Source organism: Opisthorchis viverrini (assembly GCF_000715545.1).
Source record: "Opisthorchis viverrini unplaced genomic scaffold opera_v5_46, whole genome shotgun sequence".
Taxonomy (NCBI): Eukaryota; Metazoa; Platyhelminthes; class Trematoda; order Opisthorchiida; family Opisthorchiidae; genus Opisthorchis; species Opisthorchis viverrini.
Genome location: NW_008751703.1, coordinates 538,534 through 610,622, shown reverse-complemented (window position 1 = coordinate 610,622; position 72,089 = coordinate 538,534). Strand labels below are relative to the sequence as shown.

The window sequence follows — 72,089 nt, the reverse complement described above, 5'->3', positions numbered from 1 at the left end:
ACTGTGACTGTGCAGATGTAGAAAGCCCTCTTTTTCTTGTTTCTCTTGCAGTCCTCTTAATGAATGGCTGACCATAGGTTTCCTATGGTCAAACTCAAATAGTGGTCTGTGAGTTTAGATACTCCCTCAGATAATCATGAAATAATTATGCCTTCCTGCCTTGAAACACCCCTGGGGCCGTCGTGTGAGACGAGCTTCCACCAGTATCACTTAAAGACAACAGCGGATCATTGTGTTCGTCCTTATCTAGTGTTCGAACGTATACTGGAAAAAGCACTCCGGAAAACTGAAACCAACCATTCGTTATTTCCCCGTTGAAACAAGGACGCAACTACCTCAACCATAGAAGTACAAACCTGATACTTGTCAAAGCGTGGCTACTGGTTTCAGCACTACTGTGACATCTAATTCTGGTAAAGGGGATGCAAATGTGAGACCATGGAGAAGAGTTACCTCTGAGTAACAGGGTACTTTGGTCACATCTTCACATTACATCAAATAGTGGAACACCAGCACATGTATTGCCAGCCAATAACTGTGATTGTTCTCGACGTCTAGGGAGTTTATAACTTCGTAAATGGGCTCTTCCGACCAAACAGGAACATCTCTGATTTATATGAATACACACAATTCACGTGTTGAATTTACAACTGTCCCAAATTTTCCTACAATTAGCGGAGTTCGGAAAGACTATCCTATCTTCTCCTTTTCATTCCAGTTTGATACCGATACCTCCACTGGCTTGATAAGCCCTTTGGCCAGATATACCTGGCCATAGCCGACAGTTGAATGGTTTCTGCCAACATTCAGCCTTTTGGACGCCGTGAGCTGGCCAAACAGTGTGCAGCTTAACAGAGCATGATGGTGTTGAAACCCTCACTCCGCGGAATAATAGTCCACTTCAAATTGCGTCAAATTTTGAGCTACATCTGACCCCATTATTTGGTAACAAACTATCTACGGTCGTCAACAGCATTAGCTCGCCAAGTTCCCACGGGCACCAGCTATGAATCTTAAGACACTGAAGCAACTTCTAACTAGAATTTCTTACAGTGCATCTTCGCATATTGTTCTACGGACTGACGGTTAAAGAAATCATCCAATACTGAAATAGGTAAAGTGAAAATAAAATCCGATGGGGAACAAGTAACCGGCATTTAAGGAAATGTAGAAAACTTATATATCAATTCGCAGGAACGTACCATAAATACAGGTTTTTTTCGGTACAGCAAGTTTTGTGAGTTTACCGTGCAAATATTTGAACCAACCAGAGTGAACCTACAGCAGAAAGAATCAAAATACTAATCATGAGCATAAACAGTTGAATCACGATGTCGTTGCACTCGGGTATGCGCCTCGACAAAGTAATGAGGAAAAAATGTTTGGGGCAGACATCCTCAGCCATCTTTGTCCTAATTGAGTTGGTAGAAAACACCAAAAAAGCCTAGCAGAACCTGAAAGTCGGCTCATTAATGGAATTGATGCAGACACTTTCGAAATACTCCGAAGCGAATGTCCACGATGTTACTGATAATTTCAACATGACACGCACGGAGTGGCGACCGGGTATCCATAGGCTATCCAACGGTACTAATCGTAGCGGGGATCGCGTTTAACTGACTTGAGGATGGAGAAATGGACTAATATGAATGTGAACCGCGTGTCCAATGGCTTTAGACTGACATTTTGCGGCCAAATGACACGGCTAATACAATGCTTTCCGAATCTTTCACGTGCTAAAGACGATGGTTCCTAGATGTCCCTGTAGTGAATACGAATAGGGATGATTCTAAGGGATGACTAAGCGTACCGTAATTATGGCCCGGATGATCATTCACCTCACCGAGTGGGTCTAAAAAGACTCGTGGCACAATCGTTACGAAACCAGGAAGATAAAGTCATCGGAGAAGCGAGATACAGTCATTTGCATACCAATTTGGTTTTGATGGGAGACTCACCTGGAACCCAACTGAATCTCTGGTTGATGATGCTTTAGGCTGGGTTGCAAGTGGGTCTCCCGTAAAAACCAAACTGGTATGCAAATAAGTGTATTTCGCTAAGTTCGTGCAATTTGGGTTGGGAAATCGGGGACTGCGCCTACCTGATAAGCCCCAAGAAGGACAAAACTGGTCGTGGGCTGTCGAAGATCTTTCAACAACCTCATGAGTAGTGTATAGCCCTAGCACCAAAGAAGTTTACAAACCTTATGAAAGTGAAAAACGCAAGGTGAAAGCTACTGTCCTGTTCCGTACATCCGACCGATCACGTTCAAGAGTGAAACGATTGAACCAACCACTCGCAGTGAAAGCAGTCTATGGAAGATCGAAATGTGGTTTGGCGACCGAACGTGAGGACCATAATCAGCCGCATCAGCGATGGCCATTTCTCTAGGTAAGGCTCCAAGGACAAGCTACACCAGTGGTTATGGAGATGAAGAATAGAACCCAGTAGCGTGCTGGACGACATCCACTTAGCCGAGATACTGCCATCAATACATCAAGTGTAGAAGATTATCACGACCAATATTCAGTCATTACAAGAGTTCCACTAAACACTCCCAGATTCTCGTTCCAATGCACGGCTTTCTGTCAAATGCTGGTTAGGTTGGACAGAAAAGATTAGCTTGAGTGAGTGCAGATTCAACACGTAGCAGCATGTCTCAATCACACTTTGTTTGATTGCTTTTTGGTCTCAATCCTGTCACGCAATATCGAACGCGGCTTAGCAAGGCAATCCACAGTCCTGGTATGTCTCGGCCAGCGTATTTGGTGTTGCCTCGGAACAAAAGTATGGTGGCAACAAAAATCCTCGGCTCTTCATTGGCCACATGGTTCCCACTAGACATCGGTAGTGTTCCACAAACCACGGTGATCAGTCTGCTGTTTCCTACTCGGAACGCCTATGTTCGCATTTACAGATTAGTGACACACCGAGGCGTACTACACGTCCTCCGAATGCTAAGCTGGTTCTCCGACATTTCCATAGATGTTGGAAATGTGTGAACTCCGATAACGTGATTAAAACGTTAACGACACCTCTGTGGTTGCCTCATAACTGGTCAGAGGGTCCGTAGGGATAGGCTAATCGGTACAAACAATTGTTTGGGTAGCATCGGCATGACATTGGATAGTTGAAATGCTGTCCGAATTATTTTGTTCACTGCTCGTTGTGTCTGTTTAGGGTGGCTACTAAATCACCGCGTAGAACCGGACTCAGATTAGCTCGTTCCCGTCTAACAGCGCACACAAGTTGGGAAAGCCTTTGTGGGTGGTTTGCATTTTTCTGGCACGACCAGACCACCAAGATTTACCATCTCACGAATTGTTGGGATGGTTGTGCCGACGAAAGGCATCGGTGCATCAATAAGTACCAGGCACATCGACCAGGCGTGCATACACCCAATTTGTCCATTGTGGGCGGTTACCGCGTTCACGATTTCCTATCAGCTTGAGGTTACAACGGCGAAGCCGGTTCATTTTAACAACGGTTGATTACTTGCACTCGTGTCCACAGGTGAACCTACATGGTGCTTAGGGCGTCCATGAAAACCGAGTGTGCTCGTCGTACAATGTATGAGTAGTATTGTTCATGATTTTTTAGGGAACAGCGAACGTGTGAAAAATCGGCAGGTGTGCCGGAATCGGTTTTAGAAAGTAGCGGTCCATTATATACATTGGCCTGAACAAACATTCTCCGCTACATGAATCATCTCCAAGTTGGTCTGACCAGGCCCAAATTTAGTAACTTGGCCGCAAGTTTCTCCAGCATGTAGCCAGCGATGACTACGGTGTGAGTACATGGAAGAGTTGCGGAACAAAGTCACCTTTCACAATGTCTGAAGTGGATTAGGTCGGGGTGCGGAGGGTCGACAAACGAACAAACAGTTCGGAATTTTGGTAGTGTAATGAGATCTAGGGGATCTCATCCTGTAAGTGAAGCCACTATATGTTCGAAAGCCGATAAGCGCTGTGCTTCGGTGCTTAGCATAATTAGCATGGCTCAGAAGCCTAGAAACGCCACTGAACCGGCTAGCAGATAGGAATTCACCGAGATACAGTAAACTAAAGCGGATTCGCCAGACTTATTGCGAGGCCGACACATGATTCCCTAAATATTTTCTCATGAGGTCCAAATGAGCGTAGTTGGTTGAATGCAGTGGCAAAAGTAGAGTAAGCATTTTGGCCTTGAAGTCTAAGCTTGAGAAGATAGCATACTTCAACGTAGAAGGTCAGCCCTACTAGTTGAACGAGTGATCCGACGCTATGGGCAGCCAAACTGAAAGTGTGTAGGTCACTGGGTGGGTTTTTGTTTTGTTATCTATGGCACGGCCACCGGAAGCCTAGCCGATAATGAAAAATTCCCCCCCCCAGCGAAGGTCCAATACGGAGACCATGTGACGACTAGCAGGTGGACTTTAAAAGCCGACAAGTGTGTTAAGAGCGATTGGTGTTCAACGATTATTCTGATGGTACGCACCTCAGGCAAATGCGGGTGAGTTGTAGGACAAGGCGTGGAAATGTGCGAGATATACCGAGCCTTCAGATAATCCAAAAGAAACCTGATAATCGAGTTCAAATGTTTAATATGAAGAAGATACGACGTGAATAAGTCACAATAAGTCAACGTGACTAAGAAAGTAACAGAATTATATCACAGGGGCGGCACCAATGATGCTGCAACACTGGTGACCGAAAAACACTTCTACGTCGTCTGTACGTACCTTTTCGGAATACCGGATAAGTAGAATCCACAAGTAGGATATGCATGCGCATCCAGAAGTTGATGACTGTAACTGAAGAAGGAAAACTTGTGACCCGTTTCACTCAACTCACGTACCACGGAATGGAGAGAGGCCAAATTTTCCAGACAGATATCGAGAAAGTAACCGTAGGCATCTAAAGCACTCGTAGGCTCTAGGTTGAGGACTGAGTTCACCAGCGGCACCAGGTCTACTCGAACAAATACGACGAAATGAACAACGTACTTGTATCCTTTTTCAACATATCAAGAAGCTTTAGAAAACTTATCCATAACTCCAAATGTACATGAAAGAGGTGAGTGTTCTGTTTATAGTCCAAGTGTCCTAGGCTCAAGAGAATTGAGCGAAACTGTGCAACGGCAAGCATGAGCGTATTCACGTCATGCACAAGCCATCTGAGGATGTGTAATTGTATGTCTACTAGTGACGACTAACCTGATTTCATTCAGGAATGCCGTCAGAAGAAGACTGATGTCGTTATGAACACCTGGGAGAATGATTAGATAAAAGCTTCCATACAAACAGTGAATTTCTCTTGATGGGTCGACTGAGGTGAACAGAGGAGCAGCACATTCGCCGAGATGCTGCCCATACAGACCAACGGATCTATTTTTATATCACAAGCTGGTGGACCATCTTCAAAGCACCTATATATATGAGAAGTTAGTGGTGAAAATACTCACTGTAGGAATTCGAGACATGTAAGTCGACCACAACATAAACCGACAACACCATCCGGGCTGAAGGTTCCTACTGACACTAAATCGTATTACGGTGAATATCAGATGACTAACGGATGGGGTCCAAAAATAAATCTGTCTCAAGTTCTGTGAGGATATCTACATTGTCCCCACCGAAGTTTGGAGAACATGGTGGGGTCCAAAACGCTGGGTCCGACATCAATTATATACACATTCACGTTGTCCGGTGAGGAACAAGAAAGTGGTCTGAAACAAGAAAGAAGATACGAAAGGATCTTAAATGGAAATTGTCACTTAATATCGCGGATATTCGGTCACAGTGCTGCGAAATTGCATACTGTTGGAGTGACAACTAGACAGCTAACGGGCGATCATGAAGCACTGTTTTCAAGGAGAGAAGGAAACGGAAAAAATAATTACGTGGATACAAATGTGGTCACCATGATTACAGGGTTGCATACGTAGACAGGATTCACAGAAAAGAAGTGACAGCAGAGTACCCGCAATAACGGTAAAAACGAAAGGGGGCATACACTCCTTTGTTGCACGACTCTACCCAGTCGACCGAACAACGCGACATGCACCTTTTCTGCACGAAAACAATCAAGAACCTGGAAACGCGGGTCTCCAAGCTGAGTATGATAAACAGATGGAAGGGCAGAGTGGAGGAAGTTCAGTTCAGTTCTTCCATTTTCTTCTCACATTCACGTATTCCCTGCTCTGCCCTACCCACCCCAATCTGAATAACATCTCCGCACGTCCCAGATCTAGGACTGATTGCTTTGTTCGCCATGCATTGGAATCAGTAGCAACTTCTGTGTCTGACTTCAGTAACAATCCCAAGTAATTCAGTCTATTTTCAGACCCCGAAAGCCGGCCTACCTAGTTGCCTTGAATGTTCGCAACAAGCGGCTGTTGCTCGTATGCTGGAGTCCCTCTGCATTGATGTATGCTGTCAGAAACGAGTATACAGGACGCAATTACTGTAAGCAAACTGACTGCCCCTTGTTTTCTTTCAGATTCCGTGTGAGCACCTCGGGTGATGAAGGGGCTGCTGCAGCTGAATATGCCGGGGTGGATATCGTATTCAGCGACCAAGCGGAACCACCCCACTTGACTGGACACCAGTTGATAGTCGTCTCTATATAGTTCGTTTGGCAACGTGTGAAAGGACCTCGACGCTCAAGGTGCTCTTTCACAACGGGTTCAAAGCTCAGATATCGTTGTGACTGCTAGTGACACAAAGTCTCAGGTAGGAAGACTAAGCGTCGGTGAGGCCAAAAAGATCGACCATCTTGGACTGTTTAAAAACCGTTCAGCTGTAACTTTCGGTGACTAACTGCCACGCCATTCGAAGGAAGTCAGAGAGCTAGGATACTGCCAGTCTGGACAGGGGAAGTCGAGATACAAAGGTCGGGTCCGAACCACGGACGTTGCGGTCAGTGAATTGGCGCTCTAACCAATGATGCGCCATCTCACCATTTGGACTGCATACGAGACGCTCAGACAAAGCAGAGTGCCTGCTTCAGATATGTACCGACCACAGACTGTTCCTTGCAGTACCAATTCCTGGAACAGCGGAAATCGTTTGATAACGTACTGCCATCCGAAGAACAGGGCCGGAACCCATAGGGACAGCATCGCAATCAGTTACTGGTGGTGAAAGTCGATCACTGCCTGCCGCTCCTTTTGAACCATCTGTATTGACTCCGGTCTTCTTTTCATTGCGTTTTTCAGATCTGAGCAACATGCGATCTCCTCACTTGGTCACTGAGGTAGTGGATCCGGAAATCAAACGGACCCATTGGAACTGGATAATCGAAAGCGTGGTGGATGGTGCGACGTCAGATATTAACGGCCAATGGGAAAAGATACCCAAAGTAGCACTCGAAACCGGTGCCACCGATTGCGGTACAGCCCAGCCAACCTCATTCGAAACATTGGATCTCTGATAAGAACATGGCTTTTCTGGAGGCCCGGCGACAGATTCCCATTGGCCACGACCAAAACTGAACCCGAAGCATCTTCCGATGCCAGGTGAAACTGTGTCCGTGTAGACGGGAAGCTTGGTCGGTCCGAAAGTCCGAAGAAATAGAAGAGGCAAGAAATGCTGGAAACATCCGCAAGCGGTCTCATTTGGTTCAGTCGAATGGTCCTCGGAGACCTGTTGTTAGGGAAATTCCCAGGATCCAGGATAGCTCTCTGATTTCCATCAGAGGAGGGTGTTGGAACCTTTGGGCACAGAACTTGGAATAAACATCCGGGTGGCCACTTCCTACCCCCAATCAGAAAAGCGGATTCTGAAAACGGAACCCCCTTCAGCCTCAGAAGTGTCCGAGAGTATTTCCAATCAAGCGGTGTCGTGCTCCTGGTTAGCACGAGCTTCCACTTGCTCTTCAGTCATTCGGCTGCAACACCCTTTCGGTGCCTAGCTCCCATGCTACCCGAGGGAAGCGCGACGGCTGGGATACTGTCAGGTTGCCAAGCCTAGACAGAAGTCGAGATGCAGAGATCAAGTTCGAACCATGAACCTTCCGGTCAGTGAATTCGCGCTCTAACCACTGAGCCATCTCGCCCTGCTCTACTCAAAGATGGTAATTAAGTCCCCAGCCAGCGCATGCCCAACCCATTTGCGTCTATCTGGGAGAAAGAAATTGCCCTGGACAATAGGGGTGTCAATAATGGTGCTGATCTTGAAAAAGGCACCCGCTGTTGGTGTAGTAACAACAAGGGCGTCAATTCGACTCCTATTGTAACAAGGATTACGGTGTCACTGATTGTTCGTCATCTTACGTTGCACGCAAAACCTTAACCCGTGAACATCAAGAGGGACTCCGACCGGGTAAAAACAGCGTTCACTTTCATCAGCAATGAAATAATGAGAACGCTGAAAAGTCTCAAAACCAATGTGCTCAAGCCGTTACTAGTGAGAATCTTGTCGACATCGTCTTAATCTCCGAACACAAACGCCAAGCACACGCTGTGTTGAATAGACTGACCACCATCATACCATCATTCGTCATGCACCTTGCACCTTCAGTGTGAAGTCTTCCCTCAGGATGTAAAGCCACTGAACACACCCCTTATAATTCAAGGAAAATCACTGAAGGTTGTGGAGAATTTCATATTCCTCGGTAGTTGTGTTAGTTCTGATGAAAATGTCCCTATCCGAATCTCAAAGGCCAGAATCACGCTTGTTAATTTGTGTCACCTGCGACGTCAAAAATGTACATCAATAAGTCTCAAGGGTTGCGTGTACCAGGTTACAGTAAGAGCTCCATTGTTGTGTGGTTGGGGGACATGGCCCCTTCGGACAGATTATGTAAAGCGTCACCATGTTTTAGAGCATCGACATCTCCGAAGCGTTTATGCTGTCAGATGGCGCAACAGGTTCGTAACAAGGCAATTGGAAGAAGGGTATTTGATTGTGTAGCAGATAATTATGTCACAAAAAGTATCCAGCAACATCAACTTAAGTGTTTCGGCCACGTGTGAACACACCCTTATAATTCAAGGAAAATCACTGAAGGTTGTGGAGAATTTCATATTCCTCGGTAGTTGTGTTAGTTCTGATGAAAATGTCCCTATCCGAATCTCAAAGGCCAGAATCACGCTTGTTAATTTGTGTCACCTGCGACGTCAAAAATGTACATCAATAAGTCTCAAGGGTTGCGTGTACCAGGTTACAGTAAGAGCTCCATTGTTGTGTGGTTGGGGGACATGGCCCCTTCGGACAGATTATGTAAAGCGTCACCATGTTTTAGAGCATCGACATCTCCGAAGCGTTTATGCTGTCAGATGGCGCAACAGGTTCGTAACAAGGCAATTGGAAGAAGGGTATTTGATTGTGTAGCAGATAATTATGTCACAAAAAGTATCCAGCAACATCAACTTAAGTGTTTCGGCCACGTGCTAAGGATACTGAAACATCGTCTAGCCAGACGAGTATTGTTCTCCGTGCCCTTTTCAAAGTGGCGCAAACTGCGAGGTGGGCAAAGTATGGCTGAACAGAAGGATGTGGAAGAGATTACGGAGAGAACAGGCGTTCTCGGAGTGATCCAACTTCCAGAGTGTGGTCATCCTGATCCCCCTTGCGCATGCCTGGAGACACTTAGAAACGGTAGTCAATCCATTTCTGTGGCTGTCAGTTTGCTTCCAGATTGCCTGACCAAGTGCTCGGAGGGGTAGGGATTTCGGAACGCTTGCGACAGTTCGGCACGAGGTCATTGCCCCACTCGCTCTTCTTCCCACTTCAGGTAAATAAACTTTGTACGGCAATGAATCATCGTTAGGAAAAATTGACATTGCCGTCTCTAATGACGATGGCGATGATGACGGCAGGTGGTAGTGTAGAGTAGGGGGGACAGAAAAAATTTTTAAATGAAAACGAAGGCGGATTATTGATCAAGAACAGACAGACAGATCAAGAACGGACACACCACTATCGATTGTGCTAATCGCTATGCCGGATGTGATGGGTCCTCGATACCCAAACCCCACTAACGACATACCCTAGACCAGCCAGGTCTTTTATTGTGTTCCTCGTCCTCCGTCTCCAGCTCATGTTCACCTTGTATTCTTGGTTCAGGACCTACTTCGTGAAACCTACGGTGAGGCAACTGATCGCCGGGCATGTGCATCACATGGCGAAGAAAGCGTGGATCGAGCAGTCGAACCAACTCATCAGTTGGACAGACAGTCGTTTTTTGCCGGAAACCATTCGTATCACTTTTAAATTGCTAGGCCGAAAGCACCGGTGGTCAAAGACAACACGTCTTCCCTTATCTTGAAAGCACAGCGGTCAGCCTGCATGTGCGCAAGGAAACACTGGAGTATCTACCGTGTTGTAGACCCTAACTTTCGCCGACAGTCTAGTGTTATGTAAACCCCAAAGCTGATGTGAGTAGAACGGCAATGACTTCGTCTGACGTGGTGCAACTACTCGGACAGGTGAATCTGTCCATTATATCCAGTAATTGAGGCCACGACAGGCTCTGGTGGTGAACACGCCCGGTCTTGCAATAGAGCCTTCCACTCTGAAGTGCAAGGAGCGTACAAAACACCTGGCAGCTGTATTTGGATTACTTAATGCACTTTACTTGTGAACGGAATCTGAATCAAGCAGCGCGACGTGATCCGCATAATCCAAGCCGCCCCCAGTAAAAAGCTGCAAGCCAGACCTACAAGACATGGCAAGCGTTTTTTTTCGACAATTAATTCGATCACAAGCTTGAAAAGGAAAGATGATAAAAGACAGTGCTGATAAGAAATCGTCCAGCTGCATCATCCTTCCGGTGCTTAAATGCCACGCCACAAGAACGGAACACGAGGGCTGGGTTGCTGTGTGGTAACTGTGTAATAACAATAAAGCCTAGGCTGTCCTCGGCCTTCGGCGAAGGGACCACTATAGGTGCACGTGTATTAAACGCCAAAAACCAGATCAAATACAAGGACGGTGCGTCGCATATGGTTTATTAGGGGACAAAATTCTAGAAATTTCGAAGTCTTCGGTAGTATGGTGTCTGACATTGGTGACACGCAACCTTGATTACTGGGCTGCGGCTTGTGAGCTTTCATTATTTTTTCTACCCATAGAAACTGTCACCAACCCCTACATTCCGGGAATCACTGTACCCCATTACCACAATAGCGTGCGCACTAAAATTCTGAAACCCGCTTTGATAACCGGCATCCTGAATCAGGATTGGCTGTTACGCCTGAGATTGCCGGCGAATCAGAGCTCGGTTTGATGCGGGACAGGCAAGCGGCGTCATCTTCTTTCCAGTCGCTTGATGGTTGGGTGTGTTGGTCGTCTCGGCCTCCAATCGGGAGCGGAAAAGCGGTTTTGGTACAGTATTTTGTCTTGGATATCTTCCTCTATCTTTGCTGACGTAGATTCGATGACAGGAGCCCGCTTGTATTCCCCCCAATTGCTTGCGGATTCTGTCCGTCTGGTGTCTCAACCGCAATGCATGCTCGAAATGGATCTCCAAAGGAGCAATCCATAGACCTTCCGCAATGGTTTCGAGATTGCGAGTGTCCAGAAGCATCTATACACCCGATTCCAACTCTCCCAGGTGCAAGTTCGCTATTGTCGGACGGATTTTGTTCGTGCAAATGATTCACAAGGTTGGACCTATTACTCTTGCGGCGCTTTGATGCACTGGCGAAGGATGTTGCTGGAGAACATTTAGGTTGTCTCTCGTCCTGACCTCGAACGGTCACTCTCCGGCCTTCGCTGAAGGGGTGCGGCCACGCCCTTATGCTGGTTGAAACGGGTTCTCCATTTATTTGTTTCACCGACTCAGTCGCCGTTTCTATAGCCAGATAGTGTCATGTGGTGTTCGCACGTTAAGCCGGGGCAGTGGCTCCACCCAGAACATCTCATCAGGCGAATTCGGATTTGGCGTCGCTCCTTACGCTTAAAAGAGACCGTTGAAAGCGCTCGTCGGCAACTCCTACCAACTTGGACATCGTCGTGGCACTGAAGCGTTCCAACCAGGTCATCGGAAGTTGATGAAGAGGGGTGAGCGGATATGAGCCAAGCCATGCTCCGTGTAAAAATTCGCGAGAGCCGACAATGTTAACTGACCTTCACTTTCAGACACAATAATCTCTTCGGTCACAAACAGATTAAAAATTATTGCGAACGCCAGGATTGTAATGGCGGCTGTGAAGTCATCACTACTATAAGCGCTACTATAAGCGCTACTATAATTGCCCAGTGTGAACAAGCAGGTTTAACCATTGACCGGACTGTTATAATCCAAAGTTTTCTTCCGCTGCTGCCCTGACAATAAATAGGTATTCACGAATAAATAAGCCGTTTCACCACACCGTAGGCAAGATTCGGAGACCTACGCCAACGGGGAGTCCGTAAGAGCTCGGCAGATAAAAACAAGTTTACTTCCTAACGTGTAGAGTGCATGTAAATGAACCATGAGCAGATGTCCCAACGCGAATGTGGCAGAAACGACATATCGGGGAGAAGGTGAAGCCGAAGAGGCTGTCTGGTCATATGATAATTAGTCATGGATTGTGGCAAACAAAAAAAAAACAGAACAGTGCTGCATTAGTTAGAACAGTTCAATGATAAAGACGGTTGACTTGAACTGAATCTGAAAAACTGCTGCTGGCCATGAGTCGAGCAAAGGATCACTGGCGCGAAAGCCACAAGTGGAGGTAAAGAGATAGAGAATTCAAAGGGGAGACAACCGGCAGAATTTGTCTTGAAAATATTGTTTACACTGAAACGGAGTATACTCACTGGTTTCACTGTCGGGGGGGTAAGTCGGATGCAAGAGATTTGCGAGGGCAAAAGTTATTTCTTGAGAGGTGCCGACACCCTGTTTGTCCCCAGATGTCCGTCATCAAACTGCTTAAGTGCGGCTGGTTAGCGCTCCTATGGAGTCCCGATCCGTTGTGAATAACAAGAGGATCTGTCCGCCGGTTATAACGCGGAACGCCTTTTGAAGCAAGGCTTCAGTTGGCCTTTTGGGCAATCGCCTGTCGACCTCGGTGGTACCCGATGACCTGCTGTGGCACAGGGTCTTAGCGGGTAGTCTAGCGCATCATGTCAGCAGTCACAAAGAGACCGGACGTTATCGTTGTGCGACGGCTTGTTTACTTCGTCGACCCACTGAAATACACTGAAGCTGCTCGTGCTACACCCAGAGGGTTTAGCATACCAGGTTTTCAATGGTTAGAGGGCTGACCAATACAGGCTCACGCCCCTACAGTTTGATGGTTGGAACATGTTTGGCGACTTGTTCCGTTGAAATTAAAACGCACTTGGGTTTCCCGCCGAACCTCGGTACCCTCCGGCCACGTCTTTAAGCAAAAGGTTTTGGTTTAATACCTCGATTCTTTTTCCATCTAGGTTTGTGTCTTGGCAATATCCCAGCCCAAATAAAACCATGACACTAACAAGTGTCTTATACCGTATCAGCTGTCGTGTGTTGCTATCAGTCTTAATTGGTGCACACCAGAGCAGGTAGGTGAAAACTGGCTAAGCTGACGACTCTCTTCGTTTTCATTCACATACGTTTACTGCATCTTACCCATCCCACCGATAACCCTCTCTTCGTTGGCCTGTCAGTTAGGATTGATGGGCACGTACTTCCTGCTCTAACGTTGCAGGCAAAATCCCCGCGCCTTCTGACGCTGACATCCTCAGGCGTCCCGGAATTAATCTCATAACCTCGACCCCCAATCTATCTGGCTGCCTTTAGTATCCGCACTCGGAAGCAAAAAAGCCAACAAGCTGCTCTTGTTCTCACAATGGACTCACCCATATTGGTATGTGCTGGGCATCAGAAGAAGAATTCGGAATGAAAGTACAGTGGTTGTTTCAATGGTCCGATCACTCACCACTCGATCCCGAGGCTGCTGCCGCATAATGCACTGGAGTTGTTATTGCCCTACGTCATCTATCGTAAAGGGCCTTGTTCGCCTGTATGTCCGTTGATAGTCGCTTGTATGTGGTTCCTCGTGGGTCTCACAAATGGGAGTTGATCGCTGTTTGTTTTTCTTTTCAGCTTGAGCTCGAACAGACGGTAGTCTGACACCACCAAAGACAAGTTTTATGACGCTCTGAATGCCACGTAGCGGCTAGCCTGAAGCTGGACTGCATCTATGATTTCTGGAAATCTGGATGCACAGCTAGGCACACGTGTAGCGTCTGAATTAGTTGGTTGGCATGACTGGACTCGGTACGTCTGGACAATGACAACCAATCGCTTCAGTTGTGCTCTGACCGCAGCCTTTTTTATGTAGTGCCATCTTCTGAAATGGCTGACACCAAAGACTTTATGACGCTCTGAATGCCACGTAGCGGCTAGCCTGAAGCTGGACTGCATCTATGATTTCTGGAAATCTGGATGCACAGCTAGGCACACGTGTAGCGTCTGAATTAGTTGGTTGGCATGACTGGACTCGGTACGTCTGGACAATGACAACCAATCGCTTCAGTTGTGCTCTGACCGCAGCCTTTTTTATGTAGTGCCATCTTCTGAAATGGCTGATGTCTCCTGGCTACATGATGTCCTACAACGGTGTGTCAGCTAAGAACTCACGTCGATCACAATGCCATCACATACAGATCGCCCGTTTCAGTAACTGACTGGCACATATGCGGATTCAACCATGCTCCAGCTCGTAGTCGTTTTTTCTTCGATTTTCAGGCCCTCTTAAAGTGTAGACAAATCACTTGACAACTAAGACTGGTTGATCCCAAAGTCAGTGGATGGTATCAGCATGGCCTTCAAGTGTGTCTTTCAAGTGCTCCACCATAAGAAAGAAATTCTTACTGGGACAAGATCACCACATTCTTTAAAAGTACCTAATTTTGACCCCTGGCATGGCACTAACAGGCCTGCTCAAGCATTTGAATCAGACAGAATAGCGGCACTGCTTGAGCGTCGGAGAATCTCAAAAGACGTGTGAGTCAGGCCACAATAGGTGTTGTTCTTTTGTGTGGTTGTGAGTGTTGACCCGTGTGAGTAGCGGAAGCAAGACGTCATCAGGTGTTCGATAACCGTTCTTGGGATCATAGCTTGTATGAGTTGGCGTTGGAGAATCCGTAATCAGGCATTTACGGAGCGTGTTTTCGGTTGTGCAACTGGGACCTTCATCAAAGAGTATGTCCAGGCTGAAAAGTAGACCAGGTTATACCGTTCAGAGCGCATGACGAATGATCGTATACCGATGAGAGTGCCGATTTTCGTTCCCAACTCAGAGGGGCAGAAGCTGAGCGGTGATCATACGTTGACTCGACAATTGGATATAGAAAGGACTGCAAGGAGCCTTGTTGCTTTCTGCGTGACTCGCTTTCTAGAGTAAATATCGCATGATCCCTGCCGCCTCTTGCGACAGACGCTGCAAATTTTGGCTTATAATCGTTTTCACTGGGGTTCTTATTGCCCGTTTCTATCCAGAATGTCTGAATGTGCGCCGAGAGGTGTGGGCACTTTGGAATGATCATTACCATCACACAAAGGACGGCAATATGAGTGTCGGCACGAATGCTTCACTACTGTACAACTATAAATTACCAAACGGAATCGAAAATCGTATAGAGGTGTTCAATTTAAATGAACATGTAAGATACCTTACTCGCTTTCCGTGATTTATCTTGCCTCAGAGATGGGGCTAGGTGACGATTATCAAGGAGGCATCAACAGCTGTCTTCCTATAATGACTTTTCGTGTACAACTGCGGTGCTTCCTAGAAGAACCACAAAGGCCGAGGTGCTGCCAGTCTTGCCGATCCTGGACAGGAGTAGTCGAGGTTGGGTTCGAGCCACTAACCTTACGGCCAGTAAGATCGTGTCCAAGCCACTGAGCTATCTGGCGCTCACAGTGACGAATGACGTTCACCGTCGGCCGATATAATCTGAACCGACCGTGCATTTGCATCGTGTTTCCACCTGTCCATATATTTTCACGTTTAAACGTTTTGTTTTGCAATTGGCTCTCACGAATAGATGTTTTGTACCGAATGAATAAATGCCCATATGTTACTAAAATCGTTGATATAATCCGTCGTGTTTTGTTGTGCCTTAATTTTCTTGCAATTTGGTGATTTTTTAATTTCATCCAACTTGTTTGTTGACGGTGTACTTCGTTGCTAATCGAATTAGTCGTATTTCCGGTATATATACCAAACCGGTTCTGAAACTGATCGGGTATATAACGAACCGTTCAAATGAAATAATGCTCACAGATTGCCATTGCTGGTTGAAATAACGCTCAGTGTTTCAACCTGCTGGTTTTTCAAAACGTAGGATAGAATTCAACCTTTGCACCAGAAGGGTCACTATTTATGCGTAATCTGGTTGTCAGTTTCAAATCCGGCCATGCATAAATGCAACTGGTGGGGACCCTGGAACGGGGTGGTAGGTAGGAATATCCAGCACACCGAGAAGTAAATCGCCACTTGCTATGAGCCCAATATGCATGGTCGTCACCTAGTGGATCACCTTTGATCATTTGCCCTGTTTTTATATATGACAACTCAAATAGAACAATGTTATGGAAAATGTGATAAGGGGGGGGGCGTGGGTGCTATTCCTTGCCTTCCGGCGATTCCACCAGATGATATGTACACTCTATTGACTGACCACAAGTCTTTAATTCCCGTTTTTTAACACACATTCATTCGGCGAATCCTGTGCACTCTTGTCGGTAGCGCCTCCTGAGGAAGCGGATAGCTCTTTGACGTATTGTTCAGGCTACGTCTGACGCTATATATTTAGCGCACTCACGGTAATTCACGAACGGTTTGGACCTGCTGCTGGCTCGTATAGTCAGCGATGAAGGTAGCAGTGATTACGAGTTCCGCTTAAGGGGCTGCAACGAGAGAACCGACATCACTGAATACGGAATTGATCAAGATATCCACCAAGCCAAGAAGTTTGGGCCAAACAAGCCCGGGGGTGGTCACGTAACAAGACTCACTGAATGTCATTCTCTTGAAAAAGACCCAGCATTGTAACTCACCGGAAACCCTGACTTCATCACAACAGGCGCTGTTGGCAGTTCTGAAAGATTGCCGGACTGGAAGTCACCCGATTGTGCCGCAATTATTCTCCGAAATGATAGTGGCGTCCAAAGCAGTGATCAAATGCCGGCGGGCCAGGCGGCCAATAACCAGAACTTTGATGAATTTTTTAATGGATCGGTGCACCAAACTAAAACGTTGCCAGAAGATGCAGAGAGGCACACAGGTTTGGAATTCTGGAAGCGTATTTGCTGTTTGAGGGTCATGTGGTATGTGCTAGTTGGGTGCGTCTGACAGTGCCCATCTTTGTAGCTCACATCTAATATTGTCAACACCGATGCCGCTAGTAAGGGCACAGTCTAACAAAGCGATAGGCTTTGCACTGTGATCACAAGTATGATGGCTTCTATTGGACTTGCTGGTGCTGGATTTGATAGTGCATTGACGCAACGGGCAAGGAAAGGACAGGCAAGGAATAAGAGAGCCGTAGCGCTTAGAAACTTGGCAACTCCCGTGAATTTCGGAAACACGCCGACCGCTAGAACGGACAAAATTGATGCTATGCTCTAAATTGGTCGGCTGCTGATATTTGGTGTTGAGCGTCAGCGAAACATCTTGCTCAAGACGGTTGAGTAGACGTGTTCAAAAGTATACAAAAATGGGATACATGGGGCCGCATATCAATTTAAGGGAGCTGAATTTACCAGTTATGGTCGACTTCAATTTAAAACGTTTGTATTCGCGACAAACGATTGTCAACCTGCAGCTAAAGTTCCTCTGACTAGTTCATCTCCAACATCAGACTTCGGTCCTGCCTATTGAAATAACCCCTCCTCGGATGTCCTCATAAATGGCTGAACTGCCCTCAAAGAACCCGTCACGTAGATTCTGCTGGAAAATCATACTGTAATTCTTTTCCAGCTCGCACTTGCCAAGCCTATAAAACAAGATCCGGGACCTTCTCTTCACCATCCTGAGCAATGAGACGGGCTGAGGGCGGGTTCTTCTGCAAACAAAATCCATGTTTCGAACGTGAAGCTAGCGTCTGGACAGTTGAAATACTCTGACATATTTACAATTCCGTCAACCTGCGACCCTGACGCCACGACGTTTGCGACGATATTAACAGAGACTTTCAGCCGTGTAAGCATTCTGATGATCCTAAGCTGTTACTCAAGTACTGTCTGTACTTTCGAAAAAATTCGTTACAGTTAAACCAAACTGAACCAATCTGCTCAAGGGTTACCTATTTTATCAGTTACGCTCAACGAATATACGCGAATTGAAAACCAGCTAAGCCACTCGTGGCGAGGCTGGACTTTTGGAAGACAGCTTTTACTGCCTCAGCTGCATCGAATTACGATGAGAACATAGTCGTGTACGAATCTTTAAATGACCTTGAGGGACGACAAATTTGTTGGCACACAAAATGTAACCGGCCAGTAGGAAACAAACACAGTCTTTTTTGGAAAAAATGTTCAAGATAGCTAGAGGGACCCGTGAATTCAAAAATACAAACATTTAGAAGGTAAATTTGGCGTATACTCGCCTGGTTAACGGTTTTTGGCTATACTGATACTCAAAACACTTGCACACATGGTGTTGCTGTTAAACATTGGAGAGTATGAAGATACACTCAACGCAACATTTATCCTGGCAAAATCCCGCTTGATTCTTGAGCCAAGGTTTTGCTACCGTAATACGAGAAAGAATAAAGGAAGTCAGTAACTTTATTAAAACAGGAGCTAAACTCATATCTGTTTGATTACTGCATTTTCTGTGAGTAACTTCTTTTTAAAATTTGCACTATTATCGATTCACCCCAGTTGTCTGAGAGACTCTTCTAGATAGACTCAGACAGGCTAGACAATCACTGGCTGGGAAACCTGCCTCTATACATGAACAGAGCAAGCTGACGGGGGTCAATATTAGCAGTATGATGACGCCTGAGAGGAGATATACACTCGGACACTTATGCGGTTAGGGGCGGTCCCATACTTATCGCTGCCTCTCGGTCTGACAATTGTGCAAAACGTTTTGGTAGACAAACCTAATCATTCCTCCGTCTCGATGTGTGTTTCCTGGAACTACAGCAGCCACGTTAACTCATGATAGGTAATACTGTCGGGTCATGTCGGCAGTCGCATGGTGTCAATATTTGGTTCACCCTTGTTGCTTCATACAGATTAACGGGTTAGCAGCAACAATAAACCGCTAACGCATGACTTCCCGCACAATCACGTTCTACTCCTTTACTCAATCTCAACCAAATTTGAATATTCCCCCACTGGTCCGGACATTCGAACTGACTCGCGGCGCAACACACTGAGTTGCGTCTCATGTGTCTGACATCGTTTTGATTTTCGAGGTTTGATTTAAAGAAATGGAGGCCGGTCCACCTACTCGCCTTTAGTGATCGTACACCGAAGTAAGCAGGAGAGAATGTGGCACTTGCTTGTACACTGTGTTTCCTCTGCCTCGATGTACACTACCCGCCGGAAGGAAGAGTGCAGGGCGCAAGTACTATGAGCGAACTGACCATCTACTTGGTCTCTTTCAGGTTTTAAGAGCGCAGCTCTAATGACACAGAGGCTAGTACAGCTAGATATGCCGGAGTTGGTATTCTGTTGAGCAATTGAGTGAATAATGTACGTGTTGATAATCGCCTATACGTGGTCCCTTTAGCAAAGTCTGTGGGGGAATCCAGAGACGGTGAGGTTTGTCTCACCCTCCTTGTATTTTTGGTTACATCTCAACTGACTTCAGCTTTAAAACTGTGAAGGCGTTTACTTTTACGATCCGGTCGCTCTTTTACAACAGGCTTCAGATGTCCCTGCGTTTGCTGATAACATAAAAGCCAGTGTAGACGAGCTTAGCGCTGCTAAGGCTCAATCAGATTATCCTCCTGCACTGGACAACGGAAATTAACTGCGTCAGACGTGTGCCAATCACAGACTGTTCCCATGCGGTATCAATTTCCGTAACACCGGAAATCGCTTGGCAAAGTGGGACTCAGGAACAATCGGTCACGAATCTAAATCGAACCAATCGACGTCAGTCATAGGCAGCGAGGGTCGATTGGTGAGCAGATATCCCCATTGCCAACCATAATCGCCCCACTCCTCAAAAAAGGGGTATGTAGATAAAGGGCTATGCAACAACAGGTGTAATTCCCACGTGATTGTGCTTAAATGAAAAGCGTCACAACCTGCTGCACTTACATTGGAATATGTTTGCAATAACGTGCGTTCGTATTTTCCGTGCGTGTTTAGTATTGCAGTTGCACTGTAATTACTCAGCAAAGTGTAGGCTCGGATTCGGTGAAGGTTTGTTTGTCAAAAGAGTATTGGCTGTATGGTTTTCATTTTCACAACTTCGATGGAGGCATTTGTTGGAGAAGGAAGGATAACCATGTGGTATTTGTCCACACAGCAGAGAAAAATGAAACAAACCTCTTACTATGTAAAAGGACATGCCAAACGTGCACAAGGCAACCCCTGCAACCAAACACGAAGGGCAAATCAAAAGAAGCAACTAACTTGACCTCAGTAAGCAAACCACAGGTTACAAAGATTGTTTCTTTAATTAGAGAAGAGGCAAACCATAAGTTGAATCCTACCTTGTCACTCAAGGTCATAAGTTGATGAAGCCATTGTAGGGCACGTTGCCTGTGAGCTGACTGACTCCTGACGTCCCCTTGCTAGAATACGAAACAGTCTTTTGATGGTTGAAGTCGACAAGTTCGCTTAGGCTCCTACAAGCCAGAGCGTCAAGACCCCCCATCGGAATGGTTGACCAACTTTGCTGTGCAAGTGACTTACAGCTCGATTTCACTATAGCGAATGCTATGCATTCGGTGCCGGTTAAACCTCCGAAGCGCGAACTGTACTAAAATTACACTCGGAAAAAGCCCACAATAGCCGCACGCACTTCCCAAAAGCAAGATAGGCTGAATTGTTTCGATGTCTTCAGGTCATTGCGAGTGCGTTCTTGACAGGCACGACCTACTGAATCGAACGAGAGCTTATAAAGCAATTAATTTAACGACAAGCGTACACAAGCTGTCCCTGTTCCTCTTCACGAATAGTATGTGTGTCCGCCATCGGGCATTTTACGATTTCGTAAGAAGAACACCGTTTACTTCTATGTACAAAGTGTTCAGCTTGTTGTCGAAGACAATGCACGAGCATAACCAATTCTCATGGTCCGTGTAGCGTGGGACGTCAGGAAGTCAGCGGTATTCGACGTTCAAGAGGATGTAGCGATGGCACACGTTAGTTCTGAAATGTGCAGATATAGAGTTTGGTATTACGGAATCCACACGGCGCACACGGCACACATTCGCACAGGTCGAGTGACACAGAAAAGGGCACCGGAGTGTGGCAACAACACACGTGTATTAAACCGAAACCGGAAGACGGGGTACAAAGTCAGGTCAAGGTCAATCAAGGGGGGCGTACAAGAGGGTTACTCTTTCCTGCCCGATGCTCGTGGTGGCTCGTCGGTGGTACGTGAAATATGGAGAGAGATGGAGAGGCACGTATAAGGTCATATGAGAGGCGTGCAATCAGATGCAGTCGAGTTTCAAATGCGTTACATCCGTAACAGATGAAATGACCGCGTGAATAATAATAATAATAATGTTTATTCCCAAATTGGGGTGGCATACTGTCTGGCATGATCATAGTTTTACAGTCAGAATGAAGCATGACTGGGGGTTTGTTGGGGTGCGGATTGCACAAAAAGAGAACAATGTCAAAAACACTGAGGAATGCGAGCTGTCACAGTCGTGTTCGAAAGAGTAGTGTTATTTTACTCTATTTTCACCTATACGTGCATGCACCATAACAGCACTGTGTCATGGTTATAAGAACATTCCGTCAACGGAGGACATTTATTCTGTCGCATGGCTCACCTATGGGTTGCAAAAACGTATGCTGTCTGTCATCGACTTACTCGCGCAGGTTCCACTGCGGCTGAGATATTATATACCACACAGACCATAATCTGCCTCTCTTTTCATATTTTACTAGCTTTATAGCATTCAAAAGGGGCTGTCAAATCGCAGCCCAATATATTTAACGTCTCCGAGGCAATCAAAACCGTCCGTAGATGGTAAAAAAGCGGGTGGACGATTCTGGCAATCTGACGCATAGGCCACCTCTGCGGGGATGAAAAATGCATATGTGGTCCGACTAGGACAGAGAGAGAATCCCGCTAAGCAGTGACAGCGTTTTGCGCGTGGTTTACCAAGTTGTAACGTGTGCGTTTTCCCCCTCTTCAGACATCGGCGGCTCTAAACACAGATACTGCAATATAATACCATTAAAAGTAACAAGGTAAGAAAATACGAACTATCCCACTTAAAGTTTCTGGTGACAACCTACATGTATTTCCATACCGTTGACATAGGTATTTGCTATTACACGCGTTGCTTGTACCAATGTACCCCGTCAAATTCACTTGTGTTTTTGATATTCGAAGAATATTTCATTTTAATTTGTTCAAACCTCTCCGAGTAGATGTATCCTTGGGTCATATTCAGAGCAAACAAACATCAGTTGTCTGGATTTTATTTACCAGAACGGGAGATATATAGTAAATTGGCTCTTGAGCCAAAGTTACCTTGTTTCACTGGTCTGCGGGCTGGACCGCAGGCTGCCAGAAAGGATTCGGCGGCACCTGGAAAAACGATCACAACCCTTTTCCAAACAGTTGACCACACGGGATACAGAAGATGAGCTGGCATTTTGTAAAATGCGGAACGGCTGCAATTCAGAAATTCGCCAATTGAACATATGAAAACAAGTTATCATTCTAGACCTCGCACGACAAAACAAAACAGACTTGTTTAAATACATGAAAAATCGATGCAGAAACAAGACATCCGCGTCCTCCTTGAGGGAAGGAAACGGAGAATTGAAGAACGACCCAAAAGGGTATCTACTTGAAAGGAAGAGATTGTCACGCCAATCTACAAAACTGGTGCCCGAATGTCGCCCGAGAGCTGCAGGCATGTAAGCCTCACTACCGTGCCGTGCAAGGTGATGGAGCGCATCCTGAAGCGAGCTATCTTGGATCGCCTTCCTTCCCACAATTTGATATCTCCAGCTCAACACGGATTTCTCATAAACCGTTCCTGCGTGACAAACGTGCTTGTGTTTATGGAAAACTTAACCCAAGTCAAGGACGAAGGACTCATATCGGGTGCCATATTTTCCGACTTCTCAAAAGCATTTGATGGGGTCCCACACGTCTCGCTGCTCCACAAACTCGAGTCTTACGGGATTTTAAGGTAAAATCCTTCACTGGATCAAGGCGTTTCCATCACGCAGCTCATTCCGAGTGAGAACAGGCTCGACATACTCTTCTCCAGTGCCGGTCTCCATCGGAGTTCCTCAAGGCTCCGTCGTGGGACCAGTGTTGTTTCTGATCTACGTCAACGACCTCCCAGATGTTCTTGCAATTCCATTTCTATCTTTTGCGGACGACTTAAAATCCTGGAGTTCCAATGCCAGTGCCCTCCAAATGGACGCAGACGCTGCAAAGCAGTGGTCGTTGGTTTGGAACCTTCCTCTGAATGACAAAAAGTGCGTCCATATGTCATTCAAGGAAGACTTAGCGAATGCCTTTTTCATGCATGCTGAGAATGGTCCAGCAAACATCCTTAGGATGGACGCCGAAAAGGATTTGGGTATCTGGCTCTCCTCAAATTTGTTCTTCTCACTGCACCATGCGAGATCGGCCCGAAAGGCATTTGCCTTTTTACGGATGATCCGACGCACCTTCCGACGTATCACTCGCATGAACTTCCAAACGCTCTATGGGGCCTACGTCACATTGCTCCTGGAATACCCCAACCAAGTTGTCTACTCAGGACGCACGAAAGATGTCACCCTCGTTGAGCGTGTCCAGCGAGCTGCCACGAGAATAGTTGCCGGCCTCAAAATCCGTGGGCTACGAAACGCGTCTCGCGATGCGTGATCTCTTTCCCCTGGAGTACCGTCGCCTCTGAGGGGACCTAATTTTTACTTATGCCCTGTTTGAACAAAGCTTGGCAAACAGGTTTTTCACCGTTGACCCAGCAAGCAAACGGCGGGGACATTGTAAGAAAATTTTCAAGCTCAGAGCGCACACATTCATTAAGCGGAATTTTCCTTCATGTCAGATAGTAGCTGCGTGGAACGACCTTCCCACACGGCTGTCCACGCATCCTCTAGAACCCAGTTCAAAGCATTATTAGACACTTATTTATATGAGTCCTCGCGCTGTCAAGCATACTGTCTCACGCTGAGAAGATAAAAAGCAGTGCTACGCCCCTTTTTCTGCTGTGCTTTTCAGGTGAACAACAGCCATTGATCGACAACAACAAAACCCACTCGGGTAACTTAGGCAAATTCCCAATCCTGTGCGTCAAGCCGTGAATCAGTGAATTCGTGAAAGTCTGTTTCAGGTTGCAAATTGTTTGGCGTTAACCTCAGCAATATCCCAAGGCCGTCCGGTTTCACCACTTCATGGTTCTCTCCCAAGGCCATAATCGGTCTCGCATGAAGCACCCATACGTGAGATCAAACCTGCACTGCGGGTTTGATGCACTATTCAACCTGGCGTCCGCCATAGGTGGAATCCACGTTGTCCCCGAATCACCAAAGGACATTCATGGATTCACGGATTCAGGTGCAACCGTGAATGCACTGCGGATTTTGCCTATCTTTCGACCCTTGTTGCGCTCGAATCACCACCGAACTTTCATGAACTACTCTGTGGTCCCTTCCGCAGATTCTACTTTGAATTCTTCTGCCTGGTCATAGAGCTTTGGTCTGAGGAGTGGAAACCAGTGAAATTCGTCGCAGGTACTCGGCATTTCTATTCAAGCATTACTGAATCTAGAGTCTGCGTTATTCTGCCGTTACAAGTGTGATAGCCACTGTATCGTGTACATTTAGATCAATCTCTGGTTCTCTGGTATCCGTGTAGGCGTACTGATGCCATTTGTGGTCATTTTGTTACGAAATGCACTGAGGGGTTTCCATAAGAGTCCAGGGTTATTGGCTTTATTCGGACCTAAGAAATCGAGGCCTCTGTATTTGAAGAGGTAGCGGGCATCGTCTGACTGAGGTAAATTTAAAGTCATGGTAAAAATTAGGTACCCGGTTGGGTCCAGATTTACACCGGATGTGTTGATAATGATGTACTTTCTGCACACCCGTTGGCTATTCTGTCACATCCCGCGTTCTTGCTGAAACCAGCGATAATAAATCTTTTGGCGGTTTGGGGTGTCACGATGGTGAAAATTGGCTGCAACCTGAATTTGGCAGTCACGTTCTCTGAATACTTTCACTTCTCATCCCGAGTCTTATGTGGTTTCCTGAAGCTATTTCCGTCTTTTGGCCCTGCACCTACGTAAAACTAGGTTGCAGGAGAGAGGAGGCGTAAAAGCCAGCAAAACCAACACGATCCACTGTGGGCTTGATAGTTTCAAGTCATGCTGTCCACTGTCTGAGTTAATAGAGCTGGGAAGGTTAAATCACCGACACATGATTATTAAGATTCATGAAACCCTGACATTCGGTAGCGTGCCGGCACTAAATCCCGCATAATTCGGTTCGCCAGTCGATTCAGATCTATTGATTCCGGTGTTACTTAAAGACCGGTCGCAAAGATGAGACACCGGAATTCATTATCGGCCAGGGTGGTAAGCTTAAAGCCAACGCATCTTTTGATGACCACAACGGCAGAGGTGACATAACCGTCATTATCCAGGACATGGTGGTAATTCCTCGGAAACAGTGAGGTTTACAAGCTTACCAATTAACACGTTCAAGGGTTTGTGTCTAATATTTTTCTAATGGCTCTTGGTATAGTCGGTCTCTTTATTTGAGCAGTTTTCCAGGGTAAACAACTACCTTCCTTTATGAAAGTTTCTATTAAAATATATCTCAAATTTCCGGGAAATCTATTTGCTTGAAAAAGAAATGAAATGAACGAAATGTTGAGGGTCGTCTTGTAAGGATAAGTGTATGTAGAAGTTTCTACAGCCTACGGTGCTTGCATTCATGCAACTTATAAATACTTATAAATACGCATCTTTTTTCTCTCCCTGTTTCAGTGAAAGATGAAGATCATGTCCCTTAAAATCGAGAAGCATTATTCACAGCAACCCTCATGATAGGAACGTTCACAGTCCCATGAAAATTCACATCTGGAAGAAAGTTACATCTTCCGAATATGAATTGTGCACGTCCCGTCAAATGTGCACCCCGTCAAACGAACAGCAGACGCCAGTGTCGTCATAAACTGTACTTATGCCATATCTATGGATGTGGTTTTTCCATGGCTAACTGCCTAATGCCATCTCAGAGGCATTCAGACCAAGTAAAACTGCAGCACTATAAACTGCGTGAGCACTTCATCGTCGGGAATGTGTCACGTGACAATGAAGATGTGCGGTAGGATGCTAAGTATGACGGTAACCGATAAACTCCACCGAAGTACAAATAAAATTCTAAATTTTGAAGTTTAAAATGCTCAACGAAGCTATTGTTGATAATACTACGGGGGTAAATGAAAACAACACGCGTGTATGATTGACGTGCGGCTCCGTTTCATAACCGCTAGCCGGCAAGCTAGACGGAACTTACCTCATCATACCGGACGGCCAAACGAATCCAGCCCACGTGCTGACTAATATGTGGCGTCAATCTCAGCCAGGAAGAGCCCTTGTTTCAGCTATAGCATGATGGCAATTAGGGGTTAAATGGGCGTGAAATTTATCGTTTTCATCGGTGCGTACATTATACTAAGAGATTCAACTCCTGAAACAAGTGGGAAGCGATTATTTGGTTCATCAAAATATTTGGTACCGCTACAACAGTAGGATTGCACGTCTCGAAAGCGATCTTCATGAAAGCGAAATTCTCGTGGGATATTCTCACAGAATTCATTCTCCATGGGCTGTCTATTTAAGGCCACATTTTCACACATATTTCAGCTGAATATTATGCTCAAAGAGCTTGAGCCTAGCGTGGCCTCTGTACCTGCGTTTCCGTTTTTATAACAGCAAGCCCGCCGGCTTGTGTGAATTTTTTCTATTTTTGAATGTGTGGAAGATTAAAAACAGGTACCAAGAAGGTTTTAGCGTGGGGTCTATCATTATGATGCGCTGAAACTTATGGACACGTTTCTTTATTTAGCATCATGGAGGAGAGATATTATACTGCGGATAAAATTACACTGTTCCGGTATCAAAAGCAGGGCTTAAATTTAACGGAAATATGATCCGGACAAATTCAAGACTTGTGTTTACTTCTTCAATGCTGGGACGAATAAAATACAGTTAGTTGCTAAATTTCTCTGGCTGAAATCATTTGATCCGTCTTGTGTGGTTTTCCGCAGCGTAGCGACGCTCCGCCTATTACAGCTTGCAGCGCACAAGCCTCACCTCCACGTCGGGGTCACAGCAATGTGTTATTCAACCGCACTACCCTCCTGTTCGTATACTTTGAACGGGCTCATCATGTCTTGCTCTTAATTGAGATTCCTAAGCATTGGTGCTGCCGTCTAACTAAAAATCCATGGATTTCAAGTTCCTCCACCCTGACGGTAAAATTTTGAAGAATACTGATTTCAGGGACACCTCATCACAGCACCTCTATTTAGACTGTTTGACAGCCACATCCGCCGTCTTGATAAAGGTCCGGTGCCTCGAAATTACCACTAAGTAGCAGATCGTCGCGACGTGGTAAGCAGGGTCCGTTATCGCGCTAGTCGGCGTGGGATGATAAGCGCCCCTCTGCATACCAGTGGCCGGGAGGACACTGCGGTAAGTCCCACAACTTACGGCGACGAACTTCCAGTTTCAGAACGCAAATTTGTTATACTGGTTCACTGATGGCAGGTCGTTATGGATGCCGGGTGCTGGCACGGCGAAGTTCGAGTAAGATAACATAACCTAAAGCTGTCCATGGCTTTTTAGAATCGCAAAGCCTGCCATTTTTCTGCCACACAGATTCACGGATTGAAACAAAGTATCGAGGCTATTGCCCAAATTCCCCGGCTCGCTTTTGTCCTCGTCGAGCAGTGGCTGTTGTTCACCTGAAAAGCACAGCAGAAAAAGGGGCGTAGCACTGCTTTTTATCTTCTCAGCGTGAGACAGTATGCTTGACAGCGCGAGGACTCACATAAATAAGTGTCTAATAATGCTTTGAACTGGGTTCTAGAGGATGCGTGGACAGCCGTGTGGGAAGGTCGTTCCACGCAGCTACTATCTGACATGAAGGAAAATTCCGCTTAATGAATGTGTGCGCTCTGAGCTTGAAAATTTTCTTACAATGTCCCCGCCGTTTGCTTGCTGGGTCAACGGTGAAAAACCTGTTTGCCAAGCTTTGTTCAAACAGGGCATAAGTAAAAATTAGGTCCCCTCAGAGGCGACGGTACTCCAGGGGAAAGAGATCACGCATCGCGAGACGCGTTTCGTAGCCCACGGATTTTGAGGCCGGCAACTATTCTCGTGGCAGCTCGCTGGACACGCTCAACGAGGGTGACATCTTTCGTGCGTCCTGAGTAGACAACTTGGTTGGGGTATTCCAGGAGCAATGTGACGTAGGCCCCATAGAGCGTTTGGAAGTTCATGCGAGTGATACGTCGGAAGGTGCGTCGGATCATCCGTAAAAAGGCAAATGCCTTTCGGGCCGATCTCGCATGGTGCAGTGAGAAGAACAAATTTGAGGAGAGCCAGATACCCAAATCCTTTTCGGCGTCCATCCTAAGGATGTTTGCTGGACCATTCTCAGCATGCATGAAAAAGGCATTCGCTAAGTCTTCCTTGAATGACATATGGACGCACTTTTTGTCATTCAGAGGAAGGTTCCAAACCAACGACCACTGCTTTGCAGCGTCTGCGTCCATTTGGAGGGCACTGGCATTGGAACTCCAGGATTTTAAGTCGTCCGCAAAAGATAGAAATGGAATTGCAAGAACATCTGGGAGGTCGTTGACGTAGATCAGAAACAACACTGGTCCCACGACGGAGCCTTGAGGAACTCCGATGGAGACCGGCACTGGAGAAGAGTATGTCGAGCCTGTTCTCACTCGGAATGAGCTGCGTGATGGAAACGCCTTGATCCAGTGAAGGATTTTACCTTAAAATCCCGTAAGACTCGAGTTTGTGGAGCAGCGAGACGTGTGGGACCCCATCAAATGCTTTTGAGAAGTCGGAAAATATGGCACCCGATATGAGTCCTTCGTCCTTGACTTGGGTTAAGTTTTCCATAAACACAAGCACGTTTGTCACGCAGGAACGGTTTATGAGAAATCCGTGTTGAGCTGGAGATATCAAATTGTGGGAAGGAAGGCGATCCAAGATAGCTCGCTTCAGGATGCGCTCCATCACCTTGCACGGCACGGTAGTGAGGCTTACGTGCCTGCAGCTCTCGGGCGACATTCGGGCACCAGTTTTGTAGATTGGCGTGAGAAATCGCTTCCTTCGAAGCGGAGGGTAGGCGGCTATCTTGAGGCGACTTGCGAACCGGAATGTTTAAATGATTTGCCAGTGCAGGCGACTTCTTCAGGATCCCTGGATGGAAATCGTCTGGCCTCAACTTCAGATCAGCATTATCTACTTCGGGTATCGGCCGATAAACAACATAGGCGCATCAAGCCACTATCGTTCAAATACAAACAGCAGTCGGGCAGGCAGCGACCACAAGGACGAGGTCCACACGGTGGAGCCAACTGGACACAACGCTGATTGGACGGCTATGGACCGAGGTGATGATCGGATTGGTGTGATGTGGAACGATCGGAATGTGGTACTTGAGCTCCGCGCGGTTCGTTTCTCAGGATGAAAGTTTCGGGATCACTCTGAGGCTATAGACAAAACTGGAAAAGTACGCCCCCTTTTCTCACCTACGCAAGCTGGTCTTCAACGCAAGGTCTGGATGCCTTGGTTGCCGTGACGCGTTGCCGGGAAATATGAAACTATTTTTCGGAAAACAAAATTTTATTGTGACTGATTGCAAGCAAATTACAGAATCATCAAACACGTGTTCCACAGTTGTACCTGGAAAGTAAATGGGAAAAGAATTGGTAAAAAGCAACGGAACTGAAACGACCAGAACCCCGTTCGCCCACCCTGCGTGAAAGACGCATGCTGTTGCCACTACCGTACCGCGTTGAGGAAGGATGGATTTTACGGCAGATAAAACCCACCCACCACCCACACCTTAAACGAAACATGACGAATAACAAATATGAACTTAATTAACAAACAAAACTTACCTTCGTCTCCCTAAGTCCATTTATCTAAGGATCCTTAGAGTTCGAACTCACTCCGATAGTTGGTTGTGCCGATTGCACATGGGGCAAAGGAATGTCGGACACTCAAATGAATTGCCAGTGCAACTACAGTGCAGCCACACGTGACAATAGTCGCACTGCACCCAAGCAATCATCGACCCCTCACAGGACCTCTCATAGGAATTGCAGACGCCGCAGACATCAGCATCAACTTGTGACGCCAGTGGCTCCCTCTTTCTGTGCATTGCCACGGTGCTGTATTTCGCAGCTGTTCGCACCTTGTAGTCACGTAAACTGATACGCTGCAGGTAATAGTTATCATCCTGCACACCGAACATCTCGTCTAGACCGGTCAACTTGTCCTCATAAAACGGAAGAGGACTCTTCCGGGCGCGCCTGCTTGTGGTAGCATTGGAGGTACTAAGTTGATTGTTGCGCCTCACAGGTGCGTCCACGGCTAGCCAGGATAGCTCATCACCAGAAGTTGCCACGATTGTTGATGTCGCTGTCAGCACCTCGACCCTTGATGCGCCTGTGACACTTTCTGTTGACAATACGTAGCTAGGCACAGGACCTGCGCAAACCTGATCGGCAAGAATCGACAACAAGCGTTGAAATCAGACGAACCCAAGCGGGCGATTGCCTCGCAAATAATCGATGAGATATTCCGAGCAACACCTAGCTTAGATGACTTGCCTTTGGGGGCAGCCTCTACTTATACACTACTCTCAGTAGCAGTAGCTGATGGTTGAATATCGTTTAGTGGCAAAAGAAAACGGGTATTTGGTTGTGCTGCAGGCACCTCAATCCGGGAAAACATCCAGCATCATCGACTACGATGGCTTGGTCATGTGCTACGCATGCCAAAACACCGTCTACCAAGACGAGTGTTGTTCTTCGTGCCTCCTTCGGGATGGCGCAAACCGCGAGGTGGACAGCACATGACTTGGCAAAAAGTATATATATAACTAAACGAACTTTATGGTTGTACGGCAGTGAAGCATCAGTGCCAACACTGATGTTGCTGTCATTGATGATGTTGATGATGAGTGGCAAAAGCCACCTGCTAGATTCTACCAACGGAATCAGCGACTGACCATGAAACTCAGCAGCAAAGGTCATATGGTGACATGACAACAACCATGCGCTCGTAAAAGTGCACGAGCATTTCATGAGTTATCCAAAGTGAAGGTGGTTGCCGTCGCGAAAAACAAGGTACGATGTAGTGCTTTAGGCCAACTCCACAGTTTTGCTGTGGTTGCGATGAACTCTATCCTAGGCGTATAGCGTCAGCCGGCCCAAGCACTCCAAATGTGATGGCGGCGTCACCCCCTCCGGTCGGCCACGTACAAGTGGAATGCTTACTAGTCTCCTGTATTTGCTTCCAATAGCTCATTCCTGTTAATGATAGCCTGGACACAGGTGAGCAACGAGGAAGACTCAGTAAGCTTCCACTTAACGCACCTGTTCGCAGATTCGACCCGATTAGTGGTTTCGTTACCAAGGGTCACAGCATGCTTCCGAACATGCTTTGCCCAGGTACTCAGGTCGTTTAAGCAATGCTCGCTGAGATATGACCAGTACTCCTGGTTCCGGCTTCTGATGCTGGTGACATAGACCTCGACCTCGCTCACTTCCCTACAGTGCACCATACGCTTTGACCAGGCAGGCAAAGCTTCTTTATCCGAATGAGTCACTTTCCTAAGCTTACTATTCATAGCTTTTAAGCTTTGTAATAAATGAAAGGAACAAAAAATTACAGCGGCGTCAAGCATTGCTGACTTATTCTTGTCTACCACAATCGTTCGAACAACATTCACCGGGAGCGTCATTCGAACAAAATGTTCCACGGCAACATCATAACATTCCTGTGACTCGTTTCGGATAAAGGAGTAAAACACACTCCGAACAACACCATTAGAATAGGTGATTGCCGCATGCCACAGGTGGTAGCCACCTGATACGTTGAATCTACCTGAATTACATAGCCGTACTTCGCAAACAAACCACGCAGACGAACGGAAGCAAACGACCTTGTAGTACGTGAGAAGAACAAAAAATTACTGCGGCGCCAGGCATCGGTGTTCTCAAGCTACACAATTGCGACCTATTCTTGTCTGCAACAATCGTTCGGACAACATTTACGGGGGACATCATTCGCATAAAATGTTCAACAGCCGCATCATAACATTCCTGTTACTCATTGCGGATGAAGGGGTAAAACACACTGCCGCAGACACCATTACAATCTGTGATGACCACATGCCACAGGTGGTAACCACCCCTGTTATACTGATGTATTGAATCTGCCTGAATTACATCACTATACTTTGCAAACAAACCATGCAGACGGACGGAAGTAAAAGAAAGAACATTCAAACTCCCTTCATCACAAACAAACACAGCCATGGGTCCAAATGGGCGCAGCGCATCTCGGATACCCTGCAGATCACATACAGAATAGTCCAAGCGGCGCAGTTTATCGCGCAGGACCCGCACATCATCACCGGTCAATTCTATTCCATAGTTTTTCCGGACATAGCCTCGCATTTCTATGGATGACTTAAAACGTCGCAACAATCCAAACACCACGCGCTCCTGCTGGGCATTCAGACATCGGTTCGCAGCATACACTTGCCAACTAGACATGTGCAGGTCATGTGAGTGTTGCATATTAAAGCTAATTATTGCAAGGCGACCGTCACGGTGAACAACACGCATGAACGATCGGCAGTCGAAATCAGCGCGCCTAAATATAAGTTATTTGCATGGTTATGCACAAACATATCAACATACCGACGACCCTTCTGATTCGCATTCCAGTGAGAACGCGCATGTACACGTACACCATAAACACATAACCGACGGATGGTGAAAGCACTTTACCGACATTCTGTTCATACTTAGCCGCCGATAAACTATGCCGGCGGGTATAACACGTGCCTGTTCCCCGTTTGAATCCTCGAACTCCACAAAGGAACGACACTCGGCCGGGGAAGTACTCCATCATCTGCCTAGTTACGTCGCGTTCGTCCGAGAATGCATCCTGTGAACCTAAAAGACATTATACCAAAATAAACCATCTTGACAATAATCCAGTTGATGAGGTACTCGGCTGAGGCATAATTGGCCGTACCGTCGTTGAAACCGTGCCGGTGGCGTTCTGCATGTCGTGGGCACGCGGACCGCAAGCGGAGCAAGCGAAGAATGACCATCTGTAGCTCGGCACAAGTTTATATACCATCCTGACATTGGGTCCCTATGGCCTTGATACACCAGCTGCCCGGTCCAGACCGCAAGTCGCCGACTCTGCTGTGGAGAATCGTGTGACTACTGAACAAATACAATCGTGGTAAGCTTGTTTTGTATTCATCAACGAGAGAGAACCCCTAGTCGTCGTTTTTCCAGAGTGCACGGGAAAGCAAGACGAGGATCAACATCGGAGTTGCAATCTGCAACATTCATCCCCCAATTTAAGCCATTTTCACGTCCAAAAGAAACAGAGACCGGTCGACCAACTACCTGGATCCTTAGGGAAGTGAACGGGTCTAAATTCGATGGCACACCTGAGAGGCCTCTTAATGGCTACAAAGCCAAAACCCACCTACTGGAAACCGGAATACAGTACTGTATTCTTGCGGGACGTCCCACAAGACGTGCAGCGCTGTGTGCTGCACTCAGCTCTTTATTCTTTGAGCGTGCAGCATGTTGACACAAGCAAAACGCGGTTGTAATCGCAATTACCGTGCCCATATGTACGGCGTTCGGTTGTAGTTCAGATGCCGTGAGGTTTGATGAGTAGCCAAAAAATGGCTCTGGGATTTCCTTTTGGGTGGCAAGCGTAACATGCCATCCCTATTTGCCACCCTTGGCCAACAATGACACCGCTCAGCTGTAACACCCTTCCGGTGCCTTGCTGCCATGCCACCCGGGCGAAGCACGAGGCCTGGGATACTGTCAGGTTGCCCAAGCCTAGACAGGGGTAGCCGTGAGGCAGAAGTCTGGTTCGAACTGCGGACCTTCCGGTCAGTAAGTTCGTGGTGTAACCACGAGCCATCTTGCCCCCCCCCATACAACGAAGGTGTGTTTACTTGGGCATTCCATTTGTCCATTACTATGATTTGCGATAAACGCAACTCCTCATGATAAAATATATTTACGTGACCAGAATCCCAGTTTGGGTGTCACGCCTGTACCCTCGTGAATCCGACTCCTGCGATCCAATAAACATTGTAAAGTAAAATGCTCGCTCCCCCTCATATATTAGCCACTTGTGGATGAGTTAGAACTTATCAACTTTAATCTGCATTTCAGGGGGTAGGTAGATCGGGAAGAAAACTTGTCACTTAATTACTTGGCTCTCATATCAAACGAGTTTAGTCCTCCGATTCCCTAGCCGTCCGCCGACGAATCTTCGCCTGAAATGTCTTCCGGAACAAAAATCCAGTCCGAACTCGACCAACTGATCACCATTCCAGAACAGTTTCCCCCTGGATTCTGACCGTAGCGCAAATGAAATTCTTCCCAAGCAACAGTGCGTTCATCCATACCAACTCAGAAATGGGGATACGTAAATAACTATTCCGTCCATTGGCGGGACTTATTCTTTAAACACAAGCAACTTTTTTTGATTTTTTTAGATGATATTCTGTTCCTCTTTATCTGAAACCCTTTCAGGTCTTCATTTAGCTACTCATTCCCTGGAAAGTTTCCCACGCAAAATGAATGTCATGTTATGGTTGACTATTCACTTGGGATAACGCTACTACTTCCTTTTTTCCCAACTCAGCATATTTGTCTATTCTCAAGAAGATATCTGAATTCACTTTACTTGTTGCGCATGAAATCTACCTAGAACGAACTGTCTTCAATCAGGACTAATGCAGCTTCCAAGATACATAAGACGCTTCACAACTTCGAGTACCTCCTCTTGGATTGTGAGTAGTGTGCTGAGTGACTGCATGTGCACGAGCATGACCTTACAATTTGCGGGTGCAAAGGGCGACTTCTCCTCATCGAAGATGAGAACGATGTCGCCTGCATATTCCAGATCAACAAGGTTTTCGTCGCAGGCTATTTGAAACCATCCAAGGTTCGTCTCATGATTTCCTCGATCACGAAGTTGAACAGGAATGGGAAGAGCAGGCAACCCTGACGGACACCACTTTGTGTACGGAAGCTTTTGGAGAGCTTAATGTATACTATCACGCATCCGGAAGTCTTGGAACACAAAGAGCTTGTCATGTTCACGAACTTCTGGGGCATTCCTTGGGCAAACTTGTCAAGAAGGAAAAACTGTTCAACCGATTCAAATGCGCCTTGAAAATCCAGGAACACCAGGATTGTGAGTCGCTTATACATATGGTGTTCTAGCACCTGAAGAAGTGTGAAGATTTGGTCAACGCTACCCCTAACAGGCCGTAATCCCGCACTTACTGCTCTCGAGTCAGTTTTTCACGAGCTACCATAAGGCGACGAAGAGTGACACTAGCAGTCTCGTTACGGCCGGGATCAACCTGATTCCCTTATGGTTGCCACACTCACTACCAGCCTCTTTTTTGAAAATGGGCACTAGTCACCGACTCTTCCCAAATGTCTGGGACGGACTCCTTTTCCCAAATACAAGCAAACAGATCAGACAAGCGTTGACTGAGGACTTCACCTCCATTTTTGAACAATGCGGGTGGGAGGTCATCCTCACCAGAAGCTCAGTGACGCTTGAGGGAACAGATGCATCCGTAAACCTCCGAGGCCATAGGTGGTTCCACGTTCGCCGCCCAGGGTTCCTCGTCACCTGTGGGCTCCAGACGAGTGCCAGTTGGTGGCCATGACAAGTATTCGAAGTATCCGGCTCATCAATCGGGGCGTTCTTTCTTTGAGATGTTCACTCCATTCCAATCCTCGATGGTTTCGCTCACAGGTGGTTTCCGGGGTCCAGTCGCACGGGCATTACCAGTTTCCTGCGCCTCTTCTATCTGCTTGGCTCACCGCGCTCACCTTCACTTGACGTCTGATAATTCGTCTCATGAAGTTATGTTCCGGGCCGGCTGGGCTATTTCTCCGAGATCTTAGCAGTGCCACCGCTTGGTCGGATATCCAGTACTTGGGTTCGCCGGGTGGTGCCGTGCCACAAGCGAAATTCGCAGCACTATGCAAGGAGCTGGCAATCTCGTCCTAGTATGCGTTTGTGTCTGATGGAGGAACCTTTGGAAGAGACTAGAAGACGATTATGGTAAGTTCGTCTAACATCCGGATCTGCCATCTTTAGTTGCCAAGCGATTTGTCCGTACCTTATGCGGTACCGGAAAACGCAGAGAGAAGCGACTCGGGACGAGCGCGTGCTCGGAATCCACAAGTGTTTTCCAAAACGACCGACAGTCAGTTATTGATTCGTGCCATCGGTAACCGATGGCAACGCGATCAATCTGAGTTATTGGCCGGCACGCCGTTGGAGGACACCATGTGGCTAGATGACTTAGGCTATTTTGGAAGGTAGTACTGCATAAAAGCAACCCGCGGTCAACACACAGCTGAAGCAATCGTTCCCGATTGTCCGTGCGTACCGAGTCCAATCCATGTCGACCTCCTAATTGAGTCTCAGATACACTAAGCCCGCCCACTTGTGCATTCAAATCTCCGGCAACCATTACGACGTCAGCTTTTAGCTCGCCGCAGCAGGGCATTCAGGGCGTCATTAAACTTTTCTTTGACGGCGTCGGAGCTACAGTCTTTTGTGGGCGTAGGTAGACATGTATCAGCTTCCCGCTTGTGAGACCCCTTCACAGACATTACCAGATGAACCGCGTAGAGGCCACTATCAACAGGTATCCAACCAAGCAAAGATAGTTCGCCCGGTGACTTAGGACGATTCCAATATCTGCATGTACGGTCGCAGCAGCCTCTGGTTCACCAGAAGTGCGCAGCTGGAAGCGAGTGATGACTGACTGAGCGGTTAGCTCAGTTATTGTGCTTGCATCTTGAATTCTTGTTTCTGAGACACAGCAAACATCAAACAAAGTGTGTCCAGTGTGAGTGCAAGAGCAGCTTCTTGTTCTGCTTGCTTCAGAGTGCGGACATTGAAGGTGGTCAGATAGACTGGGTGTCGAGGCTTTGAAGATTAACTTGGAGATGCCTGATGTTGTCGGCGCCGTGTGATGAGCAGATATTGCACACAACCGATGCAAGGTGAACGGAGTCATCAGTCCTAAGTACTGGGCCTACAAGAGGAGAGTTATTAGTGGGGTGAGGAGAGGGGAAAGAAAAAGTATATGGAAGAGGAAGAAAGGAGGCGTTAGCAGTAGCTTGTTTTCGCTTACCTGCCCTGCTGTATGCAGTGAGTAAAGCGACCCGGCAGATGGCACGACGCAACGGCCGGTGTGGCATGATTTTATTGCTAGTTGTAGGTGTTATGGTTGTACGTGGGCTGGCATACTGTTAGGGCGCCCACACCTGGACAGGAGGATGATTAGGGTCTTCAACCAAAGCATTTGGCTCAAAAGCCTGACCGCAAAGCAGCGGTTTTTGGCAGGAAATGCAAATGCATTATCAAAAAGCCGCCACATGTTCCAACCCCCAACCTGGAGGACCAGGAGACTGTGTTCATCAGACCTCTAGCCATTGACCAACCACGTAGTATAGCTCAATGGATCGTTGAGATGCGCAAACCGTCACGCCATGGTAAGGTCCAGTCTCTTCATGACGGCTTGAGTAGGGTGCTCTGCAGAAAATGAATGTTCGCGTCACCGTTGTGAGCCAATGTGAACGGATTCATTCGAGGAATATGGACTTTTCCTACTTAGATACGGCCGACTAACTCACTGCATTCACCACTCAGAATAAAGTTCCAACACAACTCCGGTATCTCTACTAGTCCTGTCTCGAATTCCATGCTTTCTTCGGCTGACATGGCACCTGGGTATCGGAAGGATGTCACAGCTGTACGGTCATTAATTTTATTTATATCGAACAGGACGGGTAAAAAAGCAAGACGGCTACCGGCGATCCCAAACGGAGACATCCTTGGTGAACCACACGGAACTCTTTTAGGCTAGGGAGTGAAATATCCAGTACTCTAGGGATATACCTGATAACAGTCGATGGTAGAGCTGGAAACACAGTACACCCAATATAATGCGTGTGCAGCTACCTTCGACGTAGCAATCAACAGTTCAATTTTCAATCCGTCCAATCTATCCGCTATAAACCGTGTACCATGAGTATATTGCTCCAGGTGCTAGAGCTTTGATTAACGGAAAGTGGGAGAGTGTGGGACATACAGTCGAACCTTGAAGGCAATGGCGTGTGAAATTGCGTAGGGAACTGGATAGCTACGCATTGAAAATAACGGATTGGATGCATGAGCGCCACCAAATGCTCGACCCAGCCATTTCTGCCGATGTGGGTCCAGGGGTCTCCAACCAAGGAGGCGGCAGTTGTTGATCCGACTCACTTTACTGGTTAGCGTTTTCATACTTCGTCACCAGGTCGTACACTGTCCACCTCTCCCAGCGTAGGACTGGATGAAAACACCTGTGAGAGGCAAACGGTCTTTTGGTATGTGGAGTACATGTCTTAACTAGCGTAACTTGTGAAGCGTGAGTAATCCATCTGTCGCGGGAAATTTGCTTCCTAAAATCATCTGGCCTGCCTCAGCATTACTAATACGATGTTCCAACCAGACCTGACCAATGCTTCGGAGACACCGATGGTCATATACTGACAACCTTCGTATGTCCTCTGCGTGTAGAGGCCACGTTTCTGGTTCACAAGGCAGTATGATTCGCACTGCCAAATGCGCAATCTTCCCTTGACAGAAAAACTGATGGCACTTCGGCGTCATGGGTCCCAGAAGGTGACAAAAGTTGTCCTGGCTAGATTTCTGTTGTTGACGGTGAGCCGATTTCGATATCCCATTCAGGCCTGCTGGGTTCCTCCAGAGGTTCTGTTGAAGGAATTCAGATGGACTGTTCTTTGGAGTGTTCAGCCTATCACTCAGGACGATTTTTTGAGTTAATTGCAGTCCAGTTGTTTTCCGCGTATCGTTTCGCTGGCACTTTGCTCAGCTTTATTACCCTTTCGGTGCGTAGCTGCCATGTCACCCGAAGGAAGCACGAGGGCTGGGATACTGCCAGGTTGTCCAAGCCTAGACAGGGGAAGCCTGGAGGCTGACACTCGTCTTCTTTTAATCGGTTGATCGAATCAGCCGAAATAGGTGCAGCTGTTATCTGCAGCGAAATCCTTCTCTATTTCCTGGGCCGCTGAAATCCACCAGCGTTGTCGGTTAGTTCTCAAGCTTCTGATTATCCGGTGTTTGAGAGATCTGTGTGCCCTCAGTCGCTAGTTGCTGATATGATCTTTCTGGCAACAAGACCTGCTGATCTCGACGATATCCAGCGCGCATTTGGTCGCGTCGGATGGCTTCTTTACCTCGTTTTTCTTCCACCTCCAGGCGGTCTTCGTCATCCGCATCACGCTTTCGAGCCATATCAGCTGGATACTCTTAAGCTACTGGTATTTTACGAATTTGATTAGTGGAACTGCTCTGCTTTGGCAGACTTAATACCGATGGAAAGTGAAGTGATAACCGGGTCCGCACAATGGCATGATCGCAATCAATTTGCGCATTTCAGAGGCAACGACAATTATTAGTTGGTAGCTGATAGCCACATGGTTCAATTGGTGACCTCAAAGTAAATCGATGTTAGCGGTTGTGCTGAAAGGGCGTACTGGCAAGGGAAAGACGGTGGTCAGCAGTTAACTAAAGAGGCTGCTCCCCATTATGTGTACGCTGAGCGTAAATTCCAAATTTACTACCTAATAGCGCTTCTTCCTGGCATAGTCGTCTAGCTTGGGCATTCATATCACCAGTTACCCGAAGAGTAAAATGTGGAGCATTTGAGCCCATCCTGAGCTGCTTGAGGTGCGGACTGAAGTGAGTTCTTGTGTGCTTGTTTCGAAGATACAGCATACATCAATAGAGAGGAATAGCAAGGTTTCAGCAAGAGATGTTTGTTACCAAATTTGACATAGAGTGCGGACATTGAAGGCTGCAACGTGGATTAGATCTTTTGAGTCTAGTAGGTGGTTATTTTGATTTATTTTCCTGGGCGATGATTTAGGCACGAAATAATTTTTAGGGGACTATCAGATGGGTCAGTCTCACTTCGCCTTTCGATAGGTGGGTAGGGGCCGGTGAGCAAAGGGCTGCAAGGGCGAATGATACTTCTCGGTTTCTCAAGCAGTAGAACGGATTTGGGTTGAGGTACCCCAACTTGAACTTTTAACTTAAAAATCTGACTGAGAAGGCAGTGAGAGGATGTGGAGTTTTGTTCGGAGGTGTTCCCCTAGCCTGCGACTCAAAAGTCCGAACCGGAAGACAGCAATCGTCAGGGTTTTTTAAAGGATCACTCCCGGAGCTGATGACCCAATAGTATGATCCAATCGACTTGGAGAGGGGCTGGGAGTAAAATATGACGGTCTGACTATTGATGCGGATACGCACAGAAAATGTCTTCTAAACAGCACCAGACCCTTTGGTTTTAAAAGCATTTCGACCGTATTGAATAATGCGCCGGCGGTCACGGTCAAATTTCGGGTGATCTAAGTGTGCGGTTTTTAGGGCCGACGTTTTTTTAACCCATCCTTCCTCTGGGGAAGGCAGCTCCGATGCTTCCGTAAATATGAACATGCTGGTCGACTGGGGGAAACGCCTTACTGTCTTACTACAGAGGACAGTACGACTTGACTTCCAGATTGCCTCGTACTAAGATTTCTCATAGTATGGAGCTCGCTTTTGTTAATCGGGCCGCTCTCTGCTGGCCTTGCTGGCATTGTTGAACCTCTAGGAACTGAATTTCAGCTAGTATAGTACACAGGATAGTTGATGCCCAGAAGCCCAACCAGCACAAAAGAGTGATAGCTTTAGGTCTGGAACAATGAACACAAACCCACGACGCAGCAATCCAGGCTAAAGGCCTCAAGTGACGAGCCGCATCAATCACTTTTTGAACAGTGAATGGAACTCCTACATAACCTTTTAGCCTCTTCGATGCAGTGATATTCCGTGTTATTCTATCAGCTAGCATCTGACCACATCTTAATAAGTCTCGGGAGTTAATTGAATCAAGATGCAAAAAAGTGCAAGCGAGTTGGTTTCTTTGGACAAGTGCTCTGAAGGAACGCCTTGCCGACTTTTCTCGGTTCATTACAAATTTATCAAAATGTGGGAATTTCACTCTCTTATATTATTGGCGCAACCAACTCACGCATGCCGCGTACCATCAAAGGCATCACTGGAATCTTTCATGCGTTTTCTCATTTCCTCTTCTGATCACTAGGAGTTTGTGACTTCTTAATGACTGGCTTTGATACCTTAACGCCGTCATAAACCAAGACCGGAGAAAATATGTTCGGGTAACTCACTGGCCTGTTCATCCATTTTTTGGCATCGGGATTTCTTGGCTCGGGACGGTTCAGTCATGGTTCAGGCATGAACTCACTGACTGGAAGGTCCGTGGCTTGAGCATGATCTCGACATCCCGACTGCACTGTCTGGGCTTGGGTAACCGTTGCGCTTCTTTCAGGTGGCAGAGAAAGCTGTAGGGTACTGCAGCTGGAGGATTATCATTATTATCATTATTATTCTCGGATTTTATTCATATTTCCCCTGTCTGCAAAAGGAGGCAGAGATCAGAGTAACCAAATAGCTGTGTTATCATTATTGGGTTGCATCCACGGTTTATGTGACTACCCTTTCGCAGACTTTCAACAAGAAGGGAGCTTCTCAACCAGGGAAAGCAAGCCAGTTTCCGTTGTGGGACTGGTTGCGCTGACCAAATCTCTATCCTGCGAGAACTAATGGAACGTCGTTATGCTTACCGATGCCCCACCAGCACTTCCTTCCTGGAGGTGCACAGAGGTGGCCATCAGTGATATAGTGGACTCAAGTTCAAGTAAAAGAGCGAACACAGATTGTGTAAACACCAAAAGGAGTTGGTAGTTACAAACAGGGAGGATGAAACGCGAGGAACAAATGATGGTACAACTAACATGTTTGGAAGTACAGTCACAGTGGTCTTGATGCAGATTTATGACGATGAGAAGGGCACGTGGCTGCAACTAGTCATCCTTTCCTCCCAAACAAAAACGATTTCAGAAACTGCGTGAGACGTTTGCCAACTGAAGATAGGAGGGCGCACCGGTTAGTACACAAAAGCACTAGATGGTAAGTTCGAATTGGAATATCACTGGCTGGGTCTACTCCAACAGGCATTCTGAGGAGTTCTTTCCAAATTATCAGGTTTTCAGTCCTGCAATGGAACATGATTCTCGTCTGCCATTTTCACGCCCTCCACCTGCATAGTCGGCAATGATGATCGCGAACGCTTTCGTTTTTCAAACTCAGATCGGAGGGAAATAGCGCCACCAGCTACATCGGGCGTGGGGATGGAGGATCTTGGTGACTGTGTGGCGGCTGAGGTTACTGGAGATGGAACTCGTTTGGGACTGGAAACCACAGGGAGTTTATCGGAGAACTCTGGTGAGAGGCGCTTACAAAACGTCGCGTACATCTTATTGCGTTCAAATCCAACCGTGGAGTTCTCGACGGATTCTGGTGGATTGATATCTGGAATCATCGTAGATTCCGGAAGTTGCTTGGTCACATAGAATCCACCCTTCCCGGAACCAGTTTCCGTAGGCAAAGGTGGTGGCTCTTCCCCTCGAGCTGCCATGAAGACCAGGTCAGTGAGGAGGTCGTTGGTAGTAAGAGGATGATCGGACCCAAGTCCATTTTGGTGCAAACCGCCGGTCGAAGACGTTGGTGTTTGAGGCCTATCCACACGTGGTGCAAGAGAGTCCATTGGGTCTGCAGATACGGTGGTTGTGGAGCGAACAAGCTGCTCAACTGCAGCCGTGTTCAACAAAGCGATTGGGCGACTTTTAGGATGGGCGGGACGAGCTGGACGAGCCACATTGCCTGCACGTTCCACAAGTCTTTGCAAGACCACCGTTTGCGTGGACGAGGAAGTTACTGTGGTCTTAACCGGAGAGGATAAACTGCGCTTTAATGGGACAGTTTGCAGGGCAATGGGTTCAAGGGATGGTTGGAATGAAACGATCCAGTGATGAAAATCGGTCAATATATGGAGCTGCATTCGGTCACGTAGTGCTATGAGATCACCTAGTCCGGGATGAAATGCTGAACATCGCGAGAAAAATGCAGAGTGGAACGACGCGTCTAGTTCGCGTTTGTGATGACCTATTCTACCCACAGCTCATCATCTTAGTTTGCCAGAGATGTCTACTATCGGCATATATGTTAAGTTTCATCGCTAATGGCATGCTTTCTATTGCAATATCTAGGAATAGAGGCGATACCGTGATCGACAGGAATGCAGTAACGATACTACCTTGACATCTTTGTGATAGGAGGTCACATCCATCTTGACTGTCTCACACCGGAAGTGAACCGTTGCGCCATGGTTTTCCCAACAGAGCGAAATCGTTGCTCGGGAGTGACTTGGACCTGCAATCACGCTCTTAGTTACCTACTAATCCCTCGAAGTGGTTCGTCGCTTTGGTGTCTGACCTCCGTACCACAAACAGGCAACGAATTTCGTGCGCGCATTCCGTATCGGTCACCTAAATGCTGCGGAATACGGAAATCGCTGCAGCGTTATATGCAGGAGTTTGACGGTATCTGCCTTACCCTGGATGAGAAACTGAGCTGAGCCAACCTGATGAATTATGATTGTGTAGACCAGTGTGATATGTATACAGATCGTATCTAGTAATTATCTAATGAATATGTATGTCCACTCAGTCGCTAGTTGACAGACTCTGCTTCATTGATACCGATTCTTCTTTTCAGGACGTCATTTAATATGTCGCTCGAAAAGTTCGTTCAAGAAGTAAGTATCAAAATGTTGACAGCTGACGTATATTTTCCTTATTCAGCATGATTTCGACTTTTCACTGAAAACGGTCGATGAGGAACAAAAAGAGGTGGGCATGCGTATGGTGTTTTTTACCTTTCGCTTCTTGACAGCTCATTCTAAGACGTTGTTTGGATGTTCTGAAGTCAGGTGAAGGGACGGAACTCGTGAAATGTCTCAGTTGCCTGCGGATTCTTTCTCGCGATGAGCGTTGTCTCGACCAGCTCACGGATGAAAATCTTATTGACCGATTATTATCACACGCTTTTCCATCTGGGGAAATCGTGGACGAACTGCAGGCTGTGGAAGCGCTCAAGGCCCTCAGCAACTTACTGTTCAAGCGACCCTCGATCCTCAGCCACTTTAAGTGAGTATCTTGCCAAACAGCGATCAAGTTTCAGGTCTGCAGATGTTATTCAGAAACTTGTTAGTCGGTTAAAAGCGCATACGGAGACGGCGTCCCGTAGTGACCTTCTTCAGTTGGATTTGAAGCTGTTGTTCCTTCTCTCTGGATTAGACCCCACGGTTCGGTAAGTAGAACATCGTCTACTTACTTTGCTTGTTTGAGACAAGAGTTGGTTGATCGTAATGATGTGTTCAGTCTACTTGCGGATCTTCTGTACACCTTTCAGCCCGTTCCGCTCTCGACCAAAGATTATCAGTTAATTTCAGATATCTTCAAGGTGGCTTATAATATTGGATATTCCGTCCAGCGCAGTCCCATCAATCTGCAGGTTAGTACCCAAGACTTTACTTGAAAACTCAGTTATCAACAGTCCAATCTGGAAATTTTCAACAGATATTGCGAAATCATCCGTGACTTCTTACTCCGACCGAACCCCCGTACTCCGGAACACCATCAACTCACATGGTTAGTCTCAAAGTTTTTTCAGATTTCCTTCAAGCGGTTTACACTGTTCTGCCTTGTCTTCTTCTCTGTAGATGGATATCACTGTACAGTTTTACTGTGCCAGACTTTCCTGTGAGACGTTCAAACTCTGTGAATCTAGTGTTGAACGACGCTGGTTAGAATTTTCAGGACATCACGTGTAAAAGACCTACAAAGCTGCCTAGATTTTATTCAGTGTGCACGTCTAAACCTTCCAAGACCATTTGTTTGCAGTTAAGCTGTTGGGGATGTACTTGGATGTAGTGGTCCATCCGCAGCATAAGGGAGCCACTTCAATTGGGTTTCAATGGTAGTACCTTTTATGAATTAGATGCATTTCTCCTGGACCTTGACCGTTGATATTGATCTTTTGCACCATTGCATCTAATGGCTTGTTATTCAGATCATCCTGAGAAGTGTGCTTTTGCCTGGTACCCTTTGAAGCATTTGTGGGTTTTCTAGGATCTTGTAAAGTGTACAATTTAACCCACACCTACAGCGTCCACTCTGTGATTCTAGCGACGTTCTGTACAGAGGTGTTTCAGCGTATACGGTCAGGTCAGCCTGACCAGCCACCATACGTTTTCCAAGACAATGTTAACTGCCGGTTATGCCTTTCCGCCATTTACACGACACACGCTAAAAGCCCACGTGTCGGACCTGGAAAGGTGAAACCCAACTTTTACATCCTTCTCAAGACAGCGCAAACATGGGATGTGAAGTCAAACCCCATTAATGTTCGGGCTATTACTGTGATTTGTTGTGGTGGGTCAATTAACCCTTGTTGTTGGCTGGGCTAGGCTATCGCTGAGGTCACTGGCTTGCCAATACGAAGGATTATGTCAGGGTGTAGTAGTTGTTGCGGTTTTTGCAGCATTTTCGATACTAGTGATGCACTAGTAGAGAACAACTACAAACAGTATCTTTCTCACTTTGACGAGGCCGCCGAATTAGAACAATATGAGTCTGGACCTATACGAGACGGTGACACTTGATTTAATCATTATCAGATACTGAGGCGACGGATGATGCTCATTCTGAATTTAAGATAAACGTCATCCAAAGTGTATTCGCATAGCGTGATAATGCAGCCTCCAGCAAAGACCAAATCCCTCATCGAAGCGAGCCATTTGTCATATTCCCGAAGAGTTCGCTCCCGTCTTGAATCAGTAGTTTAGTAAATCCACATTGAACCTCCCATTCAATGAAGCAACGATCATTCTTTTAAACGCCAATGCTCCTCACGTAACAACCGATTGGGCCACTCGGTTATTGATTAATGGTCGCACAAATCTTGAGTGCACCGACTCCGGCCCCATATAATAAATAGGAGTCGTTTCATTTATGGTCAAACACCGATGTTTTGCAGAAAATTGGCTTACACTACGACGAAGTCTGGTCTCATCACGACGGAGATAAACGAGCCCCTAATAGAGCATTCTGAATGCAGTCATATAACACGCAACTGTTAACATTGGAGCTCCGGGAGCAGAAGTATACCGGTTGTTGGCAAAATTCAACCCACTTGCAAATTAAGTTGGTGCTAGTTGGAGAAGAATGAATCCCACTCAAATATCTCGTTTATGATATTCTTCGAATGAATGTACTCCAGACACATCGCTTATTGTTCCGGTTCGTATGATATTCGAGATACTGCATTGTATGCTCTTGCAAATGAATTTATTTCGCCAGCCCCCTATAATTTTGTGTTCAAGTGAAGCATACGGTTGACGGAAACTTTCAGACTGCGCCTATCTGATGAGTCCCATAACCAACGAAAAAGGGCAAACAAGGCATTTTCATCAATCGTATGGGTAGTGCATTCCATAAAGAAAATATACCGACTTTTCATATCGGGTCGATTTGATCAGACGAAGAATAACTCCTAACCACAGCAAGATATCCAGATAACCAAACAGATTCTGAAGATGCATGTGATGGTTTTCGCGGGAGGTGTATTGTTCAGTTTCACATCACTCTCGTTTTGAACAGTCGTCCTCCTGTCCTGGCGCACTTATTCATGTGAATCCACATGTGAATCCATCTGAAGACGTGTGTCAAATTTTACAAAATACCAAGTAGGATCCGCGCTCGGAGCCGATTACCGAAACATTAAATGAGATTTTTGGGCGCGCCATCTGAAGTACGGGAAGTAAAAGACAGCGTAACCATTATTTAGTAACGCTGTTCGTATGCTATAAAACCACTCTTATAGCATAAGTGCTAATAGCAACCCGAATCCGGCCATATTTTCTATGGACGTCCGGGTCCGATCAAGCTCATCACCTTGGAACAGTGCGCAAACTGAACATGAACAAAAGTTCGTTGCTTTGACCTTAAGAACGTCACAAATGTTTTGAAGCACCGAACGCAGACCTAATCGTGCTAGGCAAGCTGAGGGATTAACATACAACTGCTCTTGTCCGAAGGTCAGCCGCTCTCCAGAACCGAACACCACGTTGATTGGACGGATGTGTCACGTGCGAGCTACGGACCAAACGAAGGCTTCCCTTTTTCATAAAGGAGACTACTCACAAGGTTGCTGAAAACTTCTCATATTGTAAACGAGAGATTCAGTCGAGTCGTTCGTGAAAACCAAATTGATTTGCAAAGCATCCCTTGTTTCGCAAGAATGTCAGCCAGTCTGGATCCAACCTTCATAGCGTGACGCTTCTCGCCTCGTCACGGAGATTCTAGCACAACCTTGTTGAACATTCCATAATAACCTCGTAAGCAAAGTCGTAATATTCTTCCTTTGTTGTCGTAAAGGGCTATCTCAGGCTACTGTGTTTTTTGATAGTGGGTGGAGCAGAAAGCCAAGGGTCAACGTAGAAATTGCACCACTTTGCAGTACACAACACCTCTGGACAGCCCATCTGATTGTTCCGATAAAGCTAACCAGTTGATGATTGAATGTCACAGATAACCATCAAACAATGAAATTACTGTCGAAGTTCAGCAAATTACGTATGTACCCAATTTATCCGGTTCATTCGGCCCAAGTGTGGCGAACTGACAGCGAATTCAAGGGTTGGAGTCGCTTGTCAATAGTCAAATGAAAGTCCGGTAAATATAGAGCTCGACTGTTACCTGTAAAAATGCTAGAATACCTCGGAACTAGGGGCAAACAGGTCTCAGGTTCTCATACGGTAGGTAGCGCCAATTACTTCTACGGTATTAAACTAGTCAAATCAGGTTTCGTGACAAGGAAATCGACTATCTTTTCTCTGACTGAGTCATTCGCGACTATGCTGAAAAATCTCAGCCCACTATGATTAAATGTGGAAGTCAACATCTTTAACTTATTTGTCTGAAGAGACTGGGATGGACCTGTGATAGTTCTCTTTGTGTAAGCGACGCCTTCAGCCAGTATGACAATCAACGGGCAAGGTGGCTCAGGTGGTCAGAGCGCGAATTTACTGACCAGAAGGTCCGTGGTTCCAACCCGACCTCTGCCTTTCGACTTCCTCTGTCTAGGCTTGGGCAACCTGGCAGTATCCCAGCCCTCATGCTTCTTTCTGGTGGTATGGCACTTAGGCACCGAAAAGAGTGCTGCAGCTGAACGTATGACAATCACCGTTACTAACTTAACCCTCGTGGAAATAAGAGTTAGTTTCTTAGTGAGCGTTCAGCCCACTACGTTTGGTGACATTTGTCAGGATATGTGGCTACCTCCCAGAAGCCATGCGTTGTACCCAACCCTTCTGCTTAGAAGACCGCTAAGTGTCAAGTCCGCGGAACTTGAAATTACGGGTTGTAAAGACATGTGTAGCCCTTCTCTTGTTTTCGCTCGTTTCACTACAACACCAGAAATATCGGTCAAAGAACGACAGCCAGGGTTTCCTCAGGAAATTGTTTCATGGGTCAAGTCTCCATCAGGAGCCCGTACTCTCCGTGCTTTTTATGAGTAGTGTGTATTTGTATTTGTGCTTCTGAAAACCGGTATAACATGGAAATTTATCAGTTTCATGCGCCATCTTTGTTCACATGCCTTGGTATTGAAAGTTTACGGGAGTCCTCCAAAATCTCCCCAACAAACAGGTGTCTGGCTTGGGGCCTGGTGTCTCCATTCTTTTTTAAATTTATCACTGTCGTGCTAACGGGTTAAAGTGAGTGACTGAGAAAAACTTGTGTTCGAACCAATGTGAAAGAGAACACCGTGACTTTGAAACATGCAGACAACACCGTTTTTGTTATATTGTGAGATAAGGTGGAGTATTTGTTATTCGAAGGACTTTCCAGGACCAGGCCATCCGTGCCTGTCTCTCTGCTGTAAAATTACCCTCCTGGATTTCCAGTTTCTGAACATTCGAGGAGAGTCAACAGAGGTTGTGGAACAGTCTCCACTTCTTGGAAACCCAATTAGTTATTATGACACTGCCACTCTGTGGCATCAGTGCATTATCTGGCTGCTCCTCGGTTCAGTTTAGTTTTAGTCTCAGCTAGTGATTAGATGGCGGGTGAAAGAGTACTTCCATCGGAACTAGGCGCGCTGACCTGATTGAACATATGGGTCAGTGGTTAGAGCGCGAGTTTACTGACCGTAAGGCTCGTGGTTCGAACCGAACCTCTGCGCCTCGGCTCCCCCTGTGTAGGCTTGGGAAAGCTGGCAATATCCCATCTCTCGTACTTCTTCCGGGTGGCATGGCGGCTATGAACCGAAAGCGTGCTACAGCTGAATGATTTTTTTATATTTTCGGCCAACACTAACAAGTGTGTCTTACATGTTTTTATCAATAGTCCCTACGATTCTCTGTCTGCCTCATTTATTCGCTCTAGAGTTTCAGTTGGCACAGTGGGCAGCGATATACTTCTTTTGTGTTTTGCAACCCCTGAACTGCTGTTCGCTTTGAGGCTTGTAGATGAGTAGCGAGAAGAGTGGAAAAGCCAGTCGGAGTTATATGCATTGAGATCCCTGACAATGAATAGTTCGGTGGTGAGGTCTAACTGCAAGGTAACTCTGTAGTTGGCTTTAGGTAATCAAAACAGTTAAGGCACATTATTTCCATTGGAAGACCGATGAACACAACTCAATCTGAAAAATAAGACGAAAGAAATAATCGTTTACCTGTGACACCCTATCAGTACATAGCTGACGTGCATTTTGGTTTCAAGAAGAACATAAGGTTGACGGAAACCCGGGGACTGCGAGGGTTAGGATGCTACCAGGTTGCCTAAGTCAGGAACAATCGACGAGCCAAGGTTGGAATCGGACGACGAATCTTCCTATGTATGGTTTCGCGCCGCAACCGCTGAACTACCTCGACCTGCATTCACTCGTCTGGTACGGCCTTTTGTTTCTCGAGAATCTGTCGGGCAGACTGAACGCTGTCATTCTTATCAGTACTATTCGGACACTGACCTGATCTATTACTGTAGTATGTTGGCCTTTTTCAGAGTTGGCGTTGGGAGCTGGTCAATAAACAAAAGTCCACGTCAGCCGATGAGACTCAGGTGGCCGCATTTTTCCGGGCTAGTGTCTTTAAAAAAGAATTCGCCCCCATTCCTGGGTCACCCTCTCCTAACCTGAAAAAGTGCTCCCGAAGACAATCGGTTTTGGGAGGATAAGTTACGTTTGATAGCTTTCCTCTGTAGCGTACATGTTCTGTGTTAGCTAACAGTCGTTCATGTTATTGCTGAAGGTATATTCGATGCCCTGACTATGTTTCGGTTAATCTTAATTGTGAAGATAGATCCCGGTTCCACCTGTGCACCAAGTGGTTGCCGCAAACACTAGGTGTATTTGCCTAGTTATACTCTGACTAGTAATACCTTATTTTCTGTTTCAGTCAGCTCGTTAACTTTCTGAATGTGATGCCAAGGCGGTCGTTCAAGCTTCTTATTTCAGTGAAAGATCGTGCGGCGGTGCAAGAGATGACATCAATCCAGGTTTTGTTGGATTTTCTGGACACAGAGTTAGTTCCCGTAAGTATCACAATATAAATTAAGATAATATTCAATCGCTCACAGCGAGAGTGCACCCCGTTGATGTACTTGTCATGTTTTAATAAGCAGTACATTTTAGTAGTTCCCGCTCGTTACCCGACTCCTCGTGATGCACCATCAACCTCACTTCTGTAAACACTCCAGTACACTTTAGCTAAATCTTGGATGTTTATCGCAACAGGTACCAGGTATTATACTCAACTTTTTAAAGAACTTCGATTTGTTTCTTTTGACGTTGGTTGAAAGCAACTGGCTTGTAAGCTTTTCGGCAAAAATCAACTTTATTTTCTCAGAATTGTGATAAGAATTCAATGCTGCTTGGCGAATAGGGAGAAATGCGAGAAATCTGATAGCACCCTACATGTATATTCTGGATCCATCCAAATTGCTTCAACACCACCAAGTTCTTTGTCTAGGTTAATGTGTAGCATTACCAGTAAAATACGCGTGCGTGCATTAATTGGGCTCAGTCACGGCTGTTTGAATTCCCATGAATCGTAGATCGGTATGTGCCGGTGAGAGTCATTTGGCAGCTTCGAGATGCGGGAGCACGGTACTCTGGTCATTCTGATCCTAACCCACATAAACCTGGAATGATTGGTTCCACGTGTTGTTTCTCGTGTTAGATGTAGCTAATTCGAAGTGCTGTTCCATGTATTCAGGAACCAGTATATCAAACCTCAACCATGAATTGTACATACACAAATAAACTCATGCCACATACGGCAGTGAAGCATCGGTGTTGAACACGGATGTTATGCTGTCGATGATGATGATATCAAACCTCAACGTAATCACAGGTGACAGACTTGGTTGTTAGACCACTTTATAATGACTTATTTTAGTGTAGTAGCACCATTGCACCCAGTTACGTTGAGTAAGTCCGTGTACTCCAAGTAGGAACTCGTCGCTAGCCACCACAGAACCATCCAGTCTTACAGTATCGGTTCATTACACAGCTAGCAGATTATCAAGTGTCCACCTCGTCAACTTCCTCAAACTAGCGCACACTTGAATACGACTTCAATTAATCAAGACGTTTGTATTATACCACTAACATCATGCAACGTGCCACTATTGACTCACTCAGTTTGATGATGTCTGTACTATCAACATCATGTAACTTATCCCTCTGTCGTTTTCTGCTTGTCACACCTCTTACCCCATGACGGCAACCAACTAAATCGACGTCGTAAAAGTTCACACACTCCTGACAGAACTGCAGTTAAACACTTTGTCGCTGCAGTACAATTTCGGGGCCATGTCCTAGCTACAGACTGAGTGCTTATGACAAGAATACTGGGATCCTTAGGGTCGTTTCATGGTAAGTTTAGCATCATGTCCAGCGGACACTTCCGTTAAAAAGAAACCGAAATCGCACCAAGTTTTAATTGTAGAATCTGTGTGTCGACTACTGTGGACCGAGAGTGCAACGTAGTTTTGGAACATAGCAAATCATCGGTAAAATACGTTAGAGTTGGCTTAAACTGCATCATCGTAATCGAAAGCATAACGTTGGTGCTCAACAGTGATGATTCGCTGCTGTACGACCATGATTTATTTGAGACCCTTATTGCGAAGAAAAGAATACAGTGGACGGGGAAACGATCCACTGCTAGCTTACTACAATTACTCCGGGGTGCTTACACCTCCAGACATTCATTCAATCAAGCTGGATAGAAACTGACAATACGAACGCCACTGGCATCGATTGGCAGCCATATCTTGCAGCGTCTCCGATCAATCGCAGCGGGGATAACGCGGTCCCCATCCTGGAAAGCGAGTAGCACCGACAGCACTTTCTTTCATGCCCCTCTGCCAGCTCAAGGATTGGCAACCTCTCTGCTTCCGCCACTCTGAATCAGGTACGGAAAATAGCACTCTCTTCGGTAAACGATGGTTCATTACGCATGGTGTTCACGGTAGTTGCATTCTAAACTGACCATAGGCTGCGTCTGTTAAGATCTGAACCATACGAAAGTTAGCATTTTTGGTAACGACCACCCTCATAAGAATAGCAGAACAAACTAGTTAGGTAGAAAGACTTCTGAAAGCTATGTTGTTGCGAATACAGATGTCATACTTGCAAGTCACAAACACAAGTGACATTTGGGTACCGATGTCAAGCTGTAAATCAGGCCGGGCTAATTGTTGCAAGCCCTTCTGCGGAAGTAGGGTCATAAGCTTACTTTTGATTCTGCGTAGTGCAGGCTTCCCGTTTGTAGTAAGGCTACCATTTAACAAATAGATGGATAGTTGGTAGTGTGAGGAACTTTGGGATTTTTGTGGAGATTTCGTCCTGTAACAAGCACTCGTGCTTCTCGGCTTTTCAGCATAGATTGGCTTCACTCACAGGACGAAATCTCCACAACTAGGTAGATAAATGTGCTATTCAAGTAGCCGAACTGACCACCTTGATTATTTTTCATGTATTCCGTTGTCGATGACCGATTTACTTTGATAGTTTGAGCGGGCCTTAATTCCCCAAATAGTGCTTTTAAAACTTCCTTCATAAAGAGAGGGAAAGTATTTTGTACTGTTCCGAGCAGGGTTGTTCGTAAGGACAAAACACAAATTGAAGAAGGTCCAATGAAGTTTCTCACCTGACAGCAAAATTCACCCGAAACACAGCCGAAGGTGCTATTTCGCTCTAGGTACTTTCCGTATGCCGAATTGTTAGATTTTCGTTTTCCCGGTCTAGCTATTCAGCTTGGAGGATATCGCAAAGTTTCTTGTAACTCGGGAAACGCCTACTCGTACATTAGTTCCATCAAGCTAAAAGGCGGTCTCAAATGACTTGGATATCGATTAGGTGTTAATATGCCCACTGGGATGTGTCTCTGAAATTCTCCTGACCACACTCAGGTTGGCAATATACGAAACGCGGCCTGAATGAAGTTGATAGATTTGTGACCTCGTTCGTCTTCATATAATCGCCCCCCACTTTGAACTTTTCCTTTTCATATTGTTCAGTTTTGCGTGTATACTGGACAGAAGAAAACAAGAAAAGTTCTCTGAGCAGTAAATTAGCCAATATGGACTGGTAATACAACGAAGTATAGACTTTTGCCAAAAGCGGGAGTTTCCAGCTTACTATTGATTAACGTTTTGCACACAAATTCGGGATGCATCATTCATTGGTCAATGCGATACTTCAAACGACTACCTGAGTCACTCATACGGTCATCCGGGAGTGACCTTTCTCCGAACCGCACAACTTGAAGTAGATTTACCATATGTGACTGTGAGGTTTACAACATAGTCATTTTTCAATGTGGTTTCTAGTTTGCTCTTAAGCCGCATTCACTCCGTGTTCACACATTTGCGGGTCAAATATTTGCGGCACGCTTGTTTTACGCAGGTGGTACTTAACAATGCACAGTTATAATTCCCTTGAAGATGTGATTTTGCGAACATCAATAGCATACAGCGAACATCCGTTCTAGGCATGGATTTTTATCAACCTTCGAACTTTTCCAGGTATCTGTTTTGTCTGTTTCCTATCGGATTTAGGTGAGCGCTCCCTGTTACGTACCACAGCCTGGGTTAGAAGAAACTTTGTGTCCCGTGTTGAACGCCTTGACCAGGGCTGCTCAAGGCAATCGTGACATCCGGAAGTATTGTCGCGCAAAGGTAGGTAAAGCTTTGACTACTTCGTTTTCGTCAGTGAACTGGGACACGATACCATTTGATTATTTTTTGATATCTTTCGGTGAATTCTGTTGGTTCCCGAGACTTAGAAATATCGGTTGACCGAGCACCCCGCCTACCTCTCAGGTACTGTATTCTTATTCCACCTTTTTTGTTTTTAAATTTTCCCCACGCATCCTTCATCTCAACTGAACGCAACTCCGTGGGGTGAGATGCGCATTGCTGATAGTTCTCAGTAGGGATGAGACAGTTGCACAATGCTTCTCGGCTTTTCAGCGTAGATTAGCTTCACTCACAGGACAAAATATTCATTGATAATTTCCTTTTCGCCTGAAAATACTCCGTTCTACCCACAAGGAGACACCCGCAGGTGATGCAGAGCTTTTTTCAACCATCCGTAACATTTTGCTTATCTACTGATATTCGCCATCAATTTCTGAACCTGGCAAACACCATTCAAACGACGTCATTTGACATGCTTTTGCGCCTCCATTTTGTTTTTCAGTTCATGATAAGAATATCTTCAGTCCCATGTTTTGCAGTAATAAACTGTGATATACCGTCCTATACCAACCGTTAATCACACGGGTAATAATCTCAACAGTAGCTGCAAGGAAGCTGAGCAAAGTGGGACTGCTGCCACTCTGGCTCTTCACGTATGTCAAACGCCCTCAATGATACACCGAGACGTGGCTGTGTTGCACACCTCATTATCCTATGTTTAATGCGTCTAGCTCAAGAGGGGGGGGGCGAGATGGCTCAGTGCATAGAGCGCGAATTTACTGACCGGCAGGTCCGCTGTTCGGACCCAACCTGTCCCCGTCGACTTCTTTCTAGGCTTGGGCAACCTGACAGCATCCCAGCCCTCGTGTTTCCTTCGGGTGCAGNTGGTTCACCAACCGATGATCATCTCTTATCGAGGGATCTGCTTTCCTCAATCCGCTGAGGCTGTTATTGGACTGGGACTTCCTAAGGTCGCAGTCAGTGACTTGTGTTTGCTTGCCATTGTGGGCTCCCTGCGTACTTATGACACTTTTATGCGTGGCACATAGAGCTGAAGGTGCATTTTTGCCATTTAATCTCACCCCAGACCCAGTATGACGGTCACTTTGTGCCTGATGTGCGAGTCTTGACTGTGCTAGCGCATACTGCGCCTTGAAGAGCATTCACCATTGTTTGTCCTTTCTTTGGTTGTTAGTCTTTAGACGCCTGTTCCCATACCAAAATCTTTACATACTTTGGGATTCACCTCATCAGACTGGCACTGTCCCTGGCATGATTTCGAATGAGACGTTTCTCTCTTTTCTCCCATATTCTCCTGTTACTCTTTCGCATTCATCGCTTGCATTCACTTCTTATGTTTGTGACCATGCTCTTCAAAAATAAATGATAATATCGCAATACTGTTTTTAAGTAGCTGAGGCTAATATTCTCATAGTCGTTTTAGTGATATGCAATGGTTCAACTTTTTCATGAATCCTTCACTATCCATAATCGACCCACTGGATTATGAAAATAGCGTTAACCGCACGCTAAAACAAATCAACTGCCATGTTAGTATTGCAACAACGACTGTGGCTTATATATTCAACTCCGATACCGTCTTACGATGACACCGAAGTCTCATTGCCTTGTTTAAGTCACAAGTGCACACACGTTTACGGGTCCAAGTTTACTGTTCTAATGGACCAAGTCACAAGTCGGTCCACCGATTCGATTAATCAGTCAACAAACAAAATAGACGCATCCGTTACAAAATATACCTCATTAAGCTAGGCAAACATGTTGTACCGTTATCTAAAGGAGAGTCAGGGGCTGATCTATGCTCCATCTGATCGTGACATCAGCAGTTCAGTCAGTTGATCCATATCGGCCAACGATAAATCCATTGTCATTGTGGTGTGTTCTTGCGGTATACCCGCACAATCATATTTACGATGCACGGAGCCTAAGCAAACGGACTAGCGGAACATGATGGCAGGTAACTTTGCACTGCAGGGTATGTCAACTGACTGATCTGGATTCGCAACATCCACAGAATATGCATTTAGACTGTTGTGAATAGTATTCAGAGAAGGGTAGACTGGTTGACTTGGACGCTTACTAACTATTCAGCAATTCAAATGGCATGGGTAAAAACGCTTATGTTTTCAATTCGGATTGCAATCAGAGTAATAATGAGAGGAAGAAGGCCTTCGCTGCTGAGTTATTTATTGGAAAACACTAACTGAGCAGTTACAGACTATTGGACTAGGAAGCAATGCTCTCATATGCATCTTCTTAATAGAAACTGAGTATCCGTCTTCTTCTCAAACGCATCTTCCTAAACTATCCTGGATACTCATTGACTATCATTCAAATGTAAACGAACACTACAAAGCAATTCCACAAATTCCGTAATAAATCTCACTGTTCAATAGACGGGAAGCGGATTTACGAGAAAACCATATGCTATTCGCATGCCTCATCAGTAGTATCCCCCTTTAAAGGTCGTTCGCATGCCACCGATTTACATTTGCTGTCGTTAGGTCGGCTCCAGCGACCGGTTTATTCGACCGCTTTTCGGGTGTATCATTCCACTTACGAAGCTGCGTCCCATTTACTCTTTTCGATCCCCGACCGTCTTGAATTGTATAGACGATCGGTAACGACAAACGGATCTTGCCATTGACAGCCTAGCTTCCGCGACCCCAGTCCACTCCTTCCAGGATTCTGATGATCCTTTCACTTGACCTTCGCGCCTATGGGGAATGGTCGTGCCTTTCTGCTTGCCGTTTTCTGCCCAGTGCTTTCCTGAACGGCGGTCAAGTTTCCTCGAGCTTTCCTTCTTTCTCCTCTAGCTCCTCTATAGATAAGCGTGTTGCCGACCACTACCCGATTTCCTGACCACCCCGAAGGCGCGGATGTTGGCCGTACATCAGCATGAACGGGGACTTGCCTGTGGTTCGCTGTATGGACCTAAAGCTGCCACCTTGACGTGGTGGTCGGGCTTGAGTGCTACACTGGCTGGAACTTCGTTCCACAAGGTGCAACCATGTCAGGAAGGCCAAAGGGAGCAGCGGGACCCCGTACTACGAGTGATCGTGCTACGTGGCGGTTTGGGGGTAAAGTCGTACTGTCCTCTGCGACAGGAGTGTGAAGGCAGTAAGGCTTTTCCCCCAGGCGACCAGCATGTCCATTTATTGAAGCAGCGATGCCGACTTCCCCTGAGGAAGGACGGGTTATAAAAGGTCGACCCCAAAAATCGCCCAACGGTTGACTGTGACCGCCGGCGCATTATCCAATACGGTCGAAATACTTTTAGAACCAAAGAGCCCGGTGCTGCTCAAAAGGCACCTGCTGTGTGTAGCCGCATCAGGAATGAGACAGTAATGCCTTATTTCCTGCGCCCTCGGGTTAGGCCGACCCCTTGCAGCCGAGCAGGTCAGACTGTTGAGTCGTCGGCTCCGACCAGGGTCCCCAAAGAAAACCCTACGTCCTCCCACTGCCTTGTGGGTCAGACTTTTGAGTCAAAGCCTCAAGGTGGGGTACCCCAAACCCTCTTCCTCGGCCTCGGCAACCGGGAAGTATCATTTGCCCGCGCAGTTCAGCGTCCACTGATGTCCCTCCCCAACCCCTTCCCACTACACAAGCAGACTCGCAAATGTTCGCAAATGCGAACAAATCAAAGCCAAATGGAGACTGACTCTCCATTGAAGCGTACTGTGATAGTTTGGGATATCAGGTTTTGAAGTCGGCGAGCAGTAGGGCATGTGAACTTCCTATTGTTTTACTATCGATATTCCATTTCTACTGGTTCGTTTCGCTGACTCTGTAGGTCCTTCCTCACCTCCGCGCTGAAGTACGCAATTTACCCGAAGAAGGGGCGACGATGCGGAATCGGTGAGTTGCAATAGTTTCGCTTTTGATGCGACATTGTAACTAAAATGTTCGTTGTAGACGTTTCACTGTAACGTAGTCATTTTAAAGACTGCTTCTTTTCCAAGCGGCAAGCCAACTTGTTCAAGCATCCAGGAGTGCTGCAAAGAGTAACCAGGGCGTCACCGGCAGTCTTCAATAAATCTTTCATGCTAAATCTGAACGTAGTTGTGAGCTGAATTTATTCGGCTTACCAACAAACGATTCTAATCTTGATCAACTTCAGTCGCCCTTGTGTCATTTTTTCACTCATCTTACACCATCTCTGTTTTTTCTTAAGCTAGTGAGTTAGAATGTCTCCACTAGAGACTCTCTGAGGCTATAAACACTTATCTACTTGAAATGAATACCACACCTTGTCTCATATTCATCCTCGTTTACCTGTGTTCCATAAATTTTGTGTGTTTTGAACATTTGCCCTCAAATCTCATAAGTTTTCTTCTATTTCCAGCCTATGCAAACTGCTTACGAACCCGTCACATGGGGTCAGTGAACTGGTCGCCTTATTCCTGTTCGTTCTTTGCAAAGAGGACAGTAAGTATGCTCCATAAATTATATGCCGTTGTAACCAACGCCTGGCATGTGATTCCCTATCTTTGATGTGCACTCTTCTACAGTTGTCTCCTCGAGAGAGACCCCTCGCAGAGAAGACTGTTTGTGTTTAGTCCTTTGAAACTTCATTTGACTGTCAGGATCATGCAGCGGCCACTTCTCTGTTCATAGCTTATGGCACTGTGTGTGGTCTAGTTATCTTACAATTACTCCACAAGGGACAAAAGCCACTCATTCTGATTGTCTAACGCAAGTGTCTGGACCGCAGTCTGTGAGCTTAGTTCACTTGCATTTGATGGAACACTAATATGCCTTTCTTTCTTGAAGCATCATCGGCTTATTGGACCACACGAGCTTCCCCTATCGTTCTCCAAAGAAGTAGGGGAACCTTTATTATTCCGCTTTTGCTACGTTGTTCATACTAATTCCAGATTAGTGGATCAGCCGGTGATCGTACCCGTGTTCAGAAAAGGCACCCAAACTGACTGTTCCAAACTTAGGAGTATATGTTTTACGCTCGTCGCAACACGACTACGGGCTTCCCCATATATCGCCATGCCTATCTTTGCACCAAACAAGATTTCGACCTGGCGGGTGGTGCATCACTCATGTTTTTACATCACGTAAAGTGCTTGAGCGGTGTCATATATACCACCGAACAACAATCGCTGTTTTCCTCAACTCTAAAGGAGCCTTTGACCCTTTGGATAGGCTAGCATTCCTGGATATCCCTGGCCAGAGAAGGATGTCGTCGAATTTCGTTATTGTGCTTCGTGTCCTTTATCCCTGTACCTCGCGGCCGATGTGGTTATACGGTGAATTGTCCAGATGCTCCCCGACTACTAGTGTAACGGTGATACTACTGATCGGGAGGCACGCGAGTAGTATGTGTTGTTTGTAGAATTTCGCTTTGCGTCGATGGAAAAAGGGAATTCTGTTGCAGAATTCGTGGGGCCACTTTGTAACATTTGCTTGGATTTGACCGACGAATGAGTGGAGGCAACTAATCTCTAAGAAAACGCGTTCGGGAGGAGATCTGTGTCCAGTTTTTGGAACTAAGATGCAGATTAGAGTTTCGCTTCCCTGTTCAATGGTCTGTAACCGGTCAGTTGGCGTTTCCGAATAAATAACTCCGCATCAAAGGCCTTCTTCCTTTCTCTAGCAGATTTCACCCGGACTCTTTGCCTGCTTTTACTCCAATGTGTCGTCGATATTTTCATCTCGAATAGACCACTCACACCTGAAGAGAGATTAATGGGTTTGTACTAAGCATACGAAATCGTTTCGTTCAAAGATTATTTTTCCAGTGCAATTTTCTTCAGTCAGGACATCGGAGGCGATCCTGTGTTTCGTTTTGCGTGTTGCACCTTCAAACTACGAAGTCTTCAAGATTTTGCATTTTTTTGTGCTTCTCTGAAAGTTTAGAATAAATAGCGTTGAGTTCATTGATCGGTTCGCTTATCCTGACAATTCCTAAATTCCAACCGCCTCACCCTCAAACCTTATGGCACCTGAATGACCTTTGGCTATTGCTCGCAATTTAAACAACCGTTCACCATGAGCATTAACGAGGAGCATGTGGGTTATTTTCATCTGCTGGGGTCGAGTTTTGGGTGACGAGAAGTATCACCTGTGCGCTCATGGAAGGGGCGATTGACCGACGTTGAGTACTTTTCTACCTGGGAAATTTCCTGTTTTATCTGGGCATCAGTTTGACACTTACCGTCCGGCCAGCGCCACTCCGCACGATTGTTGCCAGTTCTGCTCATATCTTCATCTGTCCATCTATTCCTGGATGGCCGCGCCTGTCGAAAGGACTATTCAAACGGGAGGGAGCTCTAAGCGGGCCACAATTTTTCTAAAACACTAGCGCTTAAATTCCACTGATTAAAGCCCCAAACATTGGTTGACTTGGTGAATTTAGTCCGCCTGTTCTTCACATCTATGCGGTTGTCTTGTGTGCTTGTTTTCAGTTGGTCGTGCCGTGAAGTACACAGGCTTCGGAAACTTTGCCGGGTTTCTCGCACGTCATGCACTTTTGGGCGGCGCATCAAAGAAAAGTGCACGGTCGAAGACGGAGCGAATCGCAACCGAAAACAGCGAGGGAGCCACTGCGGGTTTTGAGGAAGATTCGGCTGAAGAATATTCCTCGGCTTCTAGCGATTCGGAAACCGAAGAGTATAAGCGTTTGAAGGACGAGGTTAATCCCGTCACAGGAAGGTGGGAAGCTTCTAGAGCAGACCCCATGGAGGGCATGTCTGAGGAACAGAAGGAATACTTTGCAATGGAATTGGTGAATAATATTGATAAATTACAACGGTAAGAGTCTTTTCTAACCTGCAATACAAAGCTGTTCACTTTTTCTCTTCTACTTCTAAAAAAATTGTGAAAACATTTGTTTGGTCTTTTTGTGGCTTAGTGTTTGTGAATATAAAACGTTTGCCTTTTTTTTCGGTGACCATGCGCCCTGGGGACCGCGTTCTCACACCTTACGTCATACCCGTTTATCGGTCTCTAGCTGAGGTGTATTCGGAACTAATTTGGGACATGTCGGTCGTCTGATCTTTTAGCTTTTTCGCACTATTTGCTCTATTGGTTTCGTCGAGCTGTTTCAATAAGAAGACGTCATCAGAGTTTATGATAATCTGATTCACTGCTGCATGTTGTCTCGACTTGCTGCCTGCTTTCATCTCTGGAGAACAAACCTTGTGCACTATATTTGGGTTAATTTGTCCTCCATATGTGACTAATTACTGGTTTCCCGGTATAGTAGGACGGTGCAATCATTCAGTCTGATTGTGATTTTGATGTCTTCTCTCAAACTTTTCTAGAGGTGGTGTCATCCAACCTGGAAGAGTGGGAGAGGATGGTCGTGTGAAACCCGTGTCACATGTACTCGAACTGTTGGAGACAACGAAGACAGTTCAGAAAGAAGATGATTCCAACGATTCCGATTGAGTTGTTCAACGCTGTGTTTCTAGTCAACCTTTGGATTGGCATCCACACTTTATGTGCTTTCCTGATGCATTTAATCATGTCTTTTCTTTCTGCTTCAATTTGTCCTTTTGTCATCTCTTCATTTCACACATGCCTCGGTTCTGTTCTCTACATTTGTCTATGTAAATGAAACACTGTAGACCAGGTGAATTTTCACATCATAAATCTAACTGTTTTCTTTCGAAATCGATGTCATTTGGCACCAGAATGATTCAAACTCAGGATTTTATCTTTGGGTTTTTAAAGCCGGGAAATGCACGACAATAAAGTACATTGCGACGCGCTTGTTCCAAACACCAGTTCAGTTAATCTCCACAATAATGGTACTCACAAGAATCAAAGTTCCTTGTGTTTTTTTCTTCGCAAGCGCTCCCTCTGTTACTTGAAATTCATTCCAAACGTCTGCACATCGCGTAAAATTCATCCCAACAACCTGTTGTTTTTTCTGTCAGAGTGTAGCACACTTGAAGTTAGCCAAAACCATGGTTTCTTGGATGACCAAGCTTTTGGGCTTGTTATTGCGAAGTGGGGGTACTTGTTCTACTCCACTGTAAGTAACACCCCCACCCGAAACGTGAACCAAATACCCCAATACCAGCATACGATGGCTGTTAGGAAGTGTGCCTTGGGACGATAAATCTTGTGATCTGTGTTCTGGCAAGTTCTCACTAAAAATCCTACTGAGCAATGTATTTCGGATGTAGATATTTGACCATCCGTTAGTATCGTACCAGTGTTGGCTACACATCTAATCGCCCCGGCAAGTCAATTCGAATACCACACTGTTCAACATTGGCCGATTCACATCCTCCTATACTGGATGTGTTAATTCTTTTTTTGGCTCTGATTAGTTGTGCGGAGGTAAGTCGTCATTCGTCTCCTTTTTTCTCATGAAATGGGAACGAAACTCGCTTGTTTTATTTTCGATTCTACGGATTAGATAAGTCGATTCCTCCCTGTCGTTGGGACGATTGCGGATGCCTCCACAGAACGAATACGTAGAGGTCTTGGTGTGTTCTGTGGGTCTTTGGTGTTAGAAAAAGTGACGATGATAGTGCGGTGAATAAAATGCACATGATGATCATATTCCATATATAATTTATACCAACGAAAGAAAGGAGAAACGTGGGGTTGTTTATTGGTCGACACGAAGCAGTTACACTATCAGACACGAAAGGAGAAACGTCACTTGCGCAGAGTTCTCGAAAAGTCAACATCGGGCGTTCTCCTGAACTTTCCTGGATATTGGGGGAATGCTAGACTGTAATGAACAAACATTCCGAGACGGTTCGAAAATTCCCAGATCAACCCTCTACCAGATGCAGAGACTGTGCTTTAAAGCACTCGGCCAGGTAGTACTCGAATGATTCAGCATCGTACACCTCACCCTTCAAAAATTCGCGTGTGCCATCGATGTTCGGTCCGCCTCAGTTAGGTCAGCCGCGGCAGGTGGTTCATTCGCCACATTCTCAGGCGGATGGTGTTACTTTCAGATTGGTCTCCCATTTAATCTTCTCAACCTTTGAATGCCCTTGACGATCAACAACGACAAAGGGCCGCTGCTACCGACTGTCCAACGTCCGCGACTCAAGTCCACTCTCTTCAAGATTATGGTTGTCTTTTCACCTGACATTCGCGCCCATGGGGAATAGTTCAGTCTTCCTACTAAACCTCTTCCGTTTATTCCATTCATGAGTGACTGACAAGTCCTCTGTCGCACCCTTTTCCTCCCCTTGATTTTCTGGAAACAGGTGTGTAGTCGGCCAGAATCCGGTTTTAAGACGTGTAGAGTAGACAGTGACACCCAGGACTTACTGTCAATCGATGCGCTTCCCCACTCTTTCTTCCTTGGAACTGTTGTTTGTGATGTAAATTGTAACAATATTTGCAGCCCAAGAACCGAAGAATCCTGAAACGATGTCCACTTTCCGCAGAAGGCGCGAAATATGGAACACTTTTGTCTGGGTTCAATCACCCTATTTCACGGTACTCATGCGACGCAGACTGGCTATTTTCATAAATCTACTTGAATCACAAAAACCCCGTGATCTCTAACCAACTAGGTATGAAAATTAATTCCCGTTCACGCAGGAGGCTTCGGTTGTCTTCGAAAAGTGACTTACTGAAGCCCGTGATTGAGATCGTCATTGTACCTATTGATTGCATTTGGATGGTATAGTATGACATGGCCTTGTATTTTCCCAACGAAATCGATAGGCTTTCATGGAGAAACCGCCAGCAAGAGTCACCTGTTTGGTGTCCCTTTGAAAAACAGTTAAATACGGTTGTTTTCGCTCTGGGTCGGTGCATTCTCAAGCAACCCGGCCCCCTAATAGTTTATGAAATCATTCAATGACTAGTTTAGACGAGACCGATTCGTGTTCACATTGAGCGTCGATTTCATTGCAACCAAATGTTTGCTTAGTGAGATTTCTATTCGCTTTTGAGGCTGCAAGCCGAATAGCTCTGTGTTAACTTTTGCTCAGTATCTTTAACTTCCTCTAGTTCAGTTCGTCAGCAATAAACCGTATATCAAGGCGTTGGTTCAGTCTGCTGCAGTTCTGTTTACTGTAAGGTTTGAGGAATGATCACGCATTCGAAACAATGCCATTAGGAGTTGATTTTAGTTTAATTTCACTCAGTCATACAATGAAACGGCAGTTTAAGTGCGTGGACTCCACTGTCCTTGAGATTAGGCCGGGTCCGTAACCGTCACTAGTGTCCCCTCCGACAGGATGGCAGTCGTCGACGTGATTTCATTTACTGGTTAGAGCTTTCATATTTCTTTGCCAAATCACAAGTTGACCACTTGTATCCCGTTCAGTCCAGCACAAGATTGGTCATGAAGAATTGTGCGAGGTGTTTGTCGCAACCAGCACGAGCTATGGAGTGTGACTAGCTCTTCCGTCCTGTAAAGTTAACTTTTTCCACCTTAGACGATTTGATGCTCGCACCACATCCGGGCAATGTTTCGGAGACTGTGGTAATCGAAATCTGGAGGTCTTCGCCTGATCTCCCTTAGTCTCCTTAGTCTCTCGATCAAAATATGTAAATCCGTGGAATTTATTTTGTGCACCTCTGCTTCATATTCTCCACACTGCCTGTAGTGGTTTCTTTCGACTGTTCGTCGTGTGACTACGCTCATCTTGTTGAGAAATTAACCCCTTCAGTTTCCTGGGTCATACCAACTATTTCTCCTACGGAGCCAAAACTAATAGCCATATTTATACCATTTCAACAAAGCACCATTTATAAGCCTCGTATCCACATCCATGCAGTGAAATGCGGCTGGCCAAAAGTGTTCCGAATGCAATCCTGGACGTTAAAAAGCAAACCAGAGGATGTATTCGGAGGAAGATAGGTGCCAAATGTCTCAGCTTAAGCAGTCTTATCCCCAGTTCCGTCATGAAGAGACTAGACCTTACTGTGGTGTGACGGTTTGTGTACCTCGGCGACCCATTGGGCTGTACTGAGGAGCGTCCGCGCGATACTCGCATTGTCTGTCATACCAAGTTGGTCAATGGGTAAAGTTCTGACGAATATAGTCTACCAGATCTTAGGTTGGAACATGTGTGGCAACGTGTTCCGTGGAAATGGTAAATCTCTGTATTAACAGCCAAACATCGGTGCCTTGCGGTCAGACTTCTGAGCCAAAGGCTTTGGTTGAGGACCCTAATCGTCCTCTTGCCCAGGTGTGGGTGCCTTGGCAGTATCCCTGCAACAATAAATTGCACGTGTACAAATAAACTCACGCCACATCGGCCGTCTTGCCTAGGTGTGGATGCCTTGGCAGTATTCCTGCAATAATAAATTGCACATATACAAGTAAACTCACGCCACATCGGCCGTCGCGTTGTGCCATCAGCCGGGTCGCCTTACTCGCGGCCTACAGCAGGGTTGGTAAGAGAAAACATGCTTCCTCTGACGCGTCCCTAATTTCTCTTCCACCTCTTCGCACCCTATTAGTAACTCTCTCCTTGTAGGCCCAGCACTTGGAACTGATGAGTCCATTCGTCCTGCATCAGTTTTGCAAATATCTGCGCGTCACCCGGCGCCGACACTCTCTCGAAATCAATTCTCACACGTCGATGCTCAGTCTATCTAGCCGCCTTCGGTGTGCGCACTCTGAAGCAAGCAGGACAACAAGCTGTTCGTACTCTCACACTGGACTCGCTTGGCATTGACGTGTGATGTGTATCAAAAACAAGAATTTAGGATGCAAGCAAAATGGATGAGCTAACTGCCCCATCACTCTCCACTCGCTTCCAGTTGCGTACCTCTGGCGATCCAGAGGTTGATGCGGTGGGATGTACAGGGGTTGGTGTTGTCCTTGGTCACTGGGTAGAAGGACTCTTGCTTGACTAGATACCCGTTGACAGTCATCTCTGCGCGGTTCGTCTGGCAACATCTCTGAAAGAATCTCACAAGGGAGGAGTTGATGGATGACAGTTTATCGTGTCCGCTTACAACTCAACTGACTGTAGCTCCGACGCCGTCAAAGAGAGGTTTTACGACTCCTTGAATTCCGTGTTGTGGCGAGCTAAATGCCCAGATATCGTCGTGGTTGCCGGAGATCTGAATGAACAAGTGGACAGGCTTAGCATGTCTGAGACTCAATTAAGTGGTCAATATCGACTGAACTCGGTCCGTACGGATAATGGTGAACGATTGATTCAGGTGTGTGCTGACTACAGGCTGTTCTTAGGCAGTACTAACTTCCGAAACAGTCGAAGTCGTCTGGCCAGATGGTGTACTCGAACGGCATACCGGTCACAAACTCAGATCGACCACATTGCCATCAGTTATGGATGGAGCGGATCAATAACTGATGCGGAGAAATCGCTGGTAACTGAAAGATGGCGGATCCGGATGTTAGACGAACTTACCGGGTTCGTCTCCTAGAGTCTATTCCGAATTCAAGGGGCTACCAAGTCCACTCAAGCGCTGGATGGTGGACCGAACAGTGGCACTACTTAATCTCGGAAAAACATCCCATTCGGTCCCGAACATAACTTGGTGCAACGAATCATCAGACGCCCAGTGAAAGTGAGCATGCAAACCGACCGTGAAGCCTTGTGGACACAGAAAGCGGAGAAAATGTAAGAGACTCAGAAAGCTGACAATGCACGGAAATTATTTCAGTTGATGCGAGTGAGAAGCCCTCGGAAACATCCTGTGAGTGAAACTATCAAGGATCAGGAGGATGTGCCATCTTGAATAAAGAGAGCGTCGACCGGTGGGCAGAATACTTTGAACAAAATCTAACTAGGCAACCAGCTGCCACTCATCTGGTGACAGCATTTGACGTACAGCCCTGGAGGATGAACTTCCAGCCCCCAAATGTCTCGGAGGTTTATGACTGCATATGTCCTCTCGAACACCACTGGGCTTCTGGTCAGGATGACCTCCTAAATGCATGTTTCAAAGACGGGGGTGAAGACCTCAGTTACCGCTTTTCTGATCTGTTTGCGTGCATTTTCGAAAGTGACTCTGTCTCAGTCAACCGGGGAGAGCCGGTACTTGTGTCCATTTTCAAAAATGGGGTCCGTAGTGAAAGTGGTAACCACAGGGGGATTAGCCTAACCTCGGTTGTAATGAAACTTTTGACATCACTTGTGTTTCCTCGCCTTAAGTGCATCGTGAAACAATGACTAGAGAGCAGGAAGCGGGATTTCGACCTGTTGAGCTGACCAAACCTTCACAATCCATCGGGTTGCTTGGACAACGCCACACCTATTAGTGACCCTCACTTTTAGTCTTCCAGGGTTACCAGGGCGAATTCGATTCGGTTGAATAGCTTGTTCTCCTTGACACGCTTTCTCATCCAGGAATGCACCGGAGGATTGTCAAAATAATACGTTATTTGTGTTCTCCCGGACATGTGAGAGTGTACGGGAGATTCTGATGAGTCTCCCGTGAAAACTCAAATTCAGTGCTTATTTGAAAGTCAAGATATCAAGTGCACTTACTGCTGCCAAGAAAACTAACTCCAGGTAGAAGAATCTAGCCCCGTCAGATAAAGTCGCCGACACATTGTACGAAATTAATTGCCAATGCAGAAAGGTACCGCTCTGGCCGAATACTCTGCTTCTGGAGCCAGTGCCCTTCAGTTCTAAATTTTGCTGTATTAGTCGCCAGAATAATCAATCCGAAGTCCGGGTTGAAAGTATATGTGATACGTTGTGTTTTGTCCTCAAAATTATATGGACCTTGGCTAATTCAAGTTATAAGTATCTCAATTATTATCCAAGTTTCAGACGTATCCTGAGACAGGAATATTTTGGTGCATTGAAACATCTGCAGACGAACGATCAAGTTGTGACACCAAAGCGGGATCAGAGCCCTAAGTGTCTTGAGAGAAATAACCAATTAAATTGAGTGGATGATTAGTTGCCTATACCTAAGATAATGGATGTGCGTGGGTGCTCCTGAACCAGTCGAGGACAGTGCAATTCAAACTGCTATCGATCGCAAAGACCACCACAACTCGACTACGCAACTAAGACACCTATGAAAACCCCATGGCCCGCGGGCCAGTGCAGCCCTTGCCTCTTTTCAAATTTATATCCGTGAATGTATCTAACCACATGGGTGGATTGCACCCGGTTTTTAAAAAGAATTTCTGTGTTAACCAACGTAAGAACCCGAGGAAAACTAGCTTTGTCCTCTGTATTTGTTCTTTTGATGACTTTCAGGGATATCCTTAGTCGCCTTACTCACTTCGCTCTAGCCACTGGCCCGTGGCCGGCTGGTGAAACTTTTAAACTCTCATGTGGTTTTGAATTCAAATGGCCCTAGAAGCTTAGTGATGCGTGCTTTTCATTATTCCGATCAGGGATAAGGCGGCAGTGCATACGATTTTGTCACTTGCAAGGCAACCCCCTATTTGAGACTCTATACCCTCTTCACGGCCTACAAACTCACGAGGTTTTTTTGACTACTTTTATCCCATTTGTGAACTTCCACCCATTTTTATTAGCCAGTACCGCAGATTGTCTCTATTTTTCTCGGCAAATCGAAACACAGTTTTACATTTTCAAAGTACATCATAAAGCAAGCAAACTTCCTTAAAGAAACTGACATTACCAGAAAATAACCAGAGCTTTCTTCTCAACTGTACACGCCTTCTCGAACGCGGGATTCGCCAATGAGTTAAACAAACCCTGATTTAACTTGTTTGAGATGGAAGAAGGAATTTCATTTCAGTTTTCAAAAAACTGCAAAGTTTATTCTATTGTGTGGCAGCTTAAGTGGGTACATCTGATTTCAAAATGTAGTTACATTGAAACGTTGAAAAAGCGCAGCCTTTCAGGATGCCCTCATCGACCATTTGGTTTCCATTTAAAATTGTAGTGCACTGTGCGCTTTCATAATGTAAATGATTGGATCAAAGTTCAGAGAGGTTTACGCGTGTTTCAGGAATCGAATACTATCGAAACAATTTTCGACTTCATCGAATCAGCTCACTGTAATTGCAACACACTGCTGGCTGTATAAATAATGATTGCTCGGAACTGGGAACCACGGTGCATCTGTGAGCCAAATGCCAGAGGTGAGTAATTACAAGCCAAATGTTTCCCGATGAACGTGAGAACATCCTTGAATTCGTTTAATTTTTCAGCATTTTATCATTGTTCTTTTTCTGATCTACTACGGACTGGACGAAGCAGCTACAACAGGATGCACTGACGAATGCCGCAATGAGTACAGAAAGTGTATATCTTCGTGTGGCGGCAGTCCAGTGGGTAAGGGGCATTGCGCGGCCACCTGTTTCGGGCAAATGCTTGGCTGCTTTCGGGGGCATTGTCACGTTGGAATGCATGACATTAACAACAACGTTCCTGCTGATATAGTAATGTGGTGATACTAGACTGGCCTGGGAAATCGTATTATCTAAATACAGACGGTACGTTTGATGTTACGTTTTTCTCGTTGTTCAGATAAATGAGTTTCTAATCAAAAGCCAAGAAACTGATGCCACACATAATGGAATTCATGGACATCTGGTTTAAATATCAACCGTTATTTTCTGCCACTGAAAGTTGACCGACAGATAACATACCTTCCACTCAATTGTTAAACGCATTCTCAGTTTGCACTCTGAAATGCTTGCTAAGCTTTCGACTTCCTCAAAAATTTCTATAACTGTATAGGTGTACACACTGGCAATCACCATTTTGTCTACAGTATTCGTGATTAAACTTGACTTTCTGTTAGTAGGTGATCCTAACGGATGGGTCCACTGATCCGTCATCTAGTGTATCTATGGTGCATGTTTGTTTTAGTGAGCTCAACTGAAGCTATGCTTGACCACCAGATCAGTTGATCTCCAAAAATTTCCACGTGTTGCGATATTCAGGAAGGGTAACTCGGTGCTATCCTCACTTCGATGGCCCTCGTTTGTAGTGCATCATTACTAAACACAACCAAAGTTCTCGCTCCCGGATTGACTTTCTGTGCTTCGAACAAGCCGTCACTTTCGAGTTCTCTATGATTCAGGTGTAACCGAAATTTTAGGCCAATCTTCTCTGGTTTGATTAAGATAGGCCGCGTAACGTCGATGTACTCTCCTAAGTGTTTTGACGGATGGCTGATAAAAACAAAACTTCGGAATATTTTTCTAAAGGAAACTACTGACAAGGTTGCTGAGAACTCTTCGAGAACCCACGACCTGTCGAAGAGTTTTCAGCAACCTTGTGAGTAGTTTCCTTCATGAAAATATACTGTGATATCTCGAATATCGTGCAGACTGAATCATGAGGCGGTCTGTGTGCAGCGCATTCAGTTGTAGAATATCACAAACGAGAGATTCAGTTGAGTCTCTCGCGAAAACCAAACTGATTTACAAATGAGTGTAGGTCTCGACAGCAGTTCAATTTGGGTTCAAGTAGAACATAAGGTTGACTGAAACTCGAGGTCTGCGCCTACCTGATGAGCCCCAAGAAGGGCGAAACCGATCGTGGGCTGTCGAAGAGTTTTCAGCAACCTTGTGAGTAGTTTCCTTTACGAAAACTTCAGAATATTTGACTAGTTTTAGGGGAAAACTAGAATATTAATACACATTGCCAAAGGAATGCTCCCTATCTGATGCAAAAAATGTGACTCAAGTCATTAGGATTAATGGTAGCTCCAAACGACTCCCTGAGAAACAGCAATTACAGAGTGAATGGCTCCAGATCCGGTATAGAGCTGGATACTAGAAGTCACACGATTCCCACACTGTCTCAGTTGCGTGGTTTTGACCGGCATCATGGGTTGGTGTCTCGACTTCTAGGATCGTCAAGTAGGTCAGCACCATTTGAGAGTTCGGTCCATCGTAATGAGATTTCGACCACTTCTACTATTCGAGAAAGTTATCGTGACCACGCATCCAGTGTTTTTTATTTCCCAGTCGACACCACTACTGTATTCCACGAAGAGCTGATGGATAATATCAGAGGCCAGGTAGTCTAACTGCGCCTAACTGTACAACCTCGGGTTCAGGCAACTCCCATTCTAAATGCTCCGCTTACAGTGAACGAAAGCAATCAGTTTGAAGCAGAGACTGGAGTTCAAATGGTCATTATTTGGTTGAGGATACGTTGAAATTTGTTATGACTACATCTGCATACAAACTCTCTGTGGTTGTTGATCTCCCTCGTCTTTGGAACCGGACTTTTAAAACAGTTGCATGAATTTTTCAAAACGTTTTAACACACAATCGGTGATCTCATTGGTTAACTCAGCATTGTGAAATATTTCTGTCCCACTATGTTCCTGTTATCATTTTCTTTTATTAATGCGTGGCCTTTTCAGTTTGCTATAAGGGTCGCATATATCGCAGTATTTATTCGTGTCCTGGATCAAAAGATTGTGTGAGAAATGCATGATTGGTGACAGACAGAGAACGCTTTTTGCCTTTTGTCCAAATGGTGTACGGTAGAAGAGCTACTGTTCAATTTTCAAAA

The 72,089-nt window shown here is 46.0% G+C and overlaps 2 protein-coding genes across 2 annotated transcripts in view; one reads left to right on the top strand and one right to left on the bottom strand.

Annotated features, from left to right (window-relative positions):
• T265_13220 (hypothetical protein) overlaps positions 1–5,154 on the bottom strand; it is a gene marked incomplete at both ends in the record, with an annotated part of 45,287 nt that extends 40,133 nt beyond the window's left edge. The window contains 4 exons of the mRNA XM_009167826.1: positions 1,203–1,278; positions 4,477–4,558; positions 4,721–4,949; positions 4,985–5,154. Of these exons, the coding sequence (XP_009166090.1) occupies positions 1,203–1,278; positions 4,477–4,558; positions 4,721–4,949; positions 4,985–5,126 (529 nt within the window). The remainder of the gene's footprint in view (positions 1–1,202; positions 1,279–4,476; positions 4,559–4,720; positions 4,950–4,984) is intronic.
• Positions 5,155–44,138: 38,984 nt separating this feature from the next.
• T265_03327 (hypothetical protein) lies at positions 44,139–62,635 on the top strand (the record flags this gene model as incomplete). Its single annotated transcript, XM_009167788.1, has 10 exons — positions 44,139–44,165; positions 44,212–44,259; positions 44,303–44,556; positions 44,591–44,719; positions 44,758–44,923; positions 54,538–54,657; positions 58,493–58,557; positions 59,045–59,127; positions 61,119–61,464; positions 61,977–62,635. The coding sequence occupies 10 exons, from the start codon at positions 44,139–44,141 to the stop codon at positions 62,101–62,103; spliced, it is 1,365 nt and encodes a 454-aa protein (XP_009166052.1).
• Between the last annotated feature and the right edge of the window lie 9,454 nt (positions 62,636–72,089).